The 72,089-nt window shown below is 40.9% G+C and overlaps 2 protein-coding genes and 1 long non-coding RNA gene across 6 annotated transcripts; 1 reads left to right on the top strand and 2 right to left on the bottom strand.

The window, feature by feature from the left end:
- Positions 1–22,219: 22,219 nt before the first annotated feature.
- LOC143695351 (uncharacterized) lies at positions 22,220–37,169 on the bottom strand. 2 transcript variants are annotated; one of them, XR_013184462.1, is made up of 3 exons: positions 36,404–36,637; positions 28,919–29,036; positions 22,220–27,193 (listed from the first exon to the last, which is right to left on the bottom strand). XR_013184462.1 is itself a non-coding variant. In XM_077186895.1 (3 exons), the coding sequence occupies exons 1-2, from the start codon at positions 37,028–37,030 to the stop codon at positions 29,017–29,019; spliced, it is 354 nt and encodes a 117-aa protein (XP_077043010.1). In that variant the 5' UTR covers positions 37,031–37,169; the 3' UTR covers positions 22,220–27,193; positions 28,919–29,016. The 2 variants fall into 2 exon arrangements, 1 of the variants encoding a protein (XP_077043010.1); XM_077186895.1 differs by lacking the exon at positions 36,404–36,637 and adding an exon at positions 36,697–37,169.
- Positions 30,294–36,514, bottom strand: TMEM74 (transmembrane protein 74). 2 transcript variants are annotated; one of them, XM_054645608.2, is made up of 2 exons: positions 36,375–36,514; positions 30,294–35,617 (listed from the first exon to the last, which is right to left on the bottom strand). In XM_054645608.2, the coding sequence occupies exon 2, from the start codon at positions 35,452–35,454 to the stop codon at positions 34,504–34,506; it is 951 nt and encodes a 316-aa protein (XP_054501583.2). In that variant the 5' UTR covers positions 35,455–35,617; positions 36,375–36,514; the 3' UTR covers positions 30,294–34,503. The 2 variants fall into 2 exon arrangements, with proteins under 2 accessions (XP_054501583.2, XP_077043005.1); XM_077186890.1 differs by having other exon boundaries at positions 30,294–35,665; positions 36,375–36,513.
- LOC143695352 (uncharacterized) lies at positions 37,154–48,484 on the top strand. Of its 2 annotated transcripts, none has more exons than XR_013184468.1 (3): positions 37,154–37,654; positions 45,587–45,678; positions 46,653–48,484. It is a non-coding gene; the product is annotated as an uncharacterized LOC143695352 (long non-coding RNA). The 2 variants fall into 2 exon arrangements; XR_013184470.1 differs by having other exon boundaries at positions 46,494–48,484.
- The last annotated feature ends 23,605 nt before the right edge of the window (positions 48,485–72,089 follow it).

The following is a 72,089-nucleotide window of genomic DNA, read 5'->3' as shown; positions in this document are numbered from 1 at the left end:
GAAGCCTGGGTGGGTCCTTTTCAGGGTGGGTGCAGTTACTGCAGAATTCATTGGATGTAATTCCAGTTGTGTCCTCCAGTGTGAATCACTTGACACCATCAGCATGAGATGCTAAGTGCCTCAGTCACTGGGAGTGGGATAAAGTCATCCAAAAAATGTTAGGTGCTGTGTCTGAGCTCAACATCTGTGCTTGCTCTATGGAAAACGAGGACAGAGAAAAATCTGCAGAGACTGATTCTTCTCACCTATTTTAGACCCTTGTTTTATGAGGAAACTATTCTTATTGGGAGGGTCTGGCTCCTTTCCTTGGTTACAGAATACGCCTGAAGAATTGGCAAACTAAACTCCTAAATATTTCATAGATTTTCTTAGGTCAAGCAAATCCTACCCTTACTGCAGGGTTTTGCTGTCTTCCCTTGCACAGGCTAGGCAAAATGCGTTTATAAGTAATCTGATGCCCATATGTGCAATTTTTCTGCTGTAACCATTCTAAATGCTTTCTGCAAGTTTGACCTCCGGAGTAATCAGGTGTGGTGAGATAGATGAGCTTACTTAAAATTTTATTTTACCAAGCAAAACAGATAAAACTCATCTAATTGCTCTAATAGCCTCATTCATCACATGACCTTGGTGATCTGATGTTTTCCACTCTATTTCACTCTTGTAATTCTTGTAGAGGAATGGAAAACCAATGCCAAGTCCGTGCAAGAAAAGATCCACTTCTGGGAAAGATGGAACTTTCCCAGAAGGAAAGTTCTTTTCCCCAGCTGGAAAGATTTTGATTTATTCTTCCTGCTTCTTCAAAAAACAATGGCCATTTGGTTGACCAGTGAAGATAGCTGCATCAATAGGAGAGCTGCTCAGGGATGCCTGATATCCAACAAGGAAATGGAAGTTGAAGTAGTATGACTCTGGCTTTACATTCAAATATTTAAATTTAATCATCTATTTTAAAGGATTTTTCTACTTTTTTTGTATCTTTACCAAAGGTATTTATAATGCTTCAATATTTGAAAGAAGTGTTGAATATTTGTTGGCGCAAGCAAGTATAAATTTATGTGAGTGTCTTTCAAATTCAGAGCACTGGCTAAGTCATTTATGGCTGAAGAAGGTGAGATGTTCTATATAAGATGGGCCTGTGCTGTACTGCATCCTTCAGAAGCTTCATACCACTGTCTGAAAATGGAAATACATCATCTCACTAATGAAACTGAACTTGGAAATGTCATAGTCTGAATACTCAAATTCCCCTTTCAGAGGAACCAAGAAGAACGGATGGTTAATGACCTCCTCACCTGTCATCAGCCATTTTTAAACCAAAGTTTGAGTTCTCTGTGGGTGGGACAGAACCTTTCTCAGCAGAGGACCAGATGGTAGTATTGTAAAATTCATCACCAGCTTTAAAGGCTTACTGCCATGCATCAGCACTTTATTTCCTCAGTCCTTTCTCATGCTCAGTGGTGAGAAACACAGGGAGGCAATCAGGCTGTGTTGTCTCTAACCTACAGATGATATCCAGGTTTGAACTCTAGTGGGGCTCACCTGGGCATCATTCAAAATCCACAGCTGTTGTCAGATGTTTTCATTTGGTTAGTGACACGTCAGAGGGCATTGTACTGAGGCTCTTTGATCCATAGAATTTGCATTTGTTCTTGATCTGAGAGGTAAGTATGGTTTTGAAGCAAAAGGCCCTTCAGAGTGCAAATGTACAAGAATACATTTGGACAAGAATACAAATGTACAAGAATATAAATGGATATGCTTACTTTGCTATAATTTAATCCTGCCTTGAAATGGTTTGAATAATTTATTCAAAGACTGAATAGATTCATACAGTCTATGGGCAGAGTATCAGCCAAACCCTACTGAACAAAAAGTTCCTCCTAGCTAAAATCTTGTGGATCTACAACACAATTTACCTTGTGAAACACAAAATAATGAGACTAATTAGGTGTGTAAACTGCTTGTTATTTCCACATCTTTATGTCTCCAATGTATTATTTCAAGTGTTGACTTAAAATGTTGTATTTTGAAAAGTTCGTTGACCAACTATTGCTATTGTGAACTTATGAAATGAGAAAACAAAAATGTTTGAGCCACACAGTGAAAATCACACATTCTTTGTTTGGAGTGGCAATCTCTTGGCTACTTGAGGTGAAAATGAGAGTAAATACAGGACAATTAAGGTCAGAGACTGGGGACAGCAAGGGGGTCAGAGGACAAAGTCAAGCAGTCAATAGGAAATGAAGTTATTTTCTTACTGTTATTTTCATGCCAGTTAGTCAAAATACATAAAATTATTAAAAATGCATCATCATTTAGTGTTGCTGTAAAAATAGCGAGGCTCCAACTAAAGGCAAGAGTTCCATAGCCTGAGTGCTGTCAAAACCAAATGAAAAGTAAGGAAATGAAGAATAAAAGAACCCAAAATTTTTGTACTGTTTAAGTGCACAATACATCTACAGAGGAGTTCATGTAGTTCAGATGTCCCATCTCAAGAGGATGTGATATTAAAAATAAAGACTCACAGGAGGCAACAATCATGATCAAATGTGTGGAAAAGCTTTAACATGAAGAACACATAGTCCAGGACTCATCAGCTTGGAAAAGAGATCAATGAGCATAGATAGGATGTATGTCTGTGAAGCAATGACTTAAAGTAAGCAGGAGATGGCTGCTCACTGCCTCTCCACATTAAAGTAGAAACCACCAAGTAAAATAACTGAGAGATAGTTTCAATTAAGAAGATGAGATTTTTTTTTTTATCCTTTGCTTGGAAATCTGTGGAACACACAGTTCTGTGTAGTGGTGGATGCCAAAAGGTTTACGTAGCCTCTAACTTGAGTAGACAAACTTGTGGGAAAAGGGAAGAAATCCCACAAGGGCTGTTTAACACATAGATCCCTCTTCTGGAAAGGAGGTTGCTGAGCTGCAGACTGCTGTATGCTGGAAGGGGAGGCTGGGGAATCATCACTATGTACTTGACCTGCCATTGGACTCTTCTCTTGGCCTCTGTTACTGGCTGTTGACAGAGTTTGGCCACCAGATCTTTTGTTTGACTTCTGACAGCTGTTCTTAAACCACCACACAGAGACTGGCAGTGCTGTTATACCTATCACTGTGGCCTCTGTAAAAGTCTTCAGCAGGAACACTCTAATTTTGAGTGTGAACCTGCAGTGTTCTCAAAGTAAGCACAGTATTGTGCACAGCAGATCATTACACTGAGAGTGATATCCATGAAATTATTGAAACAGATTTGTGGGCAAATCCAAGACTATCAGTTGTTTACTAAGGACTTTGAGGATCTAAAATTCTTAGTTAATATTGTTCATAATAGGTTTCTAGCCACTATAACTCCCTCCAGTTTGTAGCTGAGTTAGACCTGAGTGTCATTTGTTACACCTAATTCACCAGAGTGCTTAGGTGATTTCTAAGTCATCAGGCCAAAGCATTTTCTTTGGTAGTCCTTAGTTGATTTCAAATTGAACAATACCATTTGTCAGTCAAGAAATACAGTACTTCTTCTTTCCTCACATCCTGCACCTCCAGTAATTCTCCTAGTGATCCTGTCAATAAAAATGTTTGGCAGAGGCAGCTGCTTTTCAAGGTGTGAATTACACCTTTGGCTTTTACAATATTTCTGCCATCTATAAAGCAAAGATGCAAGAGAAAAAAAGCTCCCAGTGTTCCAGTACTGTTTCCTAACTGTGTGCATATTTCCACTTCATTTCCCAGCAACTTAAAGTCTTAATATTTGCCTTGCAGACCATAGCAGACTTCAAATTGTGGGTGAAGGAGATCTGGGAGGACTGAAAATCCAATCAACTTTAGGATTACGTCTTGGCAAACTGAGCTGGAATCAACTGTTGGGATGTAGAAAAGGCTAATATGAAGCAGTTTTAAAAGAATAAATAATTAAATAGGCAAAAATGGGTGAAGAGAGAGAAATTGGTTCAGCAGTAGTTTCACAGAGTGGGAGTAGGGGGGTAGTTGCTGAAGATAAATTAAACAGGGGTCAATGAAGACTGAGACACTGTCATAATAAATATTTCCTACTGGAGGAGTAATTGAAATGGCTCTGTTAACTTCAGTGGGAATTGGATGAGGGTCTGTAAACTGCTGGAGGAATATTTAAGTTAGCTTTTCACATTAAGTCTTCATGGAGATAAAAATGCTTTAAAAGGAAGATCCTGGAACTTCTTCCATTGTGGACAATAATGCTTTATTTGAGTTAGTTTCAGGCTAATTGAATTAACACTGCTGAAATGTAGAAATATCTGAGTTCCCCTGAACTTTTTATATTAAATATGTGAATTTCTCTATTTTTCCTCAAGTATCAAAGCCAAAACCAAAACAGTGCATTTTATTATATGAAAAAGATGCTTCACATACAAATGGTGAAGCGTTAATTCTAAAATTGTCACAGCAAATGAGTATTCAGTAGGTCCCAATGCTGGTGGGAAAAGGCTGCCAATATTAGTGCAGCCATTTAGGTGCACAGCCTTGTTCTTATTAGCCTTATTAGTATCTGCTGGCAAGGTCATCCCCAATAGTTTTGATCAATTTCTATAAATGTGAAAGTATTGCCAAGTGCCTTCTCTGAGCAGGTGCTCTAGGGGCAGGTGGGACAGAAAGGAAAGCACTGGCACAGAGCTGATGAGCATGACAACAGAAGCGTTAAGTTAGATGAACAGTTTCAGCAGGAGGGATGTCTTAATAATTTTTAGACATTGGGCATCAACTGATTTTTTTTTCCTCAGGCTTTAATAAGATTGTAAAGCCAGGGCCAGAGAAAGGCAGCAGGGTTACATTTTGTCCAGCTACCATGTTTGAAGTGAGTTCCATTTGACAAATGAGTTTTGATTTTATCTCTTTGGATACCTAGTTCAACTACTGGAACATCTGTTATTTCAACACCACTCCATCCAGCTGTGCATTCTAAATAAGCCTTGTCAACTTGGTGTACACAATCTGAGAAGAAAACAGGCACACTTCTGTTAAAAGGAAAAAAAAGCTGTGTTAGCAGACATTAAAAGTGCTCTGTTAGCTAAGGACCAATGACCCTTAAAATCAAAGGCAAAATTCTTGTCCCTTTAAGTGAAAGCTAATAACTTACAGTAATTTCTTTTTGTTTTGATGAAATGTTCTCTACAAATGTTCTTTGTTAATGAAACAACACTGGATCATGAAAAGGATGTATACACAGAATAATGAGAAAATTTTAGTAGTGTCGTTGCTAACTGGAATATAATCAATACAAATGAAAGGTCATCTCATGAACCTCAGAGGTTGTCTGAACCTCTGTGCCCCACAAAAGTACTCTGCTGATTGTCCACTACCTCCATTCAGCTTCAGAGAAGGAGCCTGTGTGTCTACACAGTCTGCCTCTAAAGGACTGAGCAAAATAGGTTAGATGCATGTTAAATCAAACAAAGGAAATGGCATTGTGGCAAAGCCCGGACATTTATTCTGTGAGGCATCCTTGTCTTCCCAGAAGTGTGGAACTGTGTCAGCTTAGATTCATCTGATGTGAAGGTGAAAATAGAGGGCATTTACTGTAGGCACTCCCAAAACATGTAGTGGATTGCACACTTTTACATGTCTGCAAAAGGAGGGCAGAGCAGAAAAACACACAGAACTTCTCAACTAATAAAGATGAGACATGAAAGACAGTGAACACTTCAAGAATAAGTGTTTGTTTAATAATAAAATTTTAAAAATAAAAACCAATTTTTTTTGTTGAGGTTTTTTTGGAGATGGGGGGTGGACTTGAGAGTCAGAGTTCTTTTTAAATTAATTTCTTTGGGCATCCTATTCCTTTATGGATATCCTCTTCTAATTGTCCCCCCCTATGATTTCAAACACAGGTATTATTGCACAAATGAATGAAAGAAATAAAAAGGAGAAAAAGCTATGAATTACAGTCACCAACAACTGTCAATTTGCTGAAGAAACAAGGACTCAAGAAAACAGATTTTTTTTAACCCATGGGGCTTTCAAAACTGTATCCAAACTCCTGAGGCAGCAAACAACCTGGTATCATTTGGCATTCCAGCTGATTCTAGGAGGTGGAAATAGTGAGGTATATGAATGTGAAAAGCACACTGATTTTTTTTTATCCTCAAAATACTTCCTTAGTGTTGAATTATGGTTCAGGCCAGTTTGTAAGTTATATGAGCCAGTTTGCTGATCCCTAGATATGAGACTCCAGGGAGACAAAGCCAGACTCCAAAACAATCATTCAAAAATCCAGTCAGAAAAAGGATGAATATGATACTTTTGGGGATGGTGGCCTGTGGAGGGAAGAAAAGGAATTTTAAATGGGAAATTACTCAGAAGACCATAAAAATGAGCAAAGCAAAAAGAGAAAAAATGACAACTTTTTGCATTATGGAAAAATATTTTCCACTGTGAGACTTTGCAAAATAAAAAGGTATCTGTCTTTTTAGCTCATTCTTTCCTGAATTTCAGGTGTCTCTGCCAGACTATGGCAGATCTAAATGCCTGTGCTTCCTGCTTGTCACAAAGATCCTCACTGCACTTGACAGTAGCAGTGTCATCAAAGATCCATGTTAAAGGCTCGCTTCAGTAGTTCACCAAACACATACAGATTTGGTGACAAATAAGCATATTTTGGTAGTAAAACAGGAAGAGTCACTGAAGATCTCTGCAAGGCTGCATCAAATGAACATACAGATTTCCTTCATGACCTTAAAGCCTGAAGTTCATGAAGTTGGGGGTTACAAATATACAACATTTTTTATGCATGTTTTGGCCAAATAACAGCTGGATGTGAATTAAAGAGACCATTCATGAGTTTGGTCATCTCCACATGTAGTTAGTGAAATTAAGAATTGTTTCCAGCAATATGCCTGCATTGTGCATGCACATTTCTGCACTGAAAACACCTGAAAATTTCACCTATGATTGCTTTTCCAATATTTCTATTTGGAATGTGGTGAAATTGTTCCTTCAGTAAACACCCAGTGATATTGTAAACCTAAATGAATTCTTTTGGAAAGCACACTAAAATCCTTGGAAAGAGAGCATAATGTAAGTACTTTTTTATACAGGCTGAGTCACATTCCTCTATCTTATGTGTACTGCTGAAATAGTTGTTTAATATCTGTCTTAATTAGGAAAAGCCTGCATAATGTTCTATGTGCTGTATGGGACGAGCATCACCAATGTAACAGCACTGGTGCTTGAGGTCCCATGTGCTGAGTGCTTTCATAGGAAAAAATCCTCAAAAATGGGAACAGAACTGGAACACAGGTGACAACTTTATTATGAATGTGTACATCTGCTACAGATACCTTGAACGTGAATTATGTAGTTTTTTCTCACAGGGAAGAGGGATGTGAAATATGTTTGTCTATGTGTTTGTTTGTTTATATCAATTATTTATATTATCAAAAGGTACCAATTAGGAAAGCATCTTATGTAGGACAGAGGGCCTAAAGAGGCAGACAGATAACTCCTCCCTGTAACTCCTGAGGCATACTATAATTACAACAGCCACAGCATCACTTGAGCTTCATTTCTTTGAGCATTATCCATGGACTGGCATAGGAAATAACCTGTGCTTTAGTGGGCTCCAGTGTGTCAGAGGGATTGTCTCCTCAAAGTAAAGATGAAAATGGGAATGAGATTTTGAGCTGTTAAGGGGAGAGGTGAGTTAGGGAATCAACTTCTGTCAAACTCTCACTGAAAATTCCATCAGTAGGAGTGTATATTTGGGGAACTAAATCCATCTCTGCCATCTTGGCTGCACATCAAATCCTGCACTCAGTTCTGGGCACCTCACTACAAGAGAGACATTGAGGTGTGGGAGCATGTCCAGAGAAGGACAACAGAGCTGGGGAAGGGTCTGGAGCACAAGCAGCAGAGGAGTTGGAGGTTTTTAGCCCGGAGAAAAGAAGGCTCAGGATAGAGCTTCTCACTGTCCACAACTACTTGGAAGGATGTTGTAGCAAGGTGCAGGTCGGTCTCTTCTCCCAAGTAATGAGCAACAAGATCAGAGGAAATGGCCTCAAACTGTGCCAAGGGAGATTTAGACTGGATATCAGAAAAGAATTATTCACTGAAAGGAATGGGAGACATTTGAATAGGTTGCCCAGAGAAGTGTTAAAAAGATGTTGATGTAGTACTTGGGGGCACACTTTAGCATTGAACATCAGGGGTTAGCAGTTGTACCCAATGATCTTATGGGTCTTTTCCAACATTAACAGCTCTATGATTCTATGATCCCTATAAGCCTGATTTTAAAAATTGCTGTATCAATTTCTGCATGTATGGTGGTTTGCATTTACTTAGCCTAAATGTTGTCATGAACTAAACATGGATGTAAAAACCCAACTAATTTCTCATCTACATTAAAGCACCATAAACACATTTGACATGGTGTACTTTAAAAAATAAAAAAATAGAGAAACCCACCCATTTGGAAGCCAAGCTTTCTGTGCAGGACCCTGTTGGCTTCAGTGAGGCTACCTGCCAGGCTGATTCCAGATTTCAAGGAGTCTAGTGAATTGTGACAGACTGGCGTCAGTCTTGTATTCCTATCTTATGAAACATTTCCAATGGAATATTTTAATTAAGATCAGCTTTGCTGGCATCAGAAAACTCATAACCTTTCCACAATCAAATATCAGCTGGAGAAAGCAGTAAGCAGTTGACCACAGAGATGTTTAACTTCAAACCAAGGTGGGAACCTGCTCTGGTCTGTCAGACGGTGTCTAGCTGCTGTCCTGCTCCTCAGGTTCAGCTTTGACTCCCCTGTAAGAAAACAGTAATGTAGAAAACCACCCATGTATCTTTTCCACAAATATTCAACTCACTCCCTGGATTCAGATGGATTTTCTGATATTAAACAAGTAAATCTGTATTGGAATAGGGAATTAAAATTAATCAAAAACAGAGCTGTTCAAGAAATGCAGTGTCTGCACTGATTTGTTATTATTGTTTTCCCCATGGATTTCAGTCACTGAGCACTATGTCCAGCTTGCCATGTTGACAGCATTCACTGGATCCCTGCACAGGCTGTCTGAGGAAATCAGGTTGTTTAAAAAAAAAAAAGATGCAGAATGCGGTCATTTAATTTTTTCAGCTTATAGATTTCAGGGTACTTAAAGTTCCTTTGAAATGGAGCAGTTGTCTGGGCAGATACAGTGGCCAATCACCACTTCTCCTGTTAATTTGCATATAATGAGTCTATTGTTCATGAGGGATTAGCATCCAGAGACTGCTGGCTGCTCAGGCTGCTCTTTGACGGATTACTTGGACCTGTCATGACTCTTTAAGGATCCCTGCTAAGAGGCAGAGTAAATTACCCTCTGCTGAGCTCTGTGCTGTGGTTTATTTCAATGGAGTTCAGCCATTACCACACCACAATTGGAGAAAGGTTTTGTGCAGCTTGGGCAGTGGGGCTCCCAGGGCTCCTCAAGGCTGCTGGCTTGGCTCTGCTTGGAGAGAGATCTGCAGGCACATCCATAGGGGCTGGCCATGCTCATAGGCCTGATGGCTTTGGTAGCCCTGAGGGAAGTCAGTGCCCTTGGCTGTCCTTCCCTTTGGGTCTGGTCACAGCCACAAGGGATCCTATGAAGGATCAGCTGAGCGTCTCCAGCATACTAGGAGACCACAGGGTGGTGGAGCTATCAAGAGCAGTAGGTGGATTCATTTTGACTCCTGTCCTGGTGCAATAACAGGAGTATCAAATGAAGCTAGCATGTGATGGGTCCAGGACAAAGGGTGCCAGCCAGGTCACTGCTCAGAGTGTGAGAGAGCTGGGGAAATCCTTGCCACCAGAGACTAAGAACGTAGTTCCCCTGAGTTCAAGGAGAAGCTGGATCTATTCTTTAAGAAAAAAATTTTGAAAATACAGAGACAGTGACTCCTCCTCAGAAAGGTCCCCAGCTATCAGATGCTGATGTCTGTGAGAATGTTTGAGCACATAAAACCAGATTGTTGTGCTGTTCCTATGCTCTTCCTCAGAAATCTGCAACATCTCCATCTGTGACTGATGGAGACAAGGCACTGGGCTGGACTTGGCATCCCCCCAGAAGGATTATTCCCCCATTTGTCACAGATGTGCAGCTTGCTCCCACCCACTTTCAAGCCACATGCTAGCCTACTATTCACAGGCCTCTCAGTTAATTCAGGTATTTGTACATGTTTTCCACGTTACAAATTAAGAGAGAGATTTACCAAGGTACATGGCTCACTTCATAATACCAGTGTTGCAGAGTTTCTGCCATTCAAGAAGTATTGGCTAATGCTTTTTGGAGAATCTTCTGTACCAACAGATCTACTTCTCAAATTTGAACTATAAAAGGAATTTAATACTAAGTCTACCAGTTTTCAAACTAGTCAAAATACACTGTTGGTACTGGCTTTGGGCTTCTTATACAGAGAACATATATGCAGCCTAATTATTCTGAAATGTTATAAGTTATATATATATAACTTATATATATATATATATAAGTATGCCAGCGAACAAAGCTACATTAATCTGGAGTTACTGCTAAAAGGATAAAGCACTTGGAGGAGTAAAAAAATGTTACAGGAATGTTGCTATTATCTTAGAACCAAACCTTATGAATCTAGGACATGTAAAGTTAAATTTAGACAAAGTAATCTTATACTTAAAAAATTAATCTAGGCAAATAAAGACAAGCGAACACATACTTAAAAAAACTGAATGTTCATAACAATCTTACTAAAACAAACCTTTAGCCCCAATTTGAAGAGAAAAAGTGTGATTAAAGAAAAGTGAGTGTGTCTATAAAAATTAATTTAATCTAATTTGTGGCTATGTGCATTCTGACTGCAGGGAAGGCCAAGGTACTAGAAAGTTATATAACATTTTAGCTAGAGGTAGGATGATACTTGCTGTCATCTTAACTCAGGGACTGAGGTGCCAGTGGCACACCCTGCGAGTCCCAGGATCCTGAAGACAATAACACAGGCACATGGTGTTCTAGCTCTCTTGTAATGCAGCCTGAGGTTTAAAGGCAGTCTGGGTACTGGCCACAGGCTGCAGTAGTTACCTAACTCTGCATGGACTGATTCACCCACTGGGACACAGCTGATCCCAGGGGACACAGCAGGAGGCTGCTGAGCAGAGCTGCTGCACGAGCATAGGCAGGAAGAATTCCAGCAATAACACAAGTGCTGTCAATGAGGTATATGGTTTTTATAAAATTATTTTTTAATAGAAATTTGCTTAGGTAGTGAACAGGATTTTTACTAGTTTTCAAGTACTAAAATATTCTCTTTTGTACTTGTTCACAGCCTATCTCTGTGGAAAGCTGATCTCAAAGCTGTGACATTCTGAGGCTGTGAATTTGAAACTGTTAATGTGTCATGGTAACAAACATCTTTAGAAAAGAAATATTAACACTGAAGGCTTTCAAAACAGACAGTAGCCTAAGTGGTAGATATATAACAATGTGCTATATTTTTAGCATCGTGATAATATTATGCAAGCATAATTAGTGAGACCTTAATCTGAGTTTCCAGTACCTGAAGTAAGAATTCTGAGCCAGGGATAACACTGAAATTTTTGATCAAAATTTTCCTTAAATGGGAATGTTTTGATCCAGCTCATCTGCTGGCACTGCCTCTTAGCCTCCAAATACCAAGCTGTGCTTGCAGAGGCATCAGACAGATGAAGAGGATGAGCAAGGCCTTGTGCCAACTGTTTAACCTGCCCTTCCTGCCTCACTCCTCGCACTGCTGGTTGTCCATCCATCTGCAAACAATGTTTCTTAAGCAAAGGATTCCTGAGTCTGTATTTCAGCTGCCGGGTCCTTTTGAGGCGGGAGCTTCTCCTTCACAAATGAATAAATGCTGCTCCCTGCTGGAAACTCTCAGTCCACTGCAGTCTGCTGACATTTCCTTCTGAAAAGAAGCTGTTGGAAAATTTGCAAAGAGTTATTAAACCCAGTCCTTCAGGGGGCAAGCTCTCCAAGGATTAATGTTAGTGCAGTGCTGCTGCATCTCTTCCTGTCCCTGCTGGGCTGCTCCTCTGCAGCGCTGGAGTCAGAGCCACAAGCACTGGGGCACCCTGGCTACCAAGGACCTGGCATCACAAGGCAGGAATGAGAGAAGCCACACAGAGAGCACCTGGCAGCTGCTCCTGCACCTCGGGTGGAATCCAACGTGCCTGCACACCTACAAAGGCAGATCTGTTGGTGTAGACTTGGTGCACAGGGAGCACTTCACCTGTGAAGGGAGGAGCTCTGCACTGCCTGGCTTGTACCAGGCACAGAAGTGCAGAGAAGCAGGCCAAGAGGAGCTGTTTCTTCTGTGACTGATAGACCTTTACAGCAATTATGACCCTGGTCCTTAAACTATTCAAAGCATGCCCATCCATGTCTGTGGATGCCACGTGGTAGATCTCACTGAGAGGAGACCAGGCCATAGGAAAATAACAGATCTGATTTGCGAGAGGTGAGCTAGTTTGACAAGCTGTCATGCAAGCCCATTTTATGCAGGTTAATTTAAGTAGAAAATATACTCAAATGCTGTACTGGCTTAGGCCAAATTCTGAACATCTCTTCCAACCCTCTTGACTAAGCTTCACATAAGGTGCTGGGGGCAGCAGTGTCTCGTTCCTCATGGGAAGGGCCAGTGTACCAAGGCACTTCCACAACGAGCAGAGACATCCTTATTAACCTGAATCTAAGAGCTGCCAGGTCTGGGAGATGTTACAGCCCATCACTCACTGAACTCTCAGCTCACCTCTCCACTGCTGCTTCTCTGCACAGGGGCTGTGGTGCCAGTTTGTTTGGATGTGTTTGTACATCCAAACTGAAGAACTGAAACAACTGGGAGAGCTCTTCTTGAGCAGATTATATGAACTAAGGTGTTAATTTAGCAGGGCGTATAGTGTAGCTGCAGTCAAGAAAAGAAGTAGTCAATATCAGCTACTGGTAAAGAAATCTGCAAAGGCAATAGTGTTTCAAGGAGTAAGAAGCACATCAGAGTACAACACCACACTTGAGCAGAAGGTGATACCAGACCAACTTCAGTCTTTTACATCTTTCAACTTCCTTTTCACACCTACTTTGATCTAACATCCATATATTTTCAGCCTTCACCACTAGCAATCATTGCCTCAATATTTGCCTCTACCTCTTCCTCAGTTGTGGTTTCTGAATTATTGAGACATCTTTTCTTGCACCATAAATGTACAAAGATTCCTTTATAAATACTGTATTTACTAAGGCCTTAAGCCAGCACTTGGTGACGTTGGTGGGATTTAGTCCACTGATTTCAGAGGACTTTGGAACACACTTTCTCTGTAAATTAAATACTAGTTTCATTTCTTAACCCTTTTCTGAAGAGGTGGAATATCAGCTTGAAAGCCAATATCTTCCCAGCTGTGAGCTTTGTCTTGTCAGTTCCCACCACAAAACCTGGAGAAGACATACCCCATTGAAGGGAAGGCAGCCAAGGCAATATGGAAGAAAGCTGAGGTTCTGTTTTTCCAGTTTTGTGGGAAGCAAATGGCAATTGTTGTTAGTTTCGTGCCAGAGTTCAGCTCCTGAGCTGGGTCTCAGTCCCTGGTTCCTCTGAGGTCAGTTTGGAAATGATGAATCAGAGGCGAGATCCAGTGATGCATTAAGAGCTTTCCCAGCAAAAACAGATTTAGAGGAACAAGCAAAACCAAATCTGCTCAGTTAATGTTCTTTCCTGAAGCCCAGGAAAAGCCCAGGAGAAAAAATAAAGGGCTGTACGTGCATCATTGAGCTACTGTACTCTGAAACTAAAAAATACTGGGACTGAGCATGCGGCACTCCTTTTGTCTTTCACTTAATTCTTTTGGTTCCCTGTGAAACTTAGCTCTTAAACCCTTCTGTGGGCATTCGTGTCTTCTCTGCCCTCTTCACTAGGCTGCCATTCCTCATGGGTGCTGTTTGTAGTTGTCTCTCTTGTTCATGCCACTTCTATAATTTCTGTTCTCTCAACCATTGCCCAGCCAGTCCTGCTCTACCTAAGCTCTTTTCCCCTGCTATAGTATTCATCTTCTCATTCCCTGTGTAACTCCTGGTAACTTTTCCACGTGGGACCAGAAATTCTCCAGAAAATGGTACGAACCATATCCACAAATGGATTATATTAGGGAGGCTCTACCTGCAACTTTGGCATTAATTTTCCATTAGAGGGAGCAATGTCTGTGAAACAGATAAATTTCTGCATCTGGAAAGCAATTTCTTATGTATCTAATGTCTCTGTCTGGTTTTATTTGGGGTTTCGTCTTTAATGTAACACCCCTCAGTGCAATATTTGAGCATTTTAATCTTTTTCCTTCTTAAGGTGTGACAGCATCTTTTCAGAAATGAGAATTGACTCAAATAGAATATAGACAAAAGGGGGTTGTCTGCTTTTTCTTCTTTTTTTCACCTGTAATTTAATGAATATTTTTACAGTAGATTAATTGCAGATTTAATCAATTTTGAAAAATACAGCATCAAGTAAAATGTTCAAACCTCATTGTTAAATTAAATTATTCAAAAAATCCTCAAGGAGAAATATATGTTTGGCTGATAGCTTTTAATATGACATCAATGCCACTCAGTCTGAGCTGTTTCCTGTTTCGTTTGCAGCAACTAAAACACATCAAAATGAAAAATAATGCAAAGGAAGCACAAGAACAGAGCTGCAGAGAAATCTTTTTTTTTTTTTTTTTAAGAACAGCTGGGTGGTGTGGAAATGGTGATGTTCCAGAACTAATGCTCATAGTAGGTAGAAGAGAAAGCTCACAAGCTTCAGTCAGTACTAAATGCTCAAGAAGTGAGATATTAGAGATGGTGGTATAGGACAGGGCCTTCTGAATGCTACAATAAATCACTTTTATTGAGGTAAGCTTGTTGCTCCTGTGTTTTAGTAAGATTTGAGACAAAAGGAAAGCAGGTCTGTGCTGACAGCCATATTAATGCTTTTGGTATGTTTTGAGTTCCACCACTGAACATCTGGACTCCTACATTCAACATCAGGAATTATTTCTAAATTATATATTAACACTATTTTTCTGTTCCAAATTAGAAGTTAAGCCTTGCTGTAGAGGTGGGACATGGTGCCCATCAGAGAGGGCAAGATGATACTGATCACTTTTCTGACCCTTCTTTTATCCTGTGAAATTCAGCAGCTCCTGCCAGGCTCAGAAGGGTGTGAGCTGTACATCTCACAGCTGCTTTTGTAAATGCTTTGGCTTCTAGATCCAGGGAGCTGCTCTGGAGTAAAGAAGGGGTCCCAATAGTTGTCTGCAGCTATCTAATGGGGTGACTAGAGGGGAGGCAGACAAAGGGACAGAAGTAGCTCCCACAAGTTGAAACACAGTATATTGTGGTTATATATGTAAGGAAAAACATTCTTCATATGTGGTCCAGTGGTCAAACACTGGAAGCAGTTGGAAATGTTAATCTTCAGAACTCAGCTGGACATGATCCTGAGCAGCCTAATCTAACTTTGAAGTCAGCAATTCTTTCAGGAAGATCTTAGCCAAAATAACCTCAAGAGGTTCCTGCTGACACAAATTCTGTAAATTTGTGATTATGTCATATATCCTACATAACCCAGGCATCCACCCAGAACACCTCTGCCTGATCTATCAATCACAAGTAATAGTAAGGAGGAAAGAGATCGGATTAAAGTATAAGATGAAGGGAGCAACACAGACACAACTTTGGTTCTGAAATATTTTTCATTGACTTCTCAGAAGAAATTGGGAATTGACTTCAGGATAACACATTCTACAGCAGTGCAAATATTTAGTGACCATGTAATAATGAATTATGGCAAAGGATGACTTCAAATATTAGGCTGTTTTCTCTCACAGTAGCATTAGTGTAGGGACAGAAGAAAGATGTTGTGCTTCTGAAGTGAAATATATCTCAGAGGAGAATATATCCAAAGTAAAACCGGAAGATAAGAACCATAAACTCTTGTGTGAAATCCATTCATATGATTCAAGCACAGGATACTGCCTGAGTGTGTTGATGAAAGTAGTTGATGAAATTAGTTATTTTGGTTTGGATCATAGGAAGGACCAGGAAACCCCCTTTAACAGAAGGTTTGTGAGACAACTGAGAATATCACTAAAAAGGGTCTGGATCTAACATCAGCAAAAGTATTGAAGAGATTCATCCTACATTTTTGAGGAGATCAGTGGAAAATCTAAGATGTTTCCTTTATTATTAAAGTAAGAAGTAATTTGCAGAAGCTGAAGAACAGCTTCTTCAGAAATGTGTGAGCACATATGTGCATCACATAAAATACGAATTGCATTCTGTGCCTTAATATAAGCTGTGCAGAAAACTAAAAAGTTTGTAAAATTACACTGCTCACATGGGATATTCATTTTTTGCTCGTTACTACTTTTTTTTTTTCTTTTTGTCCCGCACACTGTTTTCTTAATAATAATTAGGTGATTTCCTTTTGTAGCACTTCCAGAACACTATTTTGCTGCATTCTTAATGTTCTAAGTGAAGGGCAAGACTGCAGGTCATTATGTCCCTGACTTCTTCCTAACTTCATACAAAGGCAAGAGTAATGAATATAGATATAGTTCAATTTTCATGTCTATTAACACTTTTTTGGTATGGTTTTTTTGGTCAGTTCTGTTGCAGTGATAGTGCTGGGATTGGATTATCATTAACTAGGAACAGTAAAAAATCCAAACTCCAACAATCTAGTATGAGTTAGGCTAGTTAAATTGATTAAAATTAATAGGAGACACTCTGACATCTAACTCCCTACTTACCCCATCACCTCCTTCCATCACACAGGTATTTTCTTTAAGTAAGGATTTGCATTTTTGTTTTTCTGTTAGCAGTGTTTATCTTATGGCTCTCTGTGGTTGTCTGTCTACTTGCATCTCACAAACAGTATGGCAGGGTTCGAAGGGCTTTGTCATGTAATTGGCCAGTATGGTATTGCAAATAAGTAAAACTAATTCCCTGGACAAATAGATGTTGTATAGCATTAGATGCACTTGAGTGCAAATAAAGAATTGGATTATGTTTCTCCCTCCTGCCTGTGAAAAACAGTTCCCCTAAGTCTTTTATCTAATATCATATGGCTTAAGTGCTGAGGCTCCTGGTAATTGCCTTGCAGGACTGTTCCTCATCTAAGAGACATCTGCAACCCGTGACTCACTAGCAGTCTGCTGAGAATTCCTTTACACTAATTTCCATTCCCAGCTCCTAATTTATCTCTCGGAGTACTCTAAGCAGTATCTTTCAACTTTTCATTTCACCAAGGAAATTCATCAAAGATACTCAAGCACAAGGGTAGGAATCAGCCTACTGCTCAGAGTAAGGTGTCTCAGAGGCCACTTTTGGCATCTCTTCGTGAGCCTTTGCTGAGAAATCACTGTTACTTGGGCTGTGCTGTGGGTGTCAGCTTAGGTGTAGATGTACTTGCAATATAGGAGAAAGGGGCTACAGCAGGACAAGTCACATAAAAAGTTGTGAGATGTTCAGCATAAGCCTCTGCCTCTCTGCACTTGCTTGGAGGAATGTAGCATAGGTTTGAATTCTAGGTTTGAGACTAGGTCATCTCTTTGTCAAGTAAGAGATTAATCCAAGGAGCTTCTGTTCATCCTTTCTGCATTTCACACTAGGCACAGTGAGAAAACATCCAGTTTGTGTTTGGCATTTGCAAGCTAATGCTTGTGCAGAAGAATTAAGAGGGTTGGAAGGAGTTCTCTGCTGCCTGTGGCTCTCATTTCTATTGCATTGCTTCAAGAGGTGCAATAATAACTGAAGTGAACTGAGAAAAAAGTAAGTAATGTAATTTATTAGTTATGCTTAATAAAATGAAAGGCATCTGTCAGTTCAAGTTCTGCATTCCCTGAGAAGTTAAGAAATAACTAATATGAAACTGCAGCAGAGGCTGTACAGAAGTCTTGTTTCTGTTGACAAAGATGTCTGTATTAAAAGCACATTTTTCTGAGCTGACATTAGGCTAATTCCCTCCTGTCCATTCCTAATAGATTGAATGCTAGGAGTCAAAGGCCATTTGACCTTGTAAAAATTGGATCACCCATTTGAAGAAAACAAAATCTAGCAATGCAGGGTCTTTCTGATATAAGTAAATAAGGTTCTGATATAAGTAAATAGGTTTCTGATATAAGTAAATTAGTAGACTAGCTGTTCCTACTAAACTGATGTTGCTTGGTGCTGCTTTACAGAAATACTGAGGCAGCCTTTTCTGTAACAATCATTTAACCTAAAAGAGTGCAAGACAGAGCACTCAACAGCAACCTCTGCTTCTGCCTGTTCTCAGGGGTTTGAACAGAAGCAATTTGTTTTATGGGACATGGCATCTCTCCTGCCCTGCTCATGCAAAGAATTGGCCTTTTGTACAGCCCTGTGTGCGTGCTGGGTGCCAGCAGATTGCCTTTCTTGGCACACGGGTGTTTCAGAGGGAATGTACACGGCTCTGTTTCGCCTGACAGACATTTTATTCATGTAGGGCCGATTTGCCTCATTAGCCATCAGTCCAAGAAAGTGTGATATATCAGAGTCCTGGCTCCAAGTTAACCCAGGGAAACTGTTATCCAGAGGCAGCTTCTTGGGGAATGTCCTCTCTGCCCCTCTTCCTCTGCAGAACAAGGGGATGCGTGTTGTACTTCTCACTGCAGAGGGACGGCCTCACTCCACTCCTTGTGCCCAGTAGCTCATCTGGCAGGACCTAAGATGCATAGGCTGCTCTTTCCACAGCCTTGCTCTGTGAGGCAGGGTTATAAAGGGAAGGAAAACAGTATGTGTTGAGGATGGAAGCAAAGTGGTTATGGTACATGACCTACGTGAGATGACCCCATGGCTCTGATACAGGCCAGTAAGGCTGCTAAGGCTTCAAAGAAGAGTAATTACAATCAATTACTGCATCTCAGGTCACAAGAGACTGTAATTGCCTCTCTGATCTCCTGTATTATACAGTGCACAGGCCATCTATTAAGATTATAATAATTATTATAGTTGTTAATGCTATTATTTTAGAAAAAAACATCTATCTTAATTTCAAAACTTCCAGGGATGCAAAAGCCTTGGTAAAGTATTCACTTGGTACTTACTCCAGCTTGCTTAATTACCAGTGCCAGTCCAGGTGTAAATTCATCAGCTACATTTGGTAACCCTCTACTATCAATTTCTGGTCTGCAGGAAGTATTGATAGACCTGGACAAGAATATCCTGTATGTTTGTGTATGTCTACCTGTGGTTAAACAATGCAGAGGAAAGGTCTTCACTCTGTCATGACAAAGGGCTTGAGTTGATAGAGCTCTGCTGATAAGGTTTTGCTTTCCTGGTGCTGCTTGAAAATGCCAGGTCATGACCCTCCTTTTGTCCTTTGCTTGGTAAGGGCCAGTGTATCATTTTCTGTTGAATTGCAGTTAACAGCATACCCTGCTTTCCTAGCTCTGCACAGATAATACAGAGATCCTCTTTGCATCTTTGTACATGTGTGTATACAATTACAGTGGAAAAGAACTTAGAGGCAAAAGGCATTAATTAATGTGCCTATAAAATTCCCAGGAGGGACTAACGTAAGAAACCTGGTCTTTAAAGTGCCTTGTTTAATCTCTACTTTCTTCCTGACTGCACTGATATAATTTTCATGAGTAATTACTATAGGAAAATAGACTTTCTCTCTGTACAAGTTTTATTAACAAATCAAATATTCTATCAGAATGGGGAATGCACATAAAAAACTATGTTCTTATATATTACAATTACATTCATAACCAAGAATAGTTACTAAAATATTTTGAAAACTCAGAATTGTTAGAATTGTGACTATAACCAAAGCACAAAACCATAAAAAATAATTTTAAAAAAGGTTTGTTCTAGTGATAGATAGTGACTTTTCAGAAGGCTTCTTCCACAAAGGGAAATGAGGGTCCTTCACTTACTCTACACGTTCAAATGTACATTTCTGTTAGCAACTTTCCTTCCATACATTTTGATCCTATTAACCAGTCTAGCCAATCTAATTTTTCTGGGATGGAGGGTGGGGAGGAGATAAATGCTGTATTTATATATCCTTACATTCAATGAACACTAGCAATTGGAGATGGAGACCTCTTAAGTTCTCCAGCTGAGAGAACAGCACAGCGACAGCTCACACCTTGTTAGACACCAGACAATACAAAGAAGCAGAATCAGCAGCCACATCTTTGGAAAAGCTTCAGTTAACACTGAGACATAAATCTGCTGGAAGCAGCACTTGCTCCATGCTGGTGTCCAAGGGCTGCTTAGCACAGCCCAAGCCTCCCTCGGGGCTTTGCTGGAGGGGCAGGAAACACAAAGTGCTCCCACTGCAGTGGAGATGCTCTCCTACAAGTTGGGTCTCCAAATCAGTAAGACCAACTGCACTTGTAACCTCAAATTTCATTAGTGCTATATCTGTTCTCACAGCTATGGAAAAAAAACTTCTTCCTTTTGGTGAATTTTACAGACTGTGGGCCACAGCTGTTGGCAAAGCTCTCATTGATTCATGGCCAGAGAAGAAACCTCATCACGTGCTGTAGTTATTACAAGCTGTTTGCATTTTCAGCTCATGCTAACAATCCAGTTAAAGGAATTTTTTATTATTATTTACTGTTTTTTTAAAAATTGTAAGTCAAGAAAATACATATTATTATGAAAGTGTCTGAACATCTCCTCTGGCAAAAAGTAAGAAAGAAAAAAAAAATGGAGAGGGATATTTTAACATGTAGTAACCTCCTGCACTGTAAAAAATAAATAAGACAGTGGATGACATCATTTATGACCTAAACTAGGGGCAAAATAATGAAATGCCTTTGCTGATAGGAAGGAGAACTGATATATACCTCAGATATCTGACTCTGTTAATTTAAAAGTTGCTACCTTCAGCTGAAAAAAATGTTAAAATGCCCAGTGTCCACACTTTATTTCTGGTGCTCATAAATCAAACCCACACAAAAATGAGGCACTCAAAATGCACCAGATAGCTGGAGAACTGAGATGGGGGTGCTTAATAGTGTTGTGATGAGAAGTAAAATTGTCAAAGATTGCAGTTCAATAGTTTTATATGAACTGCAGACAGGCAGAAATCCACAAAATAAAAAAATTTCATTTTCACATTCTTCTGCAAAAGCCTCCAGCATCTAATTTCATATATTTTGATTTCAAACTGACATAAGCTAAGCTAAATGTTCTTTTTTTGTTGGGAAGAGGCAAAAACCTGAAACTCCTACTAAAGTAAAGCATCTTGTAGTGTGGATTGGGTTAAGGATGAATACCTTTCTTCTTTAGGAGACATCTGTCCTGAAGTAGTGTTTTCCTTTTCATCTGTCTAGAGGCAGAGATCTCTAAACCCAGCCAGAAGGTGCCACAAGTTGTAATTGCTGGAAGGTCTGAGCTCCTCCATATGTGGTGGCTTTAATGTTCGGTGCTCTGGTTTTATCACAGCCAACTGCTCAGCCTGGAGAACAGAAGGCTCAGGGAGATCTTACCAAAGTGTAGAAAAACCTGAGGTGGGGCCAGGGGAAAAAAGACAAAGACAGAGACTTCTTGGTGCTGTGCACTGACAGGGCAAGAGGCAATGAATTCTGAAACACAGAAAATTCTGATAATTATCATACTTCTTTTTTTTTACTGTGCTGGTGGTCAATCACTGCAAAATGCTTTCCAGAGAGGCTGTGGAGTTTGCTTCAATGGAGATATTCAAAAGTGAATTGGATAAGCCATGGGCAATCTTCTCTCACTGACTTTGCTTGAGCAGGGGCTAGACCAGATGAGCTCAGAGGGGTCCACCAGCCTCTACCACAATTCTGTGAAATGGCTTCTTCTCTACCAGCACTTTTTATGAAATTATGAAAGCAGCCTTGCACACTGAGTGTCATGCAGTGATCAGCTCAAAGGAAACAAATAGTCATTGGGACACATTTCTGAGCAAAATAACTATTTTTAAACTTCTAAGCAATATCTGTTTTGTCAAATTATTTATCTGTCAGCTTCAGAGATAAGATCAGACTATGCTTGTACTTCCCATATGTTTCTTTTGCTCAGATCATTCAGCACCAAAGTTTCCTGAATATCCAAATCTGACTTTTAGGTTATAATTTGAAACAGTTGGGATAAAAACATATGAATCTCAAACTTTTCTGCAGGGCATATAGACCATTTTCCTTCTGCCAGCACTATAAAGATAAATTAGCTTCACTGCAGAAGAACAGAAGACATTCTGAAGGTTTTCTAGAGATTAGTTTAATTAGCTAATAAACAAATGGAATACACTTATTTCACTGAGATAGCAGGAATGCATTATCTCAAACAATAAACCCAGCTTTTGCATGCAGCTCACGACAGCAAAGAGACAGTGAGTAATACAAGAGAGATAAATTTAACAGGAAAGGAGGTGCTGAACAAGGAGAGGGGTGAGGATCCAAGCAGAGCTGGCAGAGCAGTGAGGACAATTGCTGTGATGATTAAGGACATAAGGACACAGAGGCACTTGCACTCCACTCGAGCCACCTTTGTCCAGTCCTGGATGAAGCATGCAGGAGACACCTGCACCCCACGACCCACGCAGCTGAGTGATGTGCTGGGAGGCACAGCCAGTGCTCAGGCCCTGTGCCCTCCTGCAGCAGCTCTGTGCCTCTGGGACAGCCTGCACTGCTCAGCCAGGGTCTGGCTGTCCTGTGACCATGGTCACAAGGGTTTTCAGGATGAAGAAGAGATGAGAATGTTGACTCTATGATCAGAAGGCTTGATTTATTATTTTATGATACATGTTACATTAAGACTATATTAAAAAGAAATAGAAAGGAAAAGGTTTCTTGAGAAACCTTCTTTGAGAAGCTAGCTAAGCTAAGAATAGACAAGAATGAATAACAAAGATCTGTGTCTCAGACAGAGAGCAAGAGCCGGCTCTGCCATGAGCGGTCAGTAAATCTAAACATCTACAGGAGACCAATCACAGGTCTACTTGTTGCATTCTACAGCAGCAGATAACCATTGTTTACTTTTGGTTGCTGAAACTGCAGCTTCTCACAAGGAAAAATCCTAAGAAAGGATTTTTCATGAAAGATGTCTGTGACACTGTCCCTGCACACACAGCTGGCCCCGAGGAACAGGCGCCCAGGAGCATCTCAGTTTCTCCCCAAGGTGCTCATGAGTCTCTAACTAGTTCTGAAACTAGTTCTGAAACAAGATGAGAAAGGGAAATATATTGTAAAGTAAAGTGAATGGGTCATATAAAATGGAAGGAAGTGATAAAAATTATGCTAATAATAATCAAATAGTCTGGGCCTACCATTGGTCTATAAGGGGGCTGATGCACAAGGCAGAGAGGGACTGCAAGGCTGGGAGAGGTGGGAGGGGAGTGAAAGTAGAAAAAAAGAACAAGATCTCCTTTTGGTACATCACAAGATGGCTTTGTTCAGCATTTCATGAAGACACTACCTAAGGTTTTCAGGTGATTTGTGCCCTTAGGGAAACTTGAAGAATATAGAGTGTTCTGGAATTAAATGCAAAATCAACTTTTATTCTGAAAGAATGATGTGAGAGAGAATTTAAGGTCTGTCCAAAGCAACTAAATTTTAAAAAGTAAATGGAAACATAACTGCTCTTATACAGTGTAGTGTGAAAAACTCCTGGCATCTGACTATCCCTTCCATTAAAACAGACAAGAGACAGGAACCTTTGAAAACACTGGATGGAACTACAGGACATATTTTATGAAAATTAGTCATTGCTTTCAAAATCAGGACTTTTTATTACTGCTGATAAATTGGCTTACTGGCATAAAGAATGACTAATCTGTAAGGGCTTGCCTTTCGATTTCAGTTCTTTTTCTTTGATTCCCAGTCTTGATTAGCCTCCTGTATTACAACAGCATCAATCAAGCTGCCTACAATCAATTCAATATGAATTGTGAAATCTATTTTCACAATAATTATTGACTGTAACTATTAACTTTATGAAATCCATATTCCTACCTGCTTGCTGACAAGACCTTCACCTCCCTTCCATTTTCTTCTTTTTAGTTCCACATACTTTCCCTGACAAAAAAAAACCAAACCAAAACCAACAACAACAACAACAACAACAACAAAAACTTTTCTTATTTTTTCCCCTTCTGTTCACTGAGGTAAAATAGTAAGAGGCACAGGTAACTGTATGGTAAACTACCTTATTTCAAAAAGGAACTAAACCAAACATTGCCCTATGTAAATGACAGTAAACATCATGTGATCCTGCGTGGACATAGAAATTAACTTAGGATTTCCACAAGAGCTCAAGGTAAAGAAAGATGGTATTTTTGTGACAAACTCAACTCCTGCAGTGTTTGGATACAGACCTTGCAATGCATTGGTTCATCCTGTGTGTGAGTGACTGTAGATATTTATGCAAGTTTATTGTTATGTATCCTGGAATTTTTAATGGAAAGTGAGATAGTTTCAGTGAAGGATTCTTTAATAGGGTACAAATTTTCCACATCTGTCCTCCATGGCCTGCCTTCTAGCCTTCACCTTGAAAAAAAGCCACTAAAACCAGCTCTGTTTGCAGTAGTTAAGACAGTGATTTTAAACCATAGACTTGAGCTATTACTGCTGTGCTGTGGAGCATCCCCAGGAGCTGTTTATCTCTCCCATTCACAACTACTTTTCTTTCATCTTGCTCTGTGCAGGAGTAGTAACTTATTACTGGCCTCAAATTTTATCTCAGGCTACCTCAGCCACCCAGCTGAAATGCAGCCTTAATCCCATCTGAATTGAAGGGGAGATATAAAAGAATTGCCTTTTATTCCTATGCACTGGACACAGAACCAGATAATAAGTAGGATAGTCAAAGAGGAGGAACTAGTTCTTTGTTGGGCCACAGAGCACACATACAGCATGCCCACAGACAGATGAGATTTGGGTCTCAGATGACAATGTATCAATGAGATCTCCATGCATATTTAAATGATTATTTAGGACTCTCTATGAGAACAAGTATTCCATTTCCAAGGCTCACACGTGCACTCTTGGAGCTGCAGCAGTGCCATGTGTCACCTGGCCACTGCCCACTGCCACCAAGCAGGAATGGTTCTGTTTGCACACATGGCTGCGTGGGGCTGACCAAGAACTGCAGAGCTGGCATCAAAGTGAAAAGCAAGAACAGCACAAGCAGAAATAATGTATGACCTTAAAGCACCCCAGACCTGAACACAAATTGGAGTTATCTGGATAGAGGAAGATTGACAGCTCTTTGAATCCAAGCACTAAATAAATACATGCATTTGTGGCGCTCCTAGAAAGGCTCTGGTTCCAGAAATCAATGCAAAGATTTGTTCAGTGCAGCGTGCAGCGTTCTTCTCCCCTTCTCAGACAGCCTAATTTTACCTAGAAACTTGCTGCCTGCATTATATTTCCTCTTCATTTTTTTCTGCAGATGATAAGGCATTGTCCAAAACTGACTTAATAACAGCAATAAGAGAGATGGATTGTCACTTTAGGTTACTCAGACAGTGGTTAAAGTTAATAAAGGTTCAGACTGCTTCTTTGTGCTCCAAGTGCTGCACAAGGGGAGCACAATTGGAGGTGCTGGTTCCCCAATCACTCCTCAGACACCAGGATAGTGGCTAGAGCATTCATTTTCTCATGAAGACATCTGACATTTGCTTCTCTCCATACTTCTCTATCCCTGCTGGAAAGCTGCATGCTTAACCTCAGCACAGTTAATTTTCTTCTCTCACACACCAGGACAAGAAATACCATTAGTGTGTGAATGATGTATGAGGTGCAGGGTCCCTGCAACCCTCCCTTTCTGTTCAGGGGTTTGACCATGAGCTGTTCCTGCTCTCTTTTCCTCCCACAGTCCATCACGGATCTAAAGCTTTGACCCTCACTCTCTGAATGCACTTCTCCTGCGAGCAACTGCTTCCCAACAGGGTTTGCAGAATTAGGCATAAGGCAGCAGCATATGAAAAATGATGCTTTTTTTGTAGACTGTGCAGAGCTGGAGGTCAAGCACACTATTAATAATTCTCTGACTTTTTAAAAGCTGTATTTCCTCCATTTGTTGGCAACATGATTTGAAAGGCCTGTACAAGGCATTTAAAACAGCAGCTGAACAGAGGCATTTCAGCATTGTCTAATATTGATTTTTGCTTCTAACTCACCTCTTTGCTAAGACTGGTTTCAATATCCTGTGAAGTTTAAGTGAAGACATTTCCCATCTCAATAGCCATGCATTGTAATTTGATCTCATAGACAAGCCTGGAGTATTTTCCTTAACAACACAGCTTGGCTCAAAGAGCAGGACTAACACAAAATCTCCACCTTGGACCACTGCTGCCTACACTGAAGAAAGGCTGAGTGGGGAACGAATGGAGGTGGGCAGGAGTGGGGATTGTGGTCACCAGGCTGTTCACTGAGCTCAGTTGTACAAAATAACCCCTCACAATACAGGGCTGTTAGAACTGAGTATTTCTGCCTCCAGGGAAGTGGTCCCAAGGAATAAGAAACTTCAGCTAAATTCAAAGCACTTTTTACTATGTCCCACATAGCAGAAGTTTAAAGGGAAAAGACATTTAGGAAAATTTAGCAAATTCTTAACCAAAATTAAGGAAACAAAACACCATATGTGAAATGTGAAAACGTGAAAGAAAAATAACAATTGTAAACATGGATTTGGCTAACCATAACAGTGACCTAAAATTTAAGAAATTTCCCCACTGGGGAAATTAGAACATATAAATAATAATTTTCATTTATTTTTGGGGGGTAAGCAAGTGAGATCCTCATAGAAGAGAAAAAAAGGTCATGAGGAAGTGCTCTATATTTATACCAGAAAGAAGAAAAAAGACAAAGAAAGAACAGGTTTTCTGCTTGGTGGGGAGTGAGACAGGACACAATTGAAAATGACATTGAGAAGGCTGAAGTGCTTCAACCTTTTTTTGCCTCATTAAAAAAATCTAAAAGTATTCAGACTATCCACAGACTTCAGATCTTAAGAACTTAGGCTGGTAGAGAGCAGGAGAGGCTGCATAGATACATAATGTATCTGCAAATCATGCGAGCCTTATAAAATTCACACCAGAGTGCTCAGAGAATTCAGCAGCCATTTCACAGCCATGAGTAATCATCTTTGAGGACTGATGGAGGGTGAAAGTTCCAGAAGACTGGAAAATGACCTCTCAAGAGTTCTTCCAGCCATGGTTACCATTCCTGTAAGGAGGGAAAAACAAAGTTAAGGCCGTGATCTATTGATTCCTTCTTTAGGAAGCCACAGTGGCAAACAACTACTTGGTATTGCCCCTATAGGAAGAGCACGAAGTTTTGAGAACACAGGGTCAGTCTGGATCAAATCAAAGGTCCATCTGTCACAAAATAGGCTCAGATAGTAGCCTGCAGCAGTAACAGCTTTATGTAAAACAAAGGGAAGGGCAAGCATAGACCAGCACATTCTCTCAGCTCTTAGCAATCAGAAGCTTAGGGACTTACAGAGCTAGACTTGGCATCCTTCTGTTAATAGCCCTCCATGACCTTTAATAGCCCTCAACAATTACTAATGAAGAGATCTCTAAAGTGCTGTCTTTATTACGTGAAATCAGAATACATAGGAACTGAACAGTCACATACTTTCTACTGCTCTGCCTTTCAGTGAGTACATTTTTGTTCCCAGCCTAGATATATTGTTAGCACATATACATTCATTTCATGAACAGCTAATCCTTGAGAAAAGCTATACCAAAATGTCAGGATAGCTACTTGATATTATTTACATACAAGCACAGTTACTCTGGCTAGTTTGTCAGAAGCTACTTCATGTTAGAGTTCAACCAAATTTATTTTAAGCTATAAAGAGATAAGACAATCCCATGTAGATGGATACACTGCAGTTAGAGAATAGTGATTAAAGAACTTTATTTACATTTCTAGCTGATCAACATCTTTTAGATCCTTCTAATGGGAAGAATTGATTTTTTTCCTCTGCAAAAGGGACTTAATCAATTTTGCTTCTGGAAATGTTTTATTCAACAATAGCTAAATTTCCCTGCATACACATCTGTCAAAACAGAAATGATCATTGGAAAAGAGGAGCTTTTTATGCTGATGTAAAGATATCTGTTTTATTCTTTCAACAGAAGCCTATTGATTTTTTATGCCTTTTATGCCAAATACAAATCTCTTAAATGTGCATAACCTTACCCAAATACCTCCAAATATTAGCAAATTTAGTTTGAGTTTTCGAGATTTTTTTTTTAAAGATTATTTTGTACTTTAAATTAAATGTAAATGTCATCCTCTGAGGAAAAAAAATTGTGATCCTTTTCAGATTAATTTATTCTAGTGGTTCTGTACTAATTTAGCCTTTTCTGCAGTGCTGGACTGGGACTTAAAGAAGCCTTGGTTCTCCAGCTCTCCAGGTGGCTCTCTTTGGTATCTGTGTGCAGGAGACTTTTTGAGAACATTATGTTTCATGCTGCTCAGCATCTCATTTCTTGATGCAGATGGAAGAACTTTCAGTGGTCTATGGGTTACACACTGGGTGCAGGTGAACAAAAACCACACTTGTTAGGTTGTAATGCCCTCATTCAAAACAATGGTCAAATGCCCATGAGGTGTAGCTCAGTTAATGGCAATAGCTCAGTATCTTTTATCATATGTAACAGTGGGCCAATCTACACATAAATAAGCAGAGAACTCTTTACAAGTTTTTAATACAGCAAGTCTGCAGAAATATTTTAACAATCATTTTTTTATTGAAAATCTAAATAAAACGTGCATTATTTGTCTCAGTTTCTACCTTGGGCACTGCATTTACATTTACACAAACAAGTATCAAGCAGGTTCATTTCAAATAAGAGATTCTTGTCTTGTTTGGTTTTATGCAGATTTATAATATCCACAATTTAATTTAAACTGGTAAGAAAATCAAAGAAGTCTCACCTTTTCGCAGCCTATAGGACTCTTGACCTTGCCAGGACTCATAAACACAGGGAAAAAAACCTTGTGAATATAGTACATGACACTGAATCCTTCAAAATTTAAAATGGTAAGAAGAAATCTGTAAAAAGAATAAAAATGAATTTGTGTTTTCTTTCGGTTAGAGAGCCTCCCAGTTCTTTAAGCGAATGGATTGTCATATCTATAAATACATCTACTCTCTTAACCTCTTGCTAATCATCAGTTGCACACCATAGCCTGCATTTGGGATCAGTGCAGTCACTGCAGCCAATTTGGCCTTCTGGGCCAAACTTCTGGGACACCTTTATTACTCCTGTAGCAGTAACAGCCTGAAACCTGGATGGCAAATTGGAGCCCTGTTGTACTCTGTTCTGTGGTAACAGGTAACAGGAGTAGACAGTCCCTGCTCCAGCCTGGATCCACACCCACCACAGCGCTCCCACTCACATGGTGATTCACAGACAGTGGCAGGGAAGGGTCTGATTCTGTCACACCAGAATGAAAAGTGACCTGACGAGGCATAACCTGTGTGGCATACCTTTGAATTGTGTTTGGAAGGGAGTACAGGTTGTCAAAGGCACTCAAGGTGCTTAACTGACGTACACTGGGGATCTGAGAGAAGCAAAAAAAGCCAGGAGAAAACTGTGGCTCCTTGGAGGTCCTGCTTAGCTGCTGGTGGCAGTCGCTGCTGGCCCCACATCAGCACCCTCTGATTGCTGCCCACTCTGGAGGGAGGGGTGAAGCTGACACTGAGGGGGCAATGCCCAGCCCACAAACCTCCAGGAACACAGCTCCTGCATCTCCCTGCATCACCCATCACCCCCAGGGCCCTCTGGGAGCTGCATGCCCATCCATCATCAACCACCATGGCTGGTGCTGGGCCCAGCACTCTCTGCCCTCCTGCCCTGGCCATGGCCAAGCTGGGCCAAGGTGAGGATGTGATACTGAAGTGGTCATGCATGTGGTGATGGTGAGCAGGGGCTCAACACCCACCTCCTGACACAGCACCTCACCAGCTGCCTGCTCACACAGCCATGGCTGCTCCCACCCACTTTTTCTCTTTTTTGTTCTGGTTGTGTGGAGTTGGGTGGAACATGAGTGCAGCAGGGTTTGAAGCTGCATTGCTTGGCACTTCTGTCTGGGAAGGAAAAGCAGCAGGGACGTGATGGAGGGGTGAGCTGGGGATGGGCTTGGTGTGCTGGCACAGCTCAATCTAACACTGCCTCTTCCAGGTGGCCCTGCTGCCTACATGGGCTCCATGCCACTGAGGACTGGGGACTGCACCCATGGCACGGAGAGAGAAGAGGAGCCAATCACTGGAATCAGCAAAGAGCAAAGAAGCCCACAATGACAGTGCTCAAATTCATAGACATTTATTTTTGCCTCTGTACAGAACACGGCTGCGATTGTAATAAGGCATCAAATGCACTACTGAACAGCTCATGATGGACTGTGATGTTTCACCCCATTGTGAATCAGTCTTACAAAATTAAACCAGTTGCTTTCTTAGTCAGTAAACTCATTGCAGACAGATTTTGAAAAGAATTACAAAGACTAAAAAATTGTAAACACGTAAAAACCCAGCAACAACCCAGTGTAGCTTCCTAGGAGAGTCTTGGGCATTTCTGCCACGGGGCCGGCTTCAGGCTGGCAGGAGCAGGCGAGGCTGGTGGGAGACACGCTGGGCATCCACAGCATGTGGGCTGGGATAGTGCAGTGACAGCCTCTGTCCTGGTGAGCATCCCCAGCAGATGCCATGCAGCTCCAAATGTCCAGCCTCAGCCACGGCGTCTGAGCGAGAAAAGGGAACTGAGAACACCGGTGAGCAGGAGGGAGCTGTCTGAGCAGCAGGGAGCCGGACACCGGCAGCCTCCCTTCCCACAGCTCAGGGAAGCACGGATACCCCCAGTGGGAAGGTAGAGACCAGGGCTGGGCCCAGCCAGCAGACATGTCATGAGGTAGAAATTGGGAAAGTGTCATATTTGGCAGCTGGGGCTGGTCAGAAATACACTAAGGGCACAAATCCTGTTCTGTTTCCAGGGTACTCAGAAATCCATATTCAGAATCAGATGTTTAGAGGGCACCTAAAACCCACTCAGTATATGCCAAAATTTAGTTTCCCAAAAAAGGAGAAAGCTCTCCAATGAATCAAGTGACAACTTTAGCCCAGGCAGTGAAAAAAGCACCAAGAATTCTTCTACTATTTGTATCTTTAGAACATTTAAATTTTGAGCAGGGGAAGTCAAATCGCGAGGGTGCATGAGGGGGCAATAAACGTCCCTTGGCCTCGCCCTTTGGTACCATCTCATGTGAGGTGAATGCTGTGAAGGCCTGGCCAGTGGGTTCATACATTCATTTCCACCATCAGCCACCAGACAGCAAGAGCTTTGGTTTCTGTCTGTGTTTGGTTTCACAGCACGAGAACCTGAGAGTCCAGAGGTTTTATATTGCACCACTAACTCACAGCATGCTGCAATTTCTAAAGTGATCAGAGAAATGTCCCGAGCATTTTTATCTGATAAATTCCTGAGCTCTGAAGGCCTTCCTTCACCTCTTTCATAGCACACACTTACACCAAAATAAAGAAACTCTGTTAGTCCTGTTGTTTAAATTTTATTACTCCTTACACTTCTGCAGTGTACATTTAGATTATTAGGTTGAATAATATTTCCTTAAGATGCTCAGGGAAAATTTCAGGGTTCATTAAAGTATTGCAGGTTCATGATCTGTGACAGGCATTTTACAAAGTGTCAGAAAACTTCTCACTTGACAATAACATACTGACAGTTCCTTTTTCTAGTGCTAATAATCAGCATTAAGGCATGTCATGGTTCCTGCAAGAAATCTGTGATCCTTACAGCTTAAGCTGACATCTTCCTGCAATAATGGAATGTATTCCAATTTAATGCATATGTATAATAAAAAATAAAAATAATAGCTCTCAAAACCACCAGCCTCAGTTTTAGAGCTTCTGTCATGTAGGTAAGAACATGGGGTCCAGGCAGGCGAAAGGGTTTTCATGCCCCGAGATGTCTGTCCCCTGCCTTACACCACCTTGCTGACCCCAGCTCAGCAACATTTGCCCTCTTGCTTGGCATGGCTTTCCCTGGGAGGGCCAGGCCCTTCCCATCCTCAGGGGCAAGATGAGAGGAAGTGATGTTCCCACTTGCCCACCTTGAGAAGTGTCAAGCTGTGCAGCCTGTGGTCACATACCTCACCCACCGGCCAAGGCCAGCAAAAGAGGAACCTTCCTGCTCTGCATCCAGATTCTCAGGGTAGTTCCTTCCTCTCTAGTACTGATCACAACAGGCTGAGGTAGCTTCCAGATATAAGACATTTTATGTAATTATCCTAGAGATTCAATTAGGAATCTCTGATGACACAGCCAGAAGGATGTAAGCTCTTCAAAGATGACTGTGGAGATGCAGGTCACTGCTGAGTTACTGCCTGAGAACACACTGTGTATCATGACATAAACTGAGAATCATTTACTGGGCAGCAGCACCCTTTAATAAGGCAGCTCATTTAATTATGCAGTAACACTGACCTCAAGCTGCAGTTGGAGCAGAGAACATGTGAAGCAAGATCTCTTTTGCAGGGCCAGTGTTACAGCCTGGGTACCACACAATGGAATTTGCTGACCAAAGGTGTGAACCTGGTGCAGGGCAGCTCCTTGGGACCTTGGTCACCTGCAGCCAGCAAGCACAAGGGACTGAACTAATGGAGTCAGACTTGGGTGCTGCACTTGTCTCCTGACAAAAACCAGAGAAGCAGAACAAAGAACCAAGTGGCAAAATGGTGTTCAGTCTCTCTGTGAGAAACCCATGTTTCTGCCATCCACTTGTTATTCTGGACTTTGTGCTGCCACATATTACTGGGTAAAGGGGGCATAAAGGAAATCTCCTCCCACCTTCCCAAAAGAACTCTTCTCCTGTGTGTCACAGTGGGAAAAATGGTGTTATTTTAAAAAATGGTGTTATTTTAAAAAATGAATTATTTTAAAAATAATTCATATTCCTGATATTTTGGAGTTAACTCACAACTGAGAAGGCTGTCATAATGAAGCACATTTCTTGTAAGACTGCAGTCAGAGACTGCACAGACAGAGGTCTTCACCCATGTTTGGCTTTGCCAGGGACACATACACATATAGCAGACATATACATATTAACAAGACATATATATATATATATATATATATATATATATATATATATATGTATGTATGTATGTATGTATGTATATGTATTAACCATTGCTCAGTAAGAACTGGTTTTCCCAGCACTGCAAGAACACATCAAAGTTATCAATGCTCTCCAGAAAATGGCTGGTAATAAAAGCAAATACCATCAGTTGTACAGGTTTTGGCTACAGTGCCACACAACTGAGATTAATAGCAACACGTACCCTTGATCATCCCCTATGCTGAGTTTCTTGTCAGCCAGTAAACTGCCTGATACTTAACCTCTGTATTTCCTGATGATTTATTCTTTACACATAAATTGGGGTTTATTGAACAAGTCTCAAGAGAGCTCCTTCCTGACCTCTCCTTGCTGGTTATGAGAAGGGTGAGAGCCTAGTGACATAAAGCTGAAGTTTCAAAAAGGACTAATAAGATGCAGACAGCCTCAGTATAAGCAAAGCCCTGTAGCTGAGCTTGAATTTCTTCTGGCATGTGTACCGAAAAAGTCTCAGCATCCCTATGCTTTTTCAGTCTTTGGGTCTTTTGAGACTCCAAACAAGAGGTCTGTTAATTCATGTTATGGCAGTTTTCATAGAAAGACATCTGTCCACCAGGAACTAAACTTCTTTTATATGGGTCACTATAGCTATCAGAAGTTAATGACTATCAATCATTGCTAATCTGAACTGAAATGGAGCCGCTGACCTCAAGCTGAAAGAGCCTTTTGTCTCCTACCAGCACCAAGAGCCATATGGTTTCCTGCCCTCTGCCTCTTATTTCATATTTTAAATAATCATCACTAATTGTACAATTGTTTGAAAATATGGGAGGTTTGTGGCCAGCCATGACCAAGTGGTGCTCTTTCTTCCCATAGCTGTTACTTAATTGAAGAGAAGGGATCTGCTTAAAATTAAAGAATAAAAAAGCATCTCTTAATGAAATATTAGCCCTACCATTTAATTATTGGTCCTGCTCTTAATATTCTGTCAAGTAGAATGTTAATAATCTTGCAGGCTTCAAAAATTAACAGCTTTGAAAGTGTCAAGGTCATTCTTGTTCTATATGGGAGTAATAAGAAAATTATATAGGCAAGACACCAATGGAATGTTTTATATTATGATAAACGAGTATCTGAGGAACCTACTTATCACAAGTCTCTTTTTATTCAGTGGTTTTCATTATTTTATATGATTTGCATTTCATCTGGCACAGTTCCCCTTTACAACAAGTACTCATATATTGCAAACATTTGATTATAGAGCTTAAGATAACACCATTCTTGTCAGACAAATAAACTGCATCACCAGCTATCTTTAGCTGCATCTGCTTTCTTTAATGAAACATATTTTCCTGTAGAAATGCTGCCTTAAAAATCATGACCACACTAATTATCTATGGCAAGCACATCTTCCTCAACTAACGACAGCTCGAGCATATTATCATTTGCTCCAGACTTCATTCTAAAATTGAAAGATCCATACAGCTTTGCAGACTCCTTGGAGGATGCAAACCTGCTCCTCCGGTACAGCTCCCCTTTCCACATGGACATCATCAGCAGGCTGGAGAGCACCACGCCCCCCAGGGTTAAGAGACACAGCCCAGCGATAACACAGCGGTCCAAGTGAGCACCGATCCTTGCGCTCTCGTTCTCCAGCCTCTCCATCTCCCGGGCAGCCACAGTGTTGGGATCCACAGTCACATCTCTGGGTACCACGTAGGAAATTATCACCAGCAAAATGCCACTAACCAGGAACAAAATGGCACTAATGAATCCATAGTCAACGGATTTCCCAGCTGCTGCCTCCGAGGCAGCATCGTCCTCCTCAGAGACCAAGGAAGGAGAATCGTGTGCCCATTCAGGTGGCAGCTCCCTGCAGGAATGCTGCTGCAGAGGGGCATCCTGGCCACCTGTAGGAGTGGGGGGACTTCTTGCATGCTCCAGATTTACATTTTCATCCACATAAGTGAAGGATGTCTCGAGTTCCTGGGCACAGCAGCAGGCTTTCTTCTTCCCTCCATCCTCTTCCCTGGGCAAGCTCTCGGCTGGGTGGCAGGGCTGGGATGTGCTGGAGGGGGCAGGGTGCTCCTGGGGCGAGGTGCCCAGGGAGGAGGGCTGGGATGCCAGGGGGGGCTCAGCCACAGGGCCCCTCTGCAAGGGCTTGCAGTGCCGTTCACAGTGCAGGGCTGCCACGGCAGCGGCTGCTCTGGGGTCCACCTCACCCCCCTCACACTGCTGCTGCTCGTAGGGATGGGGGGGCAGGCTCCAGCCAGTAGTGGTGCCCAGGGGCACCTCTCTGCTCTCCTCGGCCAGGTAGAGAAGCTCCATGCAAGCCATTGACCTTGTCCCCACGAGCCTCACCTCCTGGGCTACGGCATCCTCCAGCAAATGCTGCCCCTGACCTGCAGAAGCGGCTTCACAGTACTGGCGCTGCTGTATCCCAGAAATTTTCTTCACCACTTTTTCACCAACGTTTTGTTAGGGACATGGCTTGTGTCAGCTGTTAAATGATTAAACAAATCCTCTCTGACTTTCATTTCTTTTCGGTCTGCAAATGAAATAGCACAGGGGGAAAAAACAACAACAACAAAACCAAACCCGACAACCTCACGATGATACGTTAATGAACCAAAGGGAAGATAACGCAAATGTAATACATCAGCCCTCCTCTCAACTGTTTGAGGGGAGACAGCAAACACGATTGTTTTAACCACGCATTTAAAACTGCAATCCTCTGGCAGATCCAAAATCTATTAGGGAATCTAATCAACCTTTGACACCACTATCCAATTAAGGCAGTAAGTATGCACAGAGCACGGGATAACCAGAAAAACTGTGTAAAATGTCAGAGAAAATATATGTCTGTTCTTTTAGAAGCATATAACTCCCATCCCCCCCTTCCAAATAAAGAATTTTACACTCAGATTCACAGACTAATTAGAAAGAAACACGCAAATCCCATGTAGCTCAATAATCCAGGATCTGTATTCTCCGGTGGAAATCTGATAATCCTATGGGAAAAGCAGTGCTTTCCTATATAAGATCTACCATTCATCTAAGAGCTTTTGGAATGAAATTATGCCTCAAAGACTGATGACTCAAAGACGGATATTACTTCTCATCTGCAATTAATTCGTTATTACCCCTTTCGCCTGGGCCCCATCCCCCTCGAGGCCGCCCGGTGTCACGGGGCGAAGCCTGCAGCCCGACAAATGTGTTGCATGCGTAGGAAACACATGTGCGTCTATAGCACATACGTGATCGCTCACAGCCGCTGCTCACTCACGCTCTTCTCGGGACCTCAGCGAGAACCGGCCGCGCTGGGATAAGCGATTCCCGCCGGCGCCGGGAGTAGCTGGATCCACCCGCCACCGAGTGACCCGAGCGATACCGAGGTGAGCGGCGCGCAGACACGCACGGGCACACACGCATCCCCGGCGGGCAGGAGCGCGCCGCCTCCTCCCGCTGCTGCTCCGCCTCCCGCTGCTCCTCCTCCTGCCCGCGGGGCTCTCACCTGCCCGGCGCGGCGCCGGCCCCCGCACGCACACACGGACAACACGGACACACGGACACACTCACCTTCCTCCTGCCCGCCTCCGCCACCGGCCGCGCCCCCGCCCGCGCTGCTCCCAGCGACCCCAGGCGGCCCGGCCCGGCCCGGCCCGGCCCAGCCCAGCCCAGCCGGGCAGTGCCGGGGCGGGCGGGCTCCGCTCGGCACGCCGGGAGCTGTAGTCCGCGGGCGGCGGCGCTGCTGCGGCAGCGCCCGGAGCCGCGCCCGCCCCGCGGACCCGGGGCTCGGGCGCTGCCCGCGGGTCGCGGCGCCCGGGCTGCAGTCACCGCACAGCCCCGCCGGGGGCCGGAGCGGCCGCAGAGCAGCGCCCGTGCCGCCGTATGCGTGCGTTAGCTCAGTCATGACCCGGAGTTGTTTTCCATAGTCTTGGGAGCTCACGACTTACTCCAGGGAAAGATAAAATCAGATTTTCAAGTGATCCCAAAACTGCTGGAGTTGAGACGTCAAGGGACGTACTCTCTGCGCAAGACTTACTGGAAAATCTCAGGAGCTCGCCCGTGTTGGCAGATTGTCCACGCACTTCCTCTGGCCAGCATAAATGACTATTAAAAAAAAGACTGTTGCCAAAAAATACATAATAAATGAATGACCATTTCATTTTCAGTATGAACCTTCACTGAGTTCTCTTGCCAGTGTTTTTCCTTTGGCAGTGTTAGTGATAAACTAGAATAGGAAAATAAAGTATGGAGTAGTCTGAACTGAAGGTTTATCAGAGCTGAATACTGTGCTGTTGTGGAAAAACCAAGCTCTGGGGAGACAAAGAGCAAGCATGGGCAGAGGCACCTTTGTCATGGAGCTGAAATGAGGGTGCACACAGAAATAAGAAGTGAGCAGCACCTGCCTGCATGGCTGTTGGGCAGGAAAGCAGAAGCTCAAGATGAAAAGTGAGCTGGGGAGGAACCAGAAGAGACAAACACAGACCATCTGAAGGAGTTGGCCTGACATCGGAGAACAAGGTCATTCTCTGTAAGGACTCTTTGCCAGTTCTGAAGCGATGCATTAAGCAGTCAAACCAGTTTTGAAGACATACCCTGTGAGACCCAAAACACCCAGTACAGAAGGTTCAAATCTTAGTGGGAGTAACTCCCATGAATGTCAAAATTACTTGCCAGGACATGGTAACAGTAGGGCACTCGCAGTGCCCATCACACAGATTGCTCGGTGCTCTGGGGTTCTTTGGATATAATTTCAAAGCAGCTCCAGGCAGTGTTTCCATTAGCAAAGTGCAGTTTCAATGCATTAAATAGTATATTATTCACCCTTTGAAGAAAAATTGTAAGGAGAAAATTATGGATTTGGGAGAATGGTGCAGGCTGTCCTTGGAGCTTTTTAATAACAGTGCCCTCTTTGAGATAAAAATAAAGGAATAAATAAAACATAATCAAAGAAACAAAAAAGCCTGAACAAAAAATTGTTCAAATAGTTTCAAGTAAAAGTGAAGACAGAAACAAACTCTCTTTAAGTCTATTGCACATTTTCATTTGGGAATTAGCAGGATAGGAACATACAGATGTTGGGCACTGACACTGCAAGCTGCACCTGCTGCATCTGATAGACAAATCTTAATTAAATGCATCACAGGAAAAAATATGGTGCTCAGCCCTGGCAATGCAGCCTGGAAGAATGAGAACACCTTTCCTGGGCCCTGGCACAGCCTCCCAAGTCCTTGGGTGGGTATTGTCTTTCTGACAGCTGATACAAAGGCAGGAAATTGTCTGCACACAACAAATGGTGTCATTCCTTCAAAACCCAGGAGCTACAGCATGTACTCTTGAGCACTTACTAGAGCCTTAGTGACTTGGTATTTAACCACACAAACATCTTGCTGTGCTACCGCCCACTCTCCTCCCCGTTTTGTGCCAGCGTGTGTTGGGCAAGTGTATTAATTTGTTGCTGAAAATTGTAGTCCCACAAACTATGGAGCAAACAGAGGGAACCACAACTCTGTCAAGCCAAGTGCTGTCTATTCTAATGTGCCTTCCCATGTGGTGCTATGTCTCCTTTTCCTAGTAGGGTTCACTCACTCTTAGAGCAAAATCACTGTCTAGTCACAATTCATATTACTGACATTTCATTTTCTTAACTTTGCATGCAAGGAGTTAACAGCATTTTCTTGTAACAAATGTGATTGTTGCCAATGCTGCGAGGTGTGGAGGTGGTGAAATGAATGCATAGCAACGTGTACTCTGCAAACACAAGTACAGCTGGTGAAAAGATTAATCAAGTAAGGGCAGGAGTAAGAATATTTGTCACAGGAAGAAAGTGGCTATGTAGAGCTAAAAACCAGAGTGATGGACACACAATGGGACAGGAATAAAAGACTGGAGTAGACTGTCAGAGTGGATGAGCCTTGTTCTCTCTGCTCTAGCCTACCACATAATACAGCCCTTTCAGACACTGAGCAGGGCTATGGTAGCAACACAGTGATAATATGGAATCTGACAGTCGGCTGATAAAGGTGTCTCCGTTGAGATACGTGCAATTAAATTTAAACCATGCCCTGGAGCATCTTGTAAGCTCTCTTCAAGCTGGCCCAACTGTAAATGAGCATGTAAACTAGGTGTACATGGTTTTTTCCCATTCTCAGTAACCTATGGCCACCATAAAACTGTAAGGAGGCTTGTGAGAAACTAAAGGTTGTTTCACACTTTCTGTTTGAAGCCTCACTGAGGGCCAGACCTGAGGGCTTTAGAGGAACCAGACAAAACTGGAACAAGTTTTCTGAATGGTACATCCCATCATGGTGTGATAGAGGATATTTTACTTGCTGTCACCAATTCAGGGAGTTTTCCAGTGTTATATGGGATCCTCAGTGAAGCATTCCTCCAAACATTTTTATTCTTTTTTCCCTCTCGGTCTTTTAACATGTATACAGAGTTCTTCAATGATCTCATTTTCACAGAATCTTCAATTCATTGCCTTGCACAGCCACAGGACCTTGGGTTGCCAGTGGTCCTTGTGCAAGTGTTGCAGGACTGCAGAGCTTCTAAAATAAAGGGGCACTCCAGCCAGTGTGGCTCAGAGAATAATACATTCAGAGAAGTCTAGAGAGAGTATTGCATAAACTTCCCATTTCCACTTGAATAGATCATACTGTTGAGTAAAGTAAATTGGCTAGGGAGTCAATAACATGGGGCTACAGAAAAATTTAATGCATATTAGAGAAATACATGGACCTGTGTACTGGTCTGTGAAAAATAACAAAGGTAATAGATGGGAATGAAGATCAAAATCAAAAAAATAACAATTCACCATTTCTGTGTGTTTAAAACACATTACTGTCACAGATCAATAAATGTCACAGATTAGGTAAAGCAAAAGTAGACAGGAAAGCAGTTTAATTCTGCTTTGGTTGATTCACTAATGCACATCCATTGTACATTAATAAAGACACAATAAGTAAATAATTTTACAGAGATACAAGAAACCATAGATGTGTGATATGATGTTCCAGAATTGCCACAAGTAGGTTAAATCCTTGATAAAGCTCTATGCTTCTCATGTCTGAACGTGTGAAATCGTGGTTTGGGTAAATAGAGCTCCTGAGGATGAACAAAAAAACTCAGTCTTGGTCTTAGAGCAAAGGATCATCTGGAGGAGTAAAGGGCCTGTTGACCTCTTGGAAAACACAGTAGTTGTAGCCCCACTCAGGAACTAGTGCAGGACAGTAGGAATTATTGAGCTGTCAGGCTGAGGTCTGCTCCCTGGCACAGCACCTGGGAGCCTTTACTGGCCATTAAGGGCCAGGTCTGGATGTCCCAGGGCTGCTGTTTCCCACCTGCTATGTGACTCAAGACACTGACCAACCCCACTTCCACAGGTTTTATTGTTGATCCTCACCAGCCTCCCTGCTTTCCCCCTTCAGGAGCTCATACTCAGCCGTTTTCCCTTCTGAATCCCCCAGCACCTGAGCACCCCTGTGTCAACAGACCTATCCTTGGCTGTGCCTTGATTGTTCTGGAGTCCTGCTGACTCTCACAGCTCTGTCTCAGCAGTCTGGGCTCAGGGTCCCCAGTGGGACATGGCCAAGCTGGCCCTGCTGTGCCCAGAGCAGACTGACTGCTGAGTGCCTGGATGCCACTGAGAGTGCCTAAGCCTTGGACACTGGGGTGCAGGAGGCGCCTTCTGCCTCCCTGTGCGCCCCAGAACGCTGAGCACTGAGCTGTGTGATCTGAAAGAGCCTTGACAGAGCCCAAACAGCTCCTCCTTGCTGTGACCTTGGGATTGCCACATGTTTCTTCTGCCCACTGAGGGGGAAGGACCAGCACTGTGCTGTCACCATGTTGTGAGAGCCAAAGTTACCATTCATTTCCCACTGTGGTCATACCTGAGACATAAAGGACACGTTTCTCCCTTGGTCAGCCCACAAATTGAAGACTACAGCCCTGAACCCTCCGTGGCTGCTGAGTGCCAGGTGTCATGCACATGACTGACTGCTGTCATTGCCTTTTTCAGGTGTTTTCCTGGATGGTTATTCTCTTCACTTTCCTGCACACTTGCATGGAAAGACAGAATCACCTAGAGTAATCACACATTAGATCTGGGAAATTTAGTCCAGCTGTTATTCTGTACAGAAAGACCTAAAAATACTAATTATAGAATGAAGGAATGTAAAGGGAAAGTGAAATAATAGACTACCCTGGAGGGAAGCCCAGGTGAAAATCAGAGGCCGCTTAGGAGAGAAATAAATCACCAAGGAGATTTTAAGCAAGGGATTTAAAGGATAGAGAATACTGCAGAAATAAAAGGGGACTGCAGCATAATATGAGGAAACAATAGCTTGACCCATAAAGGTGTGTGTGGGGGGCAGTTATCTGAATCTGGAAACAAAAATTACTCTTAGCTGTTGCAGTACACATAAAACTATGGGTGAAAGAAGAAAGTGAAGGCTGCAGTTTCTGACAAGGCAAGGACACACAGTCTTCAGTAATATATATATTGCTGGTGACAGAATGAGGTTTTATAGAAATTATCAGGAATAGTACACAGAGATTCTATATTATCAGCGTCGTTAAAGAGTTTCTTCAACAGAAACATCAAAGATGTGTTCGCATTAGAGAGGTAATGCTGATAATTTATGGAATTTACCTCTATCAAAAAGACTAAAGGTAAAAAAAAGTAAAACCTTCTTCTCTTGGTAGTGCTTTATGTCCACATACTATAAAGTACATTGAAAAACTGAAATCAGTATTCCCATTTTAAAGGCAAAGAAGCTGAAACATGGGAAACTTGTGTAATTTGTTACAATCCAGGCAACACAGAACCAAAATCAAGGCACCAAAATTAAGATGAAAGAATTGGGCCTTGAGCTTTGCTCCTTATTTCACCTGTTTTAGCCAACAGCAAAGGGCAAGCAGTGACTGCAGAGGGAACTCACAGTTCTTTTCTTCATACCTAAGGAGAGAACCACTGGTATGAGGGAAGAGAGATGTAGAACTATTTTAAGCTCATAAATCATAGCATTAGAGATATGCCAGGAAGGTGTATCAGTGGGGTTTTGCAGATTGCTGGTGGTGATATTTGTATCTAAATTAGCAGCCATAGCAGCCCATATTTGAGAGAGTTCAAGGAAGAGCTCTCCTCCTTCTCTTTTTCTCTTCCACAGTCCCTTAAGCTGACTATCATGCTGAATTTATGTGTGGAGGAGAGCCTTCCCCATGTGTCTAGTCCTGGTCCCATCACAATCACTGTAGCATTTTTGCAATCAGCTTTAAACAGGCCAGGATTTCTTACTGTCCTTCCTCATCTAATAATGTTGAGGTTCCTTCTAGAAGAGTGTCAGCAAGGAGTTGTAAAAAACCCTGGTGGAATTTAACACACTAAAAGCTGGAGTAGATAAACCAAATGGGAAAGGTAAGACTAATCACAGTAATGCAGGCCCTGACAGGTCTGCCAGACTCTTCCAAAGGCAACATTTCTTCTACAATACTGAAAAACAGTGAATGAATGCTACAAAATAATCTGCAAGAAGCAATCCTTCTACAGAGCCACATGAATGAGCTAGACCATCTATGTATTTTCCTCTCTGACATCCAGTGATTTGATCCTGTTTACTTTCCAAGGGAGTGTGATCAGACTGAAACTGAAGGAAAAATATTTGATCTTTTTAAACAGTCAAACCTTTAAAGTCCAGCCTGTCCCCTGAATTTTGAGAATGCAACTAGAGGTTTTTAAACAAGACCTCTATTGATGTCCAGGGCCAGCATTGCAGACCAAACACCCACAGAGCAATAAACATTTAATTCATCAGATATGGTGAAGGCTTTTAATATTCTTTTTCTTGTCACGTAGGCACTGTTCAGATTCCTAAGGAGGTTCTACTTGCTGTCCTCCTTTGATTTCCTTGGAAGAAGGAGGAACATTCTTCTTAAGGCTGAGCTTAAGAGAGGTATCTGGAATCAATAGTGATAAATAAACCCTGACCTCATGGTTTTGGTTTTATTTTAGTTAGGAGGCATGGAAGGAAATATGATGTCATGCTCTATATTAAACCAGCTCTCTGAAAGCTTTTAATTGCAGTGGGTTTTGAAGCCATATATTCAAATGGTGACAGCACACTGTGTTGGCTCCTTCACAAACAGAAGTCTTAGAGAGTCACATGCTGCTAAAGAAAATGTTTTACACTTTTCTGTTCTTGACACATCAGAGTCATTTTTATCTGGTTACTATGTTATGCATGCAACAGAACTGCAATGATAGTAAAATCTGTGATGTGCAGGCAGGACTGCAGGCACAGTATGAAAAAAAGGCAGGCACTTACTTGAGCAGTTGAAGAGCTCCTAATACATTATTTATGGGAAATCAATATTTTTTGTAATAAATACATACACACATCAATCTATCATCCATTCATGAAAACAAAAATGTCTCTATCCCACAGTTGGTGAAAAGAAGAAAGCAAAATGATAAGAGACCTTAGTTCACATTGGCTAATTACCAAGTGTTCCTCTGGCAGTGTCTGGGGAGCCAGCACAGACAGGTTGGGTTTTGCAGGAAGGTTGGCTCTTGAAAAGACAAATATCATTTTTAATTTGTGGCAAAGACCTGGTTCCTGAGCAAACAGGTCTCCATTACAGAGCCCTGAAAGCTCTCTTCATTGCAATGAGTTTACTTCAGTGTGAGACAGGGACAGGTAGCTGAGTGTTTGGTGAGAAATGCCTTGGTGTGAAACCTCCTTGAATGGAATCAGAACAGGAGTGTTGGTGTGGAGGAGCCTAGAAATGGACTCTAGCAATCCAGGCACCCCTAGGGGTTGATTAGTGCCTGATCAGGCTCAGCAGGCAGCTTGTGGGTGCAAAGAGATCCCTGCAGATAGAGAGCTTCTCCTGGACAGTGGGCATCTGGTGGTGGATGAGCAAGGAAGGAGGATTTGTTCTTACTGCATGCTAAATGTATTACTGTGTTGTCTTTCCATGAATATTTAATTGTACATTTTCTCAGAGTCCCATGATTGGGTAGGTCAGACCTAATGAGGGCATGTGGTTTTTTGGCACTTCTTGGGTGGGGATTAAGCTTGGTTTAATAATTTGCTTCAAGAGATGTCAAATACATCAAGGCTACTGGTTTCTGTTCTTATTAACCACCTGGCTGAGAATTATATGTACACATTATAGTGAGGTAATAGGAGTTCTTTGGTTGATCTTACTTCTGAGGCATCCGTGCATGTATGCACACAAAGGTACTCACAAATAGCTATGAGGAGTTTTTCATGGAGAGTGGGAGATTTGGAAATGAATTTCCACTCCTTTTACTCCAAGTGACACATTCTCCCCCACACAATATTATACATAAAATGAAGCATGGAGAGCTATTTTCCCAAACAGACGGAAATGATGTTTTTTGAGGTGGGTAGCTGCATTTCAAAGCCAGAAATCTGCATGGAAGAGATTTGTACAGTGCCATCTGGACAAGTTTTTAATTAATGTGGAAAATGAAAAATTAACAGGGGGACTAACAGTTTCTTCATGTTCAAAGATATAATCCTGCAGGGAAAAAAATACCCATGGTTATACTTCCAAAGGATTAATAAAGAGCTTCTAACATGGGTATATAAATATGAAATCAGACTAAGAAAAAATATTTTAAACATTTATGATTAGTTTTATTAATTTATTAATTTTATTAATTTAGAAAAATTCTATTTCCTTTCAGAAAAGATAACAAGAAAGGATAATGACAAGTAAATAAAGATACAATTCTGTGTATTCTGAATGACAGATTTTTTCTACCTAATAAAATAATAATGATAACATTAGAGGAGGAAAGAGGGAGAGGAGCATCACTCTGTTTTGGGGCACATAATAGGAGTTTAGCTATCTGTTCATTTACATTGAATCACCCTTTTTGCTACCTAAGCATCAGACAGTAATAAAACATGGCAAAACTGGAGACTGAGTTTTCTGCCTGTATTCTGAAGTTTTGAAATACAAAGTGTATGAAGACTATTTAAATCACATTACTTTTCAATCTTTGAGAAATATTGTCACTTTTTAACAACTGATCTATTTCTTCATCTGATTTTCTGGTGATCCTTTTAAACCAATAGTGTTAAAATCACTATTTTTGGATGATAGGAGAAATCAAAGGGTACCTGTGACCATGAAACATTTTATTCAGTTTGTCTCAGAACAGCTATAACCTTCTCTATCCATATATATCCACATATTCTTCTTGTCTGCTGAGACTTGTTTAATGAGTTCCAATCTAAGAGGGTGTTTTTATATCATAAATTAAAATTCAGCGGTTTTGTGCCTTGCTACAATTCTGTCTTGTCCTTTTCCTTCCTCATCATTTTCTGTAACAATTTTATTAACGTTTTAATGATTTTGAGATCTTGGAATAATATTGCAACTCACAGTTAAACTGAAATGATACTTTTTTCCTTTTTTTATGTTGGAGAAAAAACAAGCAGCCAGAAGCTCTGCAAGTGTGAAACCCAAAGGCAGAGGGAACATATGTCTCCCATAGGAGCAGGAGTTAACTGATTCAATGTGAGTAAAGGATGGTAAGATTTCAGCATGAGGCAACATCTTGACTTAAAGTGAATCACTCTCCAAACTGACCAGAAGTTGGAGCAGAAGGAGAAAAGATTATGACTCTGATATTTAGGTTATCATGAAGATACTTCTTTACTCTGCACTAACGCTATTCTTTAAATCACTTAATAAACACAAACATCTATGGTAAAGTCTAAATTTAGGAAATGTACTTAAAGCACCAAGACAATGAGTGTTCAGGAGAAAAATCTAAATTTATTTCTAATATTATACAAGTTTGAAAATTACATTGTGTTTATTTAGCATGTTAAAACCCATGAAATGTAGTGTATGGATTAGTGCAAGAGATTCTGTGGCCTCCCAGTAGGTTCCTACCTACTTGGGCATCTTCATTCTGTGCAGACAGCTAAGACTGTCTTCTGTTTCCTGCTGAAATTTTCTGACTGTATTTTTAACTGAAGATTTTCCCCTGACTTGCTCTACTACTCAACCTCAAAAATGATCTGGATCCAGTGGAGTCAGGTTTGGCAGTCATCTGACTAAATGTGGAGCTGGGACACAGACTTCTACTTTGAATCAGCTGTCTTGATGATGGTTGTAGCTGGGAAGACCAGCACAGGCTGTGTAGGCACTTCAGACTTGGGTTATTGGTGCACCTAACTGACTGTGATTGCTCTGTCACACACTGATATTCTCACTGTAGACAGATGTGTTTAGATCAATCCCACCATAATTGGGTAGTTATAATTAATTTTCAGGGGATTATGGTAAAAATCTCGTTTTAAAAATGCTGCCTGCCTCCTTGTCAGTAAGGATCCCCAAACCCCATGCCTGATCTGGAGTGAGGTGGCTTCAGTTTCTCTCATAGCTTGTCTTCTCTTCCTCATGGCTCACTGATTTTCTGTGTTGCTCTCCTATCTGCTTCTTCCATGCTTCCCTCATATGTTGAATATGACTTTACAACAAAGAAAAGAGAATGTTTTCACCTCTATGAGCCACCACTACACAACTGATGTTTTGCTGAACTTAATCTATTTTGAGCCAATATCTGAAGCATTGCTTTGAAGAAGAGACCAGGTCTTCTTGTGAAACCCCACTTGGAGTATCTGAAGGGGACTTACAGGGTTGCTGTGGAATGACTCTGTGTTTGGAACTGGAGTGACAGGACAAGGAGTACTGGGTACAAATTGAAAGAGAGGAAATTTAGGTTAGTTTTAGGAAGAAATGTTTTACTTTGAGGGTGGTCAGACACCCCTCTGGGAACAGGTTTCCCCGAGATGTGGGTGCCCCAATCCTGTCACTGTTGAAAGCCAGGTTGGAAAAAGCCTTGAGCAGCCTGGTCTGGTGGGAGGTGTCCCTGTCTATGGCACGGAGTGCTGGGGCTACATGATCTTCAAGGCCATTTGCTACCCTTTAACATTCTATGATTCATTCTGTGATTCTGTGATTCAATGAAATGGGTATGTGGCAGTTCCACTAGAATCTAGAATGATGCATAAGAAATAGCAATTTCACTGTTTTGCAATAGTGAATGTATTTTGTGGACCAATGACTTGTGTCCTACTCACTGCCTGTTATTCCACTGTTGAGTTTGTAAATCCTCAGGGCAAGGGTAGGGTTTGTGTTCCTCATCACCTCATCATCCACATCCCCCTCTAAAAGATGGGTGGATGGGTGAAAGAGAGAAATTACCTGACTACTTTGCTCTCTGTCTATATATATTTATTCATATTTGATCCTTATTCTGCAGAGCACAGATGCAGCTAATTAAGGAAGTGATCAATACCCTCACCAAGTCACATGTGACTATAAATTTGCATTATTTGCTATTGGAACAAAAATGAGTGAATGGATTTTGTAGGTGCAGAGATGCCATTTTGAAGATGTGAGCATTAAATAATGGAGGTTGCCAATTAGACAAGGTGTTAAAACATATGTATAGTTGCCAGCATATGTATACTCTCACTCTGCTTATGTGTTTATGGTGCCTTTTGGATATGAGCCTAGAAATTACATTTTCTTTCTTTCAACGTATATTCTTATGCTAAATTGCATTTCTGTTTAACAATATTTTTTCTGCTTACAACTTCAGCTTTTTATTTTTTAAATAACAAAAATAAAATAAAAAAACAAAACCATAAAATTATCACTTTGAATTATGAATATATATCGATGGGTCAGCACCACATAAAACTTACTTACTACCCAGGCTATACTGAAGGCTTGATCTGAAATTTGCTATATGTATGTACAAATGGTGATTTAATCTAGATATTTGAAAACATGCAAGCATCTTACAGATTATTTTGGGCAAAAATATGTAAGAAAATATTTAAAATATTTTTGGAAAGTATGAATTGTGAAAGTAGTTTGTTGTAGATGATGATACATCATAAATATTGGTGAACATTTAAACATGCATTCACTTTCATGCAAGTGTTGCAAGATGATTTATGCATTTCTGGAAATGCAGACACTCCATTTTCTTTGAGTCTGGAGGTAATGCCAAATTGCCTGCACATTCCAATTCATGCTGTGTGTGTCTTTGGCTGCAGCAAAACAGCAGCTTGATTTAACTTCTGTCTGCAGGGTCCATTCTAACCCCAATTACTGGAGAAAATAGCCTTACTTACAGATGTTGAATTTAACTTTGCAAATAATTCTTCACAACTAGAAAGTAGAGGTATGCAAGTAGTTACATTGTTCTCTTCTGCCACTCTGTGCTGTGTAATGTCTATCCATTCTTCATTTAAAATAAATTCATCTGCTATTGCGGAAAAATGCTGTTAAATAAAGCTGATTTTGATGCCCTGAGGTTATCTGAATATTGTTTGATGACGTTGCTGTTGTTCTCAGTCTTTATAAATTTTAGGAATTTATTTCTAAAATTTCAACCTGGAAAAAAACTGCAATATAAAACAAGCCACTGTCTTTGATTTCTACATTTTAGGTGATGTTTCTCTGGAAGCAGGAGATGTAATTTGATGGAATAATTGAGGTTTCAGAAAATAAATTTCTGTAGAAACTTACAGAAATACTCATCATATATTTAGGTAGATGGTTAAGTATGATTCTTTCAAGCTTCTTACATAAAAAGTTATTGTATATAGATTTTGGGGTGTATAATAATAAATCATTTATTTAATGAAAGGCATCCGATGCTTTAATATTGTTGAGAAGAGTATATTTTATAAGGGAGGGAAATTGTAACCATTCTCCAGTTAGAGTTCCACTGAGAACCCTAACCAGGTTTTTACCCTTCACAGAGAGGCATGATGAAAATAAAGTGGATCAATACTGAACAGTGAAGAAAGAGAACAGCCATACAGAGATACAGGGTTAAAATAGCTTCACAGTGATGTTCAAACATCTCTGGAGATGATGTCAGAGGAAAGGACAGAATGAATCAGTCAGGTATCTAAATACAGACTTTTGGTGTTGGTTTAGCTACCAAATAGCAGTCATGACAGCAAAACTCAGAATGTTTAGAACAACAGCTAGGTGTAAACCCCTAAAGTACCTAAAATGGCACTAGACATCCATCTGGCAACTGAATCCCACCCAGAGAGCCTACCTTGATATGATAAACAATACCAATGCCAGTTTAGAAAACAGATTTAAGTAGATAAAAAAATCACATTTAACCTGGAGATCTCTTTTGATCAAGGTAAAAAACAAGTTCTTGAAATCATGTGTCAGAATGATTATCATTGTCTGAAGAGCTGGAGGAAGTTTGGAGGCTGCAAAACCAAAAAGTGAATTTAACCAGTTATGCAAGACATGCCTGAGGCCTTGATAGCATCCCTTTTCATTGTGACTGAGTGCCTCAACAGGCTCATATTCTGCTGACAGAGCAAAAAACTCTTTTTCCTTGAAGAATTCTAAATTATTATCTTATAAGACAGGGAGAAAGCAAAACATGCTCAGAAATTATTGGGCAGTTTGGTGGACTAATGCAGAGAAAGATCAAAGCATGCCTAAGACGAACTAATCTAGCAGGAAGTTTGAACAGGTATGAAAAGTTCTGCTGCTGGTGTTTTGTTTTTTTTGATGAATCTTTTTAATTGTGCTTTTAAATTCTTGTCAATGGTATTTAGAGAACTCACAGGATATCCTACAGCATGGATTTTTTTAATGGGAATAAGTAAACACCACCTAATTTGATGGAGCAAGGTGATTTTTCAATAAATGTGAAAAAGCAATATAATTCATCTCACAAAATGTCATGCTGGCCTCTTATGCTAAGGCAAGAAAAAATTTGCTACAGAATATCCTTCTTAACTGTTACCATCTTCTAATAGAAGATAAATCCCAAGTGAAAAAACCCCCACATTTTTACCCAAAAAAGGTACAACCCTCTAGGACAGGATGTTGAGGTCAGCCAGAAGCCAGATGTGAAGGTCTCCTTACATTATCAGTGTTGTAAAAGACTGGAAAAAAATTCCTCTTGGAGAAGATGCATTGGATAGCCAAGAGCACCTTTACTTGATGCAGAGAAATGTCCTTCCCTGGATCTGCATGGCTTGGAGAAGCCCTGTGTCCTTCTAGGAAAAAAGAGAAGCCAGTGGATCTGTGGCAGTGGTGATCCAAAATCTGTGGCTTTGAAAACCCCGCTGGGGCTTAGGTGATGGCACAGAAGTTCACCCAGGGCAAAGTTAGATTTTGTTGGCTGGAGATACCCTAGCTGGGCAGATATGCAATGATGGGAGAATGGGAGAATGGGAAAAAGGGGAGAAGGAAGTAGCAATCCATGTGATTGCTGAAGGGATCAATATGATGTAGATGGGAATGGTCTTTTCACCCTTATTGAGACCCTCATGCTTTCCTCATTTTTGTCTGCATTTGACTTTAGGCCTGTGTCTGATATCAGTAGCACGTTTCGCAAAAGATCATCCTGCTCTGCTTTTCTACTCTTCTAAAAAGGAAGAATTAAATGTGAATGTGTATTATAAGGTTATTTGGTTGTTCCAGTGTCACTACCAATTTAGATGCAGTACATTGGCTTTTGTAATTTTTATGCAATGCTATTGATGTATGAATTTCTGGTTGTAATTTACTTAGTATAATGAAGGCAAATCAGGATAAAAAAGCCCAAACAAATGACTAACAGAAAATTTAGATTCCAATTCTAATGTCTATATTAATATACATTCAAATTATTTCACTGAAGCCATTGAGAAATATGCCTATGTTTGTTAAATAACCAATGATTGAATGATATTTTGATTTTCATGTGCTTGTCCTCATCCTCATTAAGCCTTTATAATGCCATTTGTGCTTATGATATGTAAGAGAATGTTATTCCACTGAAGAAGGTATTTCATTACTACCATTTAGTACTGCAATGGGTGGAGTTTTTCCAGTCCAGAAAATTTCATTTTGACATTTTTTCAGGTAGCAAATTAATCAGATAGAAGATAGAATGGAATTTTAAAAACCCCAAATCAAACATCTGCTAATGTTGTTATTGCCAGCTTCTAATTCAGCATCGACAAGGGTATGTCTTTCACAGTGGAAGATTTTATTTTTCAGTTACTCCGTGCTCTGAATGAGCTCAGAATGAAAAGCTGAACAGGCATTGTTGACATCCATTCTGAGCAATTGAAATGTTAAAATAGGGGTACTTCTACACTTCAAATCCCCAAATCCACCCCATTGCCTGAACATTGCTCCACTGATAAGCTTGCTGATGCAAAGTGCAAGTGTGATCTTCCTCTCAGTCACAGGGTAACTTGCATCTGAAGTTTTTTAAGGATGTTGTCTTTGCTGTGAAGCAATTCCAAGGCATCACAGGAAAATAAGAGGTTGCTTTGACAAAGTGAAGAGATTATTTGGTCTACCTGCTCATTTTTCAAGTTCTCAAACTTATTTGAGAAATAATAGCTTCCTCTAAAGCTTGCAGGGTTTTTTTCCCACAGGGATTCTCAAAATGGTCTCTGTTCCCAAGACCTCTGTACAGTGACACCATAGACTTGCTTCTAATGATTTTAGGATCCTGAGCACACACAGGCTCAAGTTCTGTCTCTAAGCCTTTTCTGCCTGCCTGTAAGTACCTCCTCATTTTCAGAGGAGGTCAATCAGTAAGCACTGGTGTTTTGGTAGGGTTTCAGCTGCCTTCATCTGGTCTCCACTGTCCCTGTTGTGCCTGAGCTTCTGCCAGGAGCACCCCGTGCTGTGTGCTGGGGTGCAGCACATGCAGCTCTACAGAGGAGCTGTGCTGCTGAGCAGGGACAATCTGAAGTGGAAAGCCACAATGTTGTTCAAGGAATGTTTATATTTCACAATGTTTATAAGGAACACAAAAGAATAGAACAGCTGGAGATCTAGGGCATTCTAGATGACAGTGGCATTTTGAACACACGCTACAATTATTTCTGCCTTTTTGAGCTTACTCATGCAAGCCTCAGAAGGGACATGGTTAAGAAATTCACTTACACTGGAGTGAGGTGATGCTATGACCATGTCACTCTTCAGCTCCTGCACAGTGCCCCATGTAATCTTCACACAACTGTTCTGCAGGGGCAGGGCTGCAGCAGCAGCAGATCTGGGACTCAGTGCCAGCTCTGGAGTAGGCAGCTGGTAAGGCAGCATCACCATGTCATTTATGGAAAGGTTTTTCTCTACAGACATTTGAGAGATACACACAACATGTTGAACAGTACCACCACATTTAGGCCTGAAGTTAATGGGTGCTATCACTGCTCAGCATCCCTGAAAAGCAGCAGGTTCAGGAAGATACAGATGGGCTTTGGTACTAGCTGGTTTAAAAAAGCTAGCCCTGTTTGAAATATTTAAGTGTTCAGGCAATATGTACAGGCAATGAAGATATTGGGAAATGCAACAAATAAAGAAAATGCTGAAAATACTACATTTATTAGTTAATATAATCAGTAAAAATAATAATCAGTTAGCATATTAATTATCTAAAATTTTACATTTCTTACTCACTACTATGTATTTTTTGTATTTATTCTAGACAATACTAAATACCAGTCCTTGCACTGCCAAAGCAGTGGACCTTGGCAGGACCGTGCTTGGAATGGCAGCAGGAAAGTGGGGCTGCACAGTCCAAGAAGCCTCTGTGAGGAGAGCAGGATCCTGCACAGCACCATCCCAGGACTGTGTCTGCAGGGAGGGACTTCCCCAGCCTTCATATCTGGGAATCAATCATTCCCAGCATCATCTCTGTAAATCACTGCTCCTCCTGAGGGCCGTGCCAGCCCCAGCGTGCCACGGGAGCCAGCCCTGTGCCGCCGTGGCACAGAGCCTGTCCCAGGGCTGGAGGAGCTCTCTTACCCCCAGTCCATCGCAAGGAACTCTGCCATTTCAAATTGTTTGAAGCAGATGACAACCAGATGAAAACCAAGGGTGGGAGGCTTTTAACATTGCATGCGAAAATTGTGCCGTGACTTTTGTGAGCCAGTGCCTGGCCAAAGCCCCCACTGGCATTGCCTGAGGCTGGCAAGGGGCTGCAGAGACCTCCACAGTGGCCAGGGGCCAGCACCAACTGCAGTAGAGAGGGACTCTCCTCTTGCCTCCAAGCAGAACTGAAACACTACTTTTCCTCAGAGGATGACATGGCTTCATGAGTCGATGTCCAGGGTAAAATGGTAATAAAGGACTATTTGGAAAAGTTCTGTAAGAAGCATTACCTGCTTCATGTGTTTAATCCATGAAGAAAGTATCTGTGATTTATTAAAGTTTCTAGTCTCTTTTTAATTATGTTTCAATTAGTTTGCTTCATGAGTACTTATAAATAGATTTTCCCTGAAAAATGTAATGACTTAACGTGACTAATAGGCAATTCGCTGAAAAAAAATTAATGGTGCCTTAAAAGAATAAACTGGTAATGAAATTCTTTTATTAAAATCAGATATAAGGCATGATTTATAGGTATTGCCACTGATGCCAAAAGAATATGCTTTTCCTCTCTCCTGAAAAACCTTCAGACTTGTGACATGGTGTCCAAATGCAAGCTTTACAGTTATTGCAAAAGGGAATCCATGGTAGTTACAGCTTTTTTTTATATTTCCAGATAAAAATCTTTTTTTTTTTTTTAAAAAGGAGACTATACAGAATCATAGAATCATAGTGAATTGACTTTTAAAAGTCATCTAATTCTAATCCCCCTGCAATGAAATCAAGATCTTAGTATAATCAGCTGAAATTATACAAATATATGCATATGTTTCCTTCAAGCAAAATCTACAGCTAAGTTAAAGGTTTTTTGGGGATGAGAAACATTTTTATAATAGAAAATTGTGAAATAACACTTGTCTTTTTGTAAAAGAAAAAGGAAGACAAATTTGTCACAGCTAAAATATATTTTCTCTAGCTGGGGTATGTTGTTTATTCATTTCTAAGTGATAACCTTCATGGTTGTCACTTAGATGGTTTTAGATTCTTCAGAGAACCCACCTGGTACTTGAACTCTCTCTTAAGGTTAATTTTTAACACTTTTTCTCATCAAGGCTCATACATTCTGAAAACCAGAGGTAGACATAAAAGGCCAAGTCAAAACCCAAAACAACATCCAGCAGTTGCTAAAAGTTGACTAAATTTCCTCAGTTACACAGATGTTGTGTGACTGAATTAACTGAACATCACTGAAGTTAAAAACATAGTTTAGCTGAAAAGTTTATTGACAAGATCTCTCTGTGCTGCAGAAATCCTTGGAAGTGCTGGAATTGGTTGAATTGCATGAGGTGCCTTAAACAGAGCACATCTTAGCAGCAGCTTTTACTTTCAAAAGTAATCGAGCAGGGGATACCAAGAGGCTTGTATTGGCCTTCAAATTATCTACTTGTCTTATTCAAACTTATTTCACATGCTGATTTTCTGGCATGGGCACGTTTAGACCCATCTGCTGGAGTGCCTTTGTGATTCTTCACATCATAAACTGATGCAGATGAGCAAAGCACCAATCCCATTTCAATATATGTTCTGGGATAAATGTACAAAACATGCATATACAATCCTGTTAGGAACAATGAGCTGCAAATTTTGTCTATGTGCTTCCTGAAAAGGGCCACAGCACTTGGCCTTGTACCATTAGCAAACACTTTTTTCCTTAGCTGCCTTTCCTGCACTTTTCTGGTTTGGGATTTTCACAGAAAAGCAGCAGTTCTCTGATGCACACAGTTATTTGGGAGCTTAGCCCTCTGCACAACCACTCTCTGTGACAACTAGAAATAACTGAATTTTCAATGCAGTTTTCAATACAGTCTTTCTTTGTCACTCTGCATGATGACTTAGAATAGCAAAGTTTTGACATTTTTTGTCAAAAACAGAAAATGCCAAAACATGACTATCACATGTTTAGGATGACTCATGCCTAAATCCATGACTTCCAGTCCCAGCTAGAGCAGAAACTCCCTCCTTCTTTATTCTCTCTCTCCTGTCCTCCTAGAAAAAAGGCAAATAGTACTGATTTCCTCTCTTCCTCTCCATCTACCCAATATAAATGACAGTTTCACAAATGGATCACATCTGCACCTGATCAATATTTCCCCAACACAAAAATAGGACTTTGAAAATTCTGAATAAACTAGCATAACGACAAACGAATAAACAAGTAAAACCAATTATCCTGAAATGCTGCATAGAAAAAATAAGGAGATGGAAATATAATTCAAATGGCAAGAAGAAATGTCTATCTGCTAATTAGTTCAGAGATTATTTCATCAAACTCCAAACCTGTATGGGAAAACCCATTCTGAAGCAGCTCCTAAGATGGACATTCAAGTAAAAAGGCTCTTTAGATAACCTCTTCAAGGGAAACTACTTTCTATCTGATTCTAAAGGCAAAGATTGGCATCAGGGCCTGTCGATATGCACTCAGGATGACAGGTAAAAATGTGTGGGGAAAAACCCTGTGACAGAAAGGATGGCAGTGGATGGATCAGGGAAAGAAGTTAATGTATTTGCCTAAGCAGAAACTATGCTTGGGTGATATAGTCCTGTTTTGTATCCTCAGTTCATTCTGCTTGTCATATGGCTTGCTGCAGTGAGTGGCTTCCAAGAGGAAGCCACCCCCCCAGGGACTGTGGTGTAGGACTGTGGTATGGGGTGCCCCAGGATCAACAGGTGAATAAACTAGCATAATAGTTGCAGTAATATGGCTCAGAAATTAGTGAGAATAAGCAGAATCCAACTCATAAGGCATCTACAATCCCACTTTTGCTAACTAAAATAGTATAAAAGGGATAGAAAATGTGATCAGGCTCCAAATACGTTTTCTGTGAGTGCCAGAGGGAATGATTCTGATAAGTGGGGAAAATATAAAGGATGTTTTTCTGAGGTATTTATTATATTGAAACATACACAGAGAAAACGTAGCCCTGAAGAAGTAGAGGGATTTTTAAAAATTTATTTCAGCACATTTCACCATCTGACTAAACTCACTAAACTTCCCAAAATACCCTTTCAGACCCATGTGATTGGCAGTGGGGTGGCTTCAGATGTACCTATTGAAAGACAGTGAGTTCATCTTCAAGTTCAACATCTTCATTAGGAATCATTTGTCTACATGAGAAAAGAAAAGGGACACGGTATTTCACCTCATTTGCCTCTAAGAGAGATGGTCTGAGCCATGCACTGTAGTTCAGGCCCTGACATTATTCACTGTCCATGCCTGTTCCAGTTGTTGGAGTCCCGATTACTGTCATGTTAGAGGAAAAAAAGATGAAGGCAACACAGAATATAGGATTCAATCACCTTTGTGCTTGTGATGTGTGAATACAGTTCATTTCTTGCAGAAGTCATGCGGTGTTGCTCCTGCTTGCCCATGGCGGCCACATTCACTTTAAAACACCTGATCTTTCCAAGGCACGATGAGTTCATTAACTGAAGATATATTAATGTATTAATAAGTATTAATGACCACAGAAGAAGCTGTTACTGTCTCAGGTTTTAGCCTGGGATGTGCCCCATGGGATTCTGACTTCTTTAGCTGAAATGAGCCGTTTTGGGTGCTCAGGGTGGTTGGTATGCCCAAGCAAGGGGATGAAGGCCCACAATGAGAGGTTAATAAACCCAGCATGGAGCATGAGGCCACTGCTCTTCTCCTCCTCTTCCCATCACCACCTCCATGACCCAGCTCAAGGAGTGTCAGAACCCAGGAAATTCCTCTGGCTGCCCTGGAGGGCTCGAGCCCCTGCTCAGGGGGCTCAGAGACCTTGGCACAGAGCCCAAGACCCCGCTGCCTTTGATTTTGCCCTTGGAAAAAAACCAATTGCCAACCTTATATGAAGAATTACAAGCCACGAAAGTTTAAGTAGAATGATAGTGAATTTATCACAGGGTGAAAAAATAGATTTTGGGGTTTTTAAAATGGGGGTTCAGGGGGCAAGATGGAGAAATCTGGGCGTGTCCAGCCTTTCTTCTTTTTCTTGGCCTCCATCTTCTGCTGTGATGTTGGCACTTTTATATTGGTTTAGAGTAGAAGCTCACTATCTAACATAGGTATTGGAAAGTAATTGTAAATATTGTACATGCAGTTTTTAGTATAAAAAGATAACACCGCCCCAGGGCAGGCCGAGTCCCTTGGACTGGCTTGCTGTGTGGACCTTGGCAGGTCAGGAGAAAGAATTTTATAGATAAGATACAAGAAACAACCTTGAGACCAAGAAATTAAGACTTCTGACTCCTTCTTTGACCGCTGGGGTGAGAAAAGAGACTTTCTAATGTATCTCAGGGTCACTCTGACCAGCTAGAGATTCCAAGAAAGGAGTACAACCTTTATGTAGTATGTGGAACTTGTAGTTGAAGTGGCAACAGTCTCTAAAGCTGGGCAATTAGAAAACTTGCATTTGACAAGGCAGAAAAGTGAACACGCTTCTCATAAATTCTGCCAGTTGCACAGACTATCTGTCTAAGGAAGACTTTGAAATCCATGCTAGGTTTTCATCTGGAGCAGAACAATACTTCTTTGCAGCAGGTTCTGGCTCTGGGGCAAAATACATTTATATTTACTGAACACTAAGAAGCATTCAGCTAGCTTAAATGATATAAAAGGGAAAGATGTATTTATGCCCCAAGATTTTACTTCTCTTAATGTAAGACTTGTATTAAAAACACCCTCCACATTTAGAAACCTGACAGTTGCCTGCATTTTGGCCCAGGGATTCACAGCTTGGGGGTCTGTAATGAGCAGGGGATCAAGAGAAGATATGCAGCAAATCATGCCTTTCTTCCCTGATGATCAGCACTTGCACAGAGAGCAAGGAAGGCAGGGTTTTTTTTTGTTTTTTTTCCACAATTTTATCTCCTTGCAATTTCCCAAGGCCCATAAAAATAATGATGAAGAGATCAGCAATCCAGTTACAATGGACTTATTTTATTTTTCCACTAAGGGAGCCTCTGGCCCTTTGTATTTTACAAAATAGAAAAGAAAAAATAGTAAAAAGGCACAGTTAAAAATGAAAAGATGCAAAATAAAATAGAGTTTGTCATTTAACCCTTGGAGTTTATTATACTTAGAGTGATCTTGAACATATATCTTTTCTCCCATGGCTCTCTCTAGTATCCATATTATGGAGAGAAAAAAATAAATTATTCCTGCAACTTTAAAAGTGCCTCAAATTTGCATTGACTTTTTAAACAATGAGGAGACTAATAACCATCAAACACATTACCCCCATTTGTCTACTACTTCTTCTATGTGAAGAAGCTGTGCAGCAGGTGGTAACTGCAGCTAGCCTTTGTTAAGCTTGCTTTATTTACATATGGCATTGCACTACAGATATTGCTACCATAAATGAAGCCTTCTGTGAACTCCACCTTCTTATACCAGATCAGACATGGAAAAGTTAATTAGATCTCTTCCCTCTTCCCTGTAACAGTGCTTGTCTGTCTGCAGACAGACAAGTGAAGGATGATGCATGCCCAGATATTTTAGTGGAACAGCTGAAATCAAGAACAGAAATTATTTTAAGGGCAAATATTAAGCAAAGATAATAGTGTAAAAATATTTTCTCTTTAGAGGGACTGAGCCTGTCACTTCTGAATGTGAAAATGTTAACTTGCTCTACTAATTTGTGCCCTTCTTTTTGGACTGATGCACAGGCCACATACTTATTCAGAGTTCCTTCTACAAGGAAATAAGATCTACTGCTGAGCTGATATCAAAACCTGAACTAATAAGGCTCACAATGTGTCTAGCCATCCTGTACAATTACTTGAGGTTTGGTAGCCTTAAAATGCCACAGAAAGAGAAAAAAAAAAAAAAAAAACCAGAATGGAAGAATTCTTACTACCATGTACAGTAATGTTCAGAAAGTTTCATTCCCTCCACCTAGGCCAGGTCACCTCTGGTATGGGTTTGTCTGATGACTAAAGGGCTGTTACCATTATGTCGTCCCAAGGATTGTTCCCAGTTTGGAATTTCAGTGTCTTCATGGGTCATCAGATATGATTGTGGATGTGCACCCTTTGTATTTGTATCAAGGCTACATCTTTTGCCTCTCTGCACCTCTCTGAATGTTTCACCCTCTTTCCCTCTCTGCCATCTATTCAATTTGAAATTTTTAGGACAGCAGCTCTCATTGGAATATGCATAGATGAAATCCACAAGAAGGTGCTTTTTTTTATGGCAGCAATAGAACACAAATGCAGAAAAATGCTCCAGCATGAGATTACTGTTGTTTCATTTCTTACATTCCCATTGAGCCCTCTAACAATTGCTTGGAACAACACTTTGTTTTAATAGCTTCCTTGTTGCTGTTTTAACATTTTCACCTCTAATATTTGAGTATTAAAAATTCTCTCACAATTATAGTTTATCACAGCTTTTTGAGCTCTCTCTCATCTTGCTATTTTATCTGTTATAGATATATATTGAAATTACAGGTTTCCATGTCAACAAGGTTTCTCTCTTTCCATCCAGCAAATGAGCTCTTCTTGAAAGCTGGCCAGCTGGCTTTGGGTTTTTTACCTTGGCCTGAGTTTGTGGTGAAAGTAGAAGGCTTGTATTCCTTTTTAACTGTTTGTGTGGAGGTTGGCTGCGTTGTAATGAGTGTGGGCATATTACCTTATATTAAATATCTGTAATAAGCTGAGGACAAAAGCAGCATCTTTCAGCCTTGGCTGTCCTTGGCTTCAAGAGTGTATTTTGCGTACCAGTGTAGTAGAGAAAAGAGGAGCAATCTCACACTCAAGAGTGTGTGTGGGGAGCTGTAACTATGACTAGATTCTTCATAAAAAGTGAGATGCATATAGAGAGAAGGTTCAACAAATCTGTCCTCCCTGGTTTATGTAATTCTAAAATTTTTGAACCATCTGTCCCATAAGAAATGTTCTCCATTTCAGAAACAAATCTTTAAAAATACCAACAGAGTGGTGGAATAAAAAGAAAAATACATTTGGAAACAAAAAATACACTCAGAAACATTTCTTAGGCTATTTTCCTGAGTTTGGCAGCTCTTGAAAGGAACCTGTTTCCAGTCAGTGTCAGATCAGGGATTTCCAATCAGAACAGTATTTGTTCTATTCGCACCCATATGGTTTTTAAGATAGAAAGGTGGCTGGCAAGTTGGAGACCATGACTGAGGCTGGTCAGAGCTGGGGCCAAGGCGGTTTGGTTGTGCAGCAGATCATGCTGGGGATCCTCTTTGGCACCAGAGGTCATCTTCAGCTTCCACTGACCATGAAGTAGGAGGAGCACATGGACACCAGAACCCAGTGGGAAGGGCAGTGGCCTAGGAGGGAAAGTGTGTGAGGTCACCCCCTAGCAATGTGAAGGGTGACACTCAAGCAAAAAAAAAAAAAACCAAACTTTTAATCATTCTGCAGTCTTTTGATTTGATTAATTTTGTTATATTTATAAAATGCAATCTCTGTGTCTCACACCACCTATATGTATGTAGTTCTTGATACAGGTGTTGCCAGCTATCCAAGTGAAAGGCAGTGAAACTGTGGGGCTTTCAAAAGTATGCCTTCTTCTCTGGAGCATGCTCAGGGACAAATGTTTTCATTCCTGCCTAAAGGAATAAAGAGAGTTAGCAGATTAGCACTCATAAATGCAGGATGAAGCCTATGAATAAACTCTATGCCAATGCATTTGTATGAACAGCTAATGTAGTTGCAAGCAAAATACATCACAAATTAGGATTGCAGGGCTTACAAGGATATTTATTCATAAATGTAAATAGCTGTAGAAAAAAAATGAAATCTTTAAGAAACACAACTGAGGAAGTGAAAAGATACAAGTAATTTAAACAAGCATCAAAGGCTTGGATTTCTGAGGAGCTGGTGCTAATGAAGAAACAATTGTCTTCACAGAGCAGCCATGCTAATGAACTGTGCTTTACAGATGATAATGAAGTATTTTTTATGAATGCCTAATAAAGACAAAACTGGTGAGACAATGAATAATAATGGAAACTGAAAATCTCTTAGAAATTAAAGGAATTGTGAACAAATATGCTTATGCTGTACTGAGGGCAATAATAACTTATGTTCTCTTTACATTTTCAAAAGCAAGAAATATAAAGTCCTAATTCTCTACAGTATTTAAAAATAAATTTAAAGCAGAGCAGCAGATTAAATTTGGGTGTTAGCAGGCAGAATGGCTTGGTATCCATGGAGAGTAACATATATCCATAGATAACCATATGCAAGGTCTGATATGAATGAGCATGATGTATGGCTGCTATACTGGACTGTATGGAAAACCAGTGGGTAAATAAACTGTGCTGTATGACTGGCACTGGGCAGGTCTGCCCCAAAAGTTTGGTAATCACAACTGCTGCAGATAGATGCTGCAGACAAGGGTAGGAAATGGTTTGAAAACTCCCAGAATACAACATGGTGTTTCCAGGTAAGAGGTCTACAGCATTAAAATACCATGCTCTGAATACAGGAAGAATCACAGAGATTCCTGCTCACAGACTGTGGATTTTATGGTCAAAAGCTGTGAGTTTAGGAAATATTAAAGCTGCATAGGTGATCTTTTAAAATTTGTTTAGATTGAAGTCTTTTGCAGTGCATTTAAAGATATTTTGACAGCATCTGTAAGCATGGGAGCAGTTTCCTGGCATTTTTTCCCAGAGTGACATTCAGCTGTATACTTAATCTCCTTGCACTGTTATGGCTTCCTACTTTCAAACTTCTAGTAAAAATATTGTTTCTTACATCAATGTTGGTTCCAAGCACTCCTCAAAAATAAAATAAAGCTTATAAAATCAAAACCTCACAGAACATAAGGCCAGAGACTTGCTGAGCTACCGCCAGGTGTCAGAGTCTGCCAGCGCTGGTTTCACAACAGCTGCCACAGCTGGAAATAAGGCATGGGGGGAAAAGGGGAGGGAAGTGGGAGTGGTGGAGGATTCAGGGGTGGAGGGAGCTGATGGATGAGAGGGGGGTTGTTTGCAGTCTTTTCTGTAAACCTGCTGTTTTCTAGACACAGCTGTAGCATAAATACTGAGGCATTCAATATTCTTTCTTAAACACTGAAACCTCTTACATGGGAATAACCTTATATGAATTATTATGGCTATCAAAGTAAAAACAAAAATGTGTCTATCAGTTAAATGTAAAAAATATCTCATGCTAATGTGGAACTTAAAATGTCTTTACTAGGAAGCCACTAAGCTTTTTTCTCTTGGTGCTGAATCATAATATTTTTCTCAAAAAATCTCTAAATCTCTGTTAGTTTCTGGATTTTTTTTTCTCCTGTCATCTTGCAATATGGTTTGGAAAGTTTATTTGCTCACAGATTTTTACTCATCTATTGATATGTCAAAAAAAGTAAAAGAATCTTCTACCTCTTCTTCCTATAAACATCTTTTCTGAAGAGGAGAGCAGTGCTCACTCTTTGGGCCCATTTATATTTTCTCCAGCACAGCATTTATCCTGTGCTGAGGAATGTAGGACTCAGCCTGTGAGCAGGGCTGTTGCAGCAGCAGGGTGCTCAGGCCTCAAGAGGAGATGTAGGGACTTCTGCTGGTTTAGAAGGAGAAATTTGTCCCAGCCAGAGGATGTCATGCTCACAAGAGAAGGATGAGGCGCTAAAAGAGCCCTTCTTTCCAGAACACCTTTGCACGGACTCCTACAGCTGTAGGGATTCCTGCTGGCCACAGGTGCTACCAGCTTTGAGCACGTGGTCAGCTGCAGGAGCACACTTAGAACCCAGCAGGCACAGGCCTGGTGTCTTATTAAAGATGAGAAACTTTAAACTTGATCACCGTCTGAATCAGCTGTTTGTGTTCTTTGCTGTACTGGCATTGCAGGTTTTGGTGTCTCCAGGAGTGAGTGTTTTAACTTTTATTTCTGCATCTGATCTAGGCCATTTGTGGGTGTTGTTTAAGTGATCAACACGGAAATGTTGTCATCTAGGAAATAATGTAAATTTTTTTCTCGTGTATTTAGGTATAGCTTCTTTATGCAGACAATGAGGGTATCAAATATGTTGACAGCATATTGACTGTTACTCTAAAATCAATATATACCCTTTGTCACATCACTGAAATATTTGTTTATCCTAGATGTTGCTCTCAGCCATTTATGCTTTAAATTTGTCTCAAAAAATGTGAATATCATTCTGAGCTTCTTAGGCTTCCAGTTGGATGAGCAGCCACCCATCATGTTGTCTGTTAAAATCATATTGGATTGTGACAGTGTGTTGGGGGGTGTTCATTTTAATCTAATGAAAGCATCCTATTAGATACTCACTTTTCAGTCTGAGGGCAGCCTGGAAATGAATAGATGACACTAATGGAATCCTAATGGCCTGTGAAAATGAACCTTCTATTGTGGTATTTTAAGTTCTAAGTGTGTTCTCTTGCTTCTCTTGCTGTCTGAATGCAGAATATGGGCACAGTGCTTCAACATGTGGCTGAATTTGTTTTTGTTTTCTCGGTATGTATTATGCAGGTGCCTTTAGTCAGACTGCATTCATATAAGTTGGTAAGCAAATAAATAGAAATATATTTAAGGCACATATTTACACTCTGAAGAGTTTTTATGGCAGTTGGGAGACTAGTAGAAACTAAGACTACAATTGCTAGTAACCTGTGTGTGTTCATGCTTAGGATGAGTAGACAGGACTTGGCACATGCTCACTATATGCCCAAAAAGGAATACATGTGACATTTTAGATGTTGACAGCTTAAAAAATAGAGCAGGCTAGCCAAGAATTATAGTGTGACTTCAGTTGTTTAATTTATTGACTGACTTGTCTTATGCCAAACTAAAGCGGTAAAGCACTTAGCTGAAGTGAGACAGATGGTCAGTGAATCAACATTTCTGTGGAGAGTGGTGCTTTTATCCATTTTTTCAGTTCTCTTAGTTTTATTAGCACAGTATTGATCCAAACATCATATTTTGTATCAATTTACATCACCTGATCCGTGATCAGGATAAGAACAAATGTAATCTTTCTCCAAGAAAGATGCAATTTTAATAAGCCTTCTAGAGAAAACAGATATGGCAATTTTCATGGAAAAATAAAGGTCAACCCACAGATAGATACATATTTAAAATCCCTTAAATGCATTAATCTGCATACACATTTCTGCTACATTACCTTTAAAAACATTTTGTTCCTTGTTGCTTAGGAAGACACCAGTGATCCATAATGCAGAACCTCCTGTTTTGAGTTCCACTGTACTAAATCGTACTAAACAGGTTGTTGCTAGCCCTGTTTTACAATTTTTCAAAAACAAAGTGGTTTAGAGTTTAGAGATCTTTTTTCATCATCACAATGAAACATTCATATTTTTGTGCATCAGCAGCTTTTAAGATGGAAAATGTTACAACTATATTTTTGTGACCAAGTTTACTGCTCAGGTGAGTCTTAGTCTCTGCCTTTTCCCGCTCTGGTTCTAATGTGTAGAGAAGATCAAATGGGGGTTTTTTAATTGTCCTCCACATCCTGTGTCTGTGCTCTGGGGCAGTGAAATGGGAGTTTTGGATGCCTATGGCAGCTGGTGGCAGTGCACCTGCACCAATGGCTCCCCTTGGCCATGCCTGGAACGGGCGTTCCTCAGCAGGCACAGACCCGGTCGTGGTCTCTGAGAGCAGCCAAGGTGCAGCACACCATGATATTTATGCAGTGGGTTTGACTGCAATTTTTATCTTACCTCTCTCCTCTATAGGCATGACAGTTCCCATTGTGGGCTGGTCTATGAGGGAGCCCAGGCAGGGATATTCAGTGACTTCAGTTTTCTCCCCCAACTTCCATTCTCTTACATAATACATGCAGCATTCTCAATTTTTATTTGTTTTACTTGCTCCATATTTTCTTTTTTGCAAATGATCAGAAAAGTGAAAAAGGGATGCTAGAGTACAGCATGGTACTTGCAGTGAACTACAATTCACCCCCAGGGCTTTCACTGGGATGTAAGGAGAGTGGGACTGAATTATATGGCACTGCAATTGTTTTATGTCCACACCATTGTGTGCTCAACTGTTTCCATTTGGTATAGTCTTATTCCATTAAAAAAAAATTAAAATCCCAACTTTTTTAAGAATAAGCAACTCTCCTTTACTCTGGATTTTTGATAGAATATAAAAGCTACTCTAGAATACAGATCTTTTTTCCTTTCAAAATATCCAAAAAGTTGAACCTCTTCACTAAAATACCAAAAGTTGCAAGAAAGGTAAGATATTCTTAAAGCATCTTGGAAATAGGTTTTATGAGCAGTTCTTGCAGATGATAAGAGTTTACCAAAAGTTGCAAGAAAGGTAAGATATTCTTAAAGCATCTTGGAAATAGGTTTTATGAGCAGTTGTTGCAGATGATAAGAGTTTATGTTGGTTAAGGGTTGATTTGACAATTTCATGGAAGCAAAATCCTTTGGGGTTTCCTAAATGCACACAAATTACAAGTCTTGTGAAATTCATGAGCTGCAAATCACTGGAGAAGACCTATAAGTCTTGTTCTTGTGCTTTTGCCTAGACACCCATTTCTGACTTTCGATTGATTCAGTATGTTTTCTCCTATGTTCTAGCACTAAGAACTTTCTGTAGAACCACACTAAGACAGAGGCAGGACTTTAGCCCACAGCATGAAGTACAGTGTCCTAAACCATCATTAGGGAGTGTGGTAGGAAGCAGTTTCATTTACTCAGAATTTATTTTAGGTTGGAAGAGATTTTAAAGGTCATCTAATTACATGTAGGGACACCTTCCCTGAGACAATCTTGCTCAAATCCCCATCCAGCTTGGCCTTGAACATGTCCAGAGAGGGGCATCTACACCTTCTCTGGGCATCCTGCTCCAGTGCCCCACCACACTCACAACAGAGAATTTCTTTGCTATGCCTAATCTGAACCTGCCCTTTTTCTATTTAAAATCATATATGATTTTATATACTGATGAAGAGCCTATCCCAGTCTTTCTCATAGGTTCCCTTTAAGTACTGAAAGGCTTTAAAATGACATTTTAAGGATTCCCTGGAGCCATTTCTCCTCTGGGCTGAGCAACCCGAATTTCTCAGCCTGTCCTCACACAAGACATGCTTGACTCCTCTGATCTGCTTTGTGACCCTCCTCTGAACTTCCTCCAGCAGGACAACATCCTTGTGCTGAGGACCCCATAGAGGACCCAGAACTCCAGGTGGGGTCTCAGAGGAGCAGAGTAAAGGGACAGAATCCCCTCCCTCAACCTCCTGCCCACACTGCTTTTGATGCAGCCCAGGACATGGTTGGCTTTCTGGGCTGCAGAACATTGATGGGTCATGCTGAGCTTCCCATCAATCAACTCCTAAGACTTTCTCCTCAGGGCTGCTCCCAATCACTGAGTCCCTTAGTTTGTACTGATATTGGGGACTACCACCACCAAGGTGCCAGACCTTGCCCTCAGCCTTGTTGGACTTTATGAGATTCACCCAGGTCTGCCTCTCAAGCCTGTCAAGGTCCCCCTGGATGGCATCCTGTCCCTCTGTTATCAATGACACCTCTCAGTTTGGTGTCATCCACAAAGTTGCCGAGTGTCCACTCCATCCCACAGTCCATGTTCCTGACAAAGAGGTTAAATAATACTGGTCCCATAACAGCCCCTGAGGGACACCACTGGTCTCCACACAGACAGTGAGCCAGGGGCTGGCATTCTGTGAGTAGGACCTCCCACCAATTCCTTATCCACGGGGTGGTCCACCTGTCAATTCTATCTCCATTTTAGAGACTGTGCAGGACAGTATCAAATGCTTTGCACAACTCCAGGTTTCAAGACACTGTGTGGTTTGGCTCAGAATTAAGAAGTTGCTGTATTGTGTGGTGGTGTGGTGGTGTTCAAAACACACAAAGAAAAAAAAACACCCCTGAAAACTCTTGCGCAAATCCAAATCCAGCAGTGGTCTGCTTAAGAAAAACAATTTTACACATTTCCAAGTTAAGGCAATTTTGTGTAAAACTAACATTTGTCTCTGTGCTGAGCTTCAGAAAACATGGACTAACAGATTCTGGTTGTGTAACTTAACAAGCTATCAAAAGCAACTCTTCTAAGTGTAAGAGTGATGAGATAGTGCTAGAACTGCTGTTTATGCAACCATGTCTCTGCTATGACTAAAGTTTCCTGAATTGAAACTCAAGTAAAACAATAGCAGTTATTTTAAAATGACTGTACTCTAGAAAGAGTTTCCTGAGAAACAATCCCAAGTGCATGCACAAAGTAATGACAACAAAAATTCCTTCCGCCTTATCCTAAATAATAAGTTGTTTTCCTTCTCTTTTCTCCCTAAAAGAAAAAAAGGAATTCTAAAAGAATTTTTTTTTTCCTTCACTAATATTCATTATTAGCATTTAGATAATTCATTTTTCCTGGTAATTTTTCTTTGCTTATGATTTTTCATAGTAGGAATTTTTTTTTAGATTCAGAAAGCATTTGATTATCATGTTCCTCCTCTGGCCAATAGATGGGACTCTTACCTCTGATATCCCTTTTCTCTTTGATCTAATTACATAGATAATAATGCAAAAACCATTCTTGAAATCTGAAACATGAGAGATATGTTTCATCTCTGAAAAATGTTTCAACAAAGGATCTCTGCAGTTGTTGACATCTCAAATAAGCCAGATATGCAGGAGATAGCAGAACTTGAGGTTAGAGCAGGTTTATCTTTCAGACAAAATGTTTCTTTTACAAATTAAAAACACTTATTGTCGGGAGGTTTTTTTCTTCTCAGGAAGGATTGTAAGAGCCAGGTAACATAATAAATAAAAACCAAACAACCAAACAGGTCAAGTAAATTAGGGGAGTTAGTCATGACTGTGTTGCTGTTGCTTTTTACTCTCAGACATGAGACTGACACACAAATTCCTAAAGCATTTTAGGAGCTGGCCTGCATTGGAATAGCAAAACTGGATTTTGTTGGAAAGCACTGCTTTGGGTAATAGATACTTCCAAGGTGAAATGGTTCATGGAAATAGCTCTTTCCTCTTATTTCTGATGAAATGTAGGTGGGTTTCAGCCTAACTGGAAATGCACCAGCTTCCATGGTAGACCTAAGGCCTCCTGTGTTCCAGCTTTCCTGGGTGAGAAGTTATTGGTGGAAATACTGGAACATTATCAGTGACATTTGGAGTCAGTGTCCTAAACTTGATGGCAGGGAGTCTGGGACCTCTTTGTGGCTACTATGATGTGTAGATAGTTCTTTTGCAGACAGTCAGGGAGCTGAATGCCTGGAAGACCTACTGCAGTTATCACTGTTCAGAGATTGGCCCTCCAGATTTAATTTCCATTGTTTTTCCTTCTTCCAGTAAAATGCTTTGATTAGCTTGTCTTTTTAGGTTTTGGAATAGAAAGGAGAAGATGAAATCCTAAAGCAGAACTGCAGCGTCCCACAGTGGAATGCATTTTATTTTATAGCCCTCAAGATGGCTGTGAAATGGTGACAGTGTTATCTTCAAGGGTGTGTTGCTGTCTGCCCTTGTTGCAGCATTGTCCCTGCACATTTCCTTTTACAGAGTTCCCTTGTGTTTGGTTTCCCTGTGGATTGTGCCTTGTGCCTGTTGCCTGAGCACCTTGGGGGATGCTCAGCAATGGCCTGGAAAACACAAATGTGAGCATTTGCAGAGTTTGTGTGCAACAAACACACAGCAGTGCCCTGAGGGCATTTGCCCAAAATTGATCACATGAACAGGGATGATGCCATCAGCCCCCATCTGATGGTGCTGACGTGTGAGATGGCCATCAGTCAGATTAAGCAGCAACCAGGGAATTGTGCATGACTTTTGACACAAAGAAGTCACACAGAAAAGAGATATGAAAAGGATGTAAAAATGTTGTGACAGACCTGGGTTTGACAGAGCCAGAAACTGCCCCATCATCACCACCACCTCTGCCCAGGCCAGGCAGAGCATCATTCCTGAGGGTACTGCAGGTGCCTGGGTCCATTTGGACAGGACAGCAGCACTCTGGACAATGCATACCTGCAGCATGCAAGCCTGAAAACGTGGAGTGCTGGCATTTATCTATTTATTAGCAGTTCATTACGTGCTGAAAATTGTGGATATTACTGATGTCATCCTAACTTTACAGGAGACTGTCAGGAGGCTTTGCCTCAGTGTGTGCCTGGCTGGACCTTGTGCTTTGAATGCCCACAGGCAGCTGGAGAGCAGTAGCTGCACTCCTGGAGTGTGTCTCAGCTTTCATTTCATCCAGATGGAATCAGTTTCACACAGAAAGAACTCAGCACTCCAAAACTGTTCCCAAAGCATGGAAAACAGGCAAATGGAAGGATGCTGACTCACCCAGCACAGTGCTAGGGCAGTGTGCCCTCAGCTGAGCACGATCTGTTCCCCATCACATGGATGTATTGCCACCAGGTCAGAAGCACAAAGGAGCTGCAGCAGAGGGGCATTGCAAACCCCAGTGCTGAGCTGCCTGAAAGCAGCAGAGCTTTTCAGGTGGCATGTCTGACTCTGACAGCCATATTTCGCTAGCAAAATGAATAATGATGTCATGTTTTCATTCTGTTCTGTAATAAAAATCCCAAATAAACTTGACTGGTATTCTAATTTGTTAGAATTTTATCTATTGTTTTTTAAGCTAAAAGCAGCCCTATTTTTAATTGCAGATAATTCAAGTCTCAAAAGGTAGGGAGGAGAATGTCTTGGCTACAAAACAAGGCAATCCCTTACTGAGCCATTTTCACTACTGTAGCCCCTCCAAAATTTTTTTTAATGTTTTTGTGTTTTGGGGGTTTTTTTTGTGATAATAGGGTATTTCAACTCATCCTATCTTTGTGCAATAAATGAGCTATTGAAGTTCTACCCTACAGGCAAACCTGTCAGCTGGTAAAATGAAATATTTCTATTTTTTTGGGTTTACTGTCTCAAGAGACTTTCCTTTGAAGCAAGCAAACTCCACCACCTGCAAGCTAACTGTCAGGGTGCCATTAGTCAAAGAGCTTTTGGCAAGTTGTGCAGTGCATCCCTCTCAAAGCACATGAAAAGGAGTGGAGGTTGATCATCTACTGGTTAAAAAAGGGAAATAGGAGAAGGGAGAAGGGAATTTCTTGATCATGTTGAAGTTCTGTGAACAAAATGTGTCATTCTCTTTAACAAGGACTTTCATTTGTCCCCAGGCTGTCAGCAGGCTGGCCAGACTGCTGAGTCAGATCAAATGTCATCTCAAATGATCAGAAGTTGTGTTTGTTCACGCTCTCTGTTCTCGGTTTCCCTTTGCAATACTCTGTAACTGTTGTTTGCACAAAATTTTGCTGGGGACTTGCTTTAGTGAGCAAATGTGAAAGTGTATGTTCTTTACAGGATAGCTCAATGTCCAACACATAAGTGCTGCACAGCAGTAAATTAGAATAGAATAAACACAGCATGTTTAGGTAGCATACACATCTCTGTTGTCCCTGTTAGGTAGCACACGTATCTCTGTTGTGGAGGAAATGTGCTTCCAGCTCACAGAAACACCTCCTCTTGTCACATTTTGTCTAAATTATTTCATTCATTTTTTGAACCAAGCCAACAAGGTTACAGAACACTGAGTTTTCCTGAATCTTTAGGTTGTTGTTAAATATTTCTCTTGTGTCCTAAGTGATGGATTTGTTTCTCACCTCCTACTTGCCTCCCCTGCATTCCTCAAAACATGATAAAATTTATGACCTGAACATTTAGAGAGATGAAGGGAAATATCTCCTTATGCTTGACATGATTGACCTCTATCTTCAGCAGCAGAAGAGAACATTACTTCAAGCACTACAGGTGTACTTTGAAAAGAGCAGAACTATTTAAATGCCTCGTAGCTTCACAGACAACTTCAATTTATTGAGAGTAGTCTGTCATTATACTTTTAAGTGCTACATGGATGTATTGGAAGACAAGAAGCAATAGAGTTTCCTCTAGAGAGAGAACTGTCCAACATATCAGTGATTTTTCCATTATACTTTCTCCAAAGTATAACTGTCAGTGCTGATAGCTTGAAGCTCAGTTTATTGAAAGAATAATCTGAAATGTAAGGAAAACCAGTTGTGCTTTTCATGACAACTTGAAACCATAATGAGTTGCTTCTGACCTATGATGCACCTGTGTGTGCCTTTTCTGGCCTCCATGCCTGAGAATGATGAGTAAGAGCCTCATTAAACTGCTTGGAGTCTGTGGCTGTTTGCATGAGGGGTTACTTCTGTACTGTAGCTGTGATGAGGGCTGGAGTCTGGCAGTCCAGAATTCAGGCAGGCTGCACTGCTTATCATGCTCTTGATTCTCTGTGCCCTTTGCCTCCCTCCAAGGGGTCCACAATAATCCTTGGTGTGCAGAATGTGAGGACATTTTACAGTGTTTTTTGTTCCTGGGGAAATGTGAGTGCTAGGTCAAATTATGCTTTCAGCTCCCTCTGGCTAGATATATCGATTTAAGTGTAGTCCATTAATATAATAATTATGAATTCATGACCCAGTGTTTTGTTCTCCTGTACAGAACAGTTACTGTTTCATAATGGCTTTTGTTGTTTTCCAAGCACACTTAAAACCCTCTGCAATATCTACTAGAATGGATGACCTTCTTTGGGTCTGAGTTCAGGTAAATTATATAACCAAACATTTCTACCCCAATTCTCCAAAAATGATAAGAGCTGAATCAACCAAGCAATGACAACAGAAATGCCAAATAAACGAAGGACCCAGGATGACCTTACCCAAAACTGAAACTGATCAGTTTCATCCAGGATAGAAAAAAACTTTGTCAACTTTATTTTTGGGAGCTAGAAGAGATTGCTGTTTCACCATGCTCTGGTGGTGAGGTACGCAAGGATGTGCTTCCAAGAGAAGGACCAAATTTGGTAGAAAAAGAGGGCTGAATTGCCCACCTCTGCTGGCCACAATAGCTGGTGACAAGATATGCAAGAAAGGGGAAACTGAAAAAGACAAAAGCATCTTTTCTGAAGATTAAGACCCACTGGGGGCAGACTGTTAAACATGTCTGTAGGGATTTGGTCTTGACCAAGAGAAGGCCACC

The sequence above is a fragment of the Agelaius phoeniceus genome, chromosome 1 (genome assembly GCF_051311805.1).
Source record: "Agelaius phoeniceus isolate bAgePho1 chromosome 1, bAgePho1.hap1, whole genome shotgun sequence".
NCBI classification, from domain to species: Eukaryota; Metazoa; Chordata; class Aves; order Passeriformes; family Icteridae; genus Agelaius; species Agelaius phoeniceus.
Note: the sequence above shows the minus strand (reverse complement) of the source record. Positions and strands in the feature narration are given on the sequence as shown.

Bases quoted from the DNA above. Each gene is read 5' to 3' on its own strand.
- TMEM74 (XM_054645608.2), bottom strand. From the start codon at position 35,454: ATGGCTTGCATGGAGCTTCTCTACCTGGCCGAGGAGAGCAGAGAGGTG.
- LOC143695351 (XM_077186895.1), bottom strand. From the start codon at position 37,030: ATGACTGAGCTAACGCACGCATACGGCGGCACGGGCGCTGCTCTGCGG. The intron at 29,037-36,696 runs GTGAGTGTGTCC...TTCTTTTTACAG, and splicing joins CGGAGGCGGGCAGGAGGAAG to ATTTCTTCTTACCATTTTAA.